The sequence below is a fragment of the Pristiophorus japonicus genome, chromosome 6 (genome assembly GCF_044704955.1).
Source record: "Pristiophorus japonicus isolate sPriJap1 chromosome 6, sPriJap1.hap1, whole genome shotgun sequence".
NCBI classification, from domain to species: Eukaryota; Metazoa; Chordata; class Chondrichthyes; family Pristiophoridae; genus Pristiophorus; species Pristiophorus japonicus.
In genome coordinates this window covers 198,714,387-198,786,475 of record NC_091982.1, presented here as the reverse complement: position 1 = coordinate 198,786,475, position 72,089 = coordinate 198,714,387, and the positions used below count along the sequence as shown (strand labels likewise).

The window sequence follows — 72,089 nt, the reverse complement described above, 5'->3', positions numbered from 1 at the left end:
GACAGGCAGTGACGAGTGGAGTGCCGCATGGCTCAGTGCTGGGACCTCAGCTATTTACAATATACATTAATGATTTAGTAGAAGGAATTGAGTGCAGATGACACTAAGCTGGGTGGCAGTGTGAGCTGTGAGGAGGACGCTCAGAGGCTGCAAGGTGACTTGGACAGGTTAGGCGAGTGGGCAAATGTGTGGCAGATGCAGTATAATGTGGATAAATGTGAGGTTATCCACTTTGGGGGCAAAAACACGAAGGCAGAATATTATCTGAATGGTGGCAGATTAGGAAAAGAGGAGGTGCAACGAGACCTGGGTGTCATGGTTCATCAGTCATTGAAAGTTGGCATGCAGGTACAGAAGGCAAATGGTATGTTGGCCTTCATAGCTAGGGGATTTGAGTATAGGAGCAGGGAGGTCTTACAGCAGTTGTACAGGGCCTTGGTGAGGCCTCACCTGGAATATTGTGTTCAGTTTTGGTCTCCTAGTCTGAGGAAGGACGTTCTTGCTATTGAGGGAATGCAGCAAAGGTTCACCAGATTGATTCCCGGGATGGCTGGACTGACATATGAGGAGAGGCTGGGTCAACTGGGCCTTTATACACTGGTGTTTAGAAGGATGAGAGGGGATCTCAGAAACATATAAGATTCTGACGGGACTGGACAAGTTAGATACGGGAAGAATGTTCCCGATGTTGGGAAGTTCAGAACCAGGGGACACAGTCTTAGGATAAGGGGTAGGCCATTTAGGACTGAGATGAGGAGAAACTTCTTCACTTGGAGAGTTGTTAACCTGTGGAATTCCCTGCCGCAGAGAGTTGTTGATGCCAGTTCATTGGATATATTCAAGAGGGAGTTAGATATGACCCTTACAGCTGGGGGGATCAAGGGGTATGGAGAGAAAGCAGGAAAGGGGTACTGAGGGAATGATCAGCCATGATCTTATTGAATGGTGATGCAGGCTCGAAGGGCCGAATGGCCTACTCCTGCACCTATTTTCTATGTTTCTATGTTACTATGAGGAGAAATTTCTTCTCTCAGAGGGTTGTAAATCTGTGGAATTCACTGCCTCAGGGAGCTGTGGAAGCTGGGACATTGAATAAATTTAAGACAGAAATAGACAAGTTTCTTAAACGATAAGGGGATAAGGGGTTATGGGGAGCGGGCAGGAAAGTGGAACTGAGTCCATCATCAGATCAGCCATGATCTTACTGAATGGCGGAGAAGGCTCGAGGGGCCATATGGCCTACTCCTGTTCCTACTCCTTACGTTCTTACGTACATTTATTTTTCAAAAAATTTAATTCCTGTTTTAAATGATTAATTCAATTCAATTTTGATTAATTTTAAATGTGATGTTTTTTTTACTTTATTTTAAGTGTTTGTGTGTTTTGGGGGTATTCCCATTCATACTTATGGTGATTCCGTACATATGGAATTCACCACATGTATGAATGGGAACATGTCTACTTTGATTGGTCGGGCCGGCCCACTTGATCCCAGGGACGTGTGCGAAGTGCCTAAGTCCCTGGGATACGTGGGCCTCTCTGCAGGCCTTCATGTAGACGCCCAGGACCACAAGTCTCCGAACCTCCTGGACCACCGGCTAGATTTGTAGAGATTTTTCAGGTCGGAGGGCATCCGCCCACGGGAAGCTTCCGACCGCAATTTCTGGCCCATTATATAGAAATGGTGGCTAAATGTAAGTCTGTAAATAAGACAAAGCGTGTCTGTGATATAAAGGACTTTTTCCACAGTGTAATGTTGCCTTGTGTGATTTTCTTCATATTTCCCTCTTTTATTTAATGTGAAACTACACTTAAGTCTTATTATAAAAATATTTTATGTTGTATTAAGAGGCCATAAATGTATGAATATTGTCCACGATTATTATCGTTAACAAGCTGGATTGATGAGAATTTTGTTGTGATAACGACCTTGATTTATGAAAAACTCAATGCGGCTTATTTGTAAATCAAATGTGTCGATGTCGTGAGTTGCCTTTCGTGTGAAAAACATATTTTGCCTCTCTGCGTGCAGAGTGGGGATTGCTCTTTTGGAGTCTCTGCTGAGGCAATGTGCCATGTCGATAAGGAAGTGTGATCTCAGCAGCTGCACCTGACTTCTGGCCCTGCGTGACTGAAGTGAAAAAGCTTTATCGAGAGACCTGGGTGTTTAGCCCCGCAAACTCCTAGGCACGACATCTATTGCAAAGACACACGCAGTCCAACTACCGGAAATTTCAAAAAGGTCACCAGGCCTAAGATGAGCCTTGTTGTGCGAACTGCATGAAAGAACTGAGAAATGTTTAAATAGGACATGGCTGGCGTGCAGCAGATCAGGGAGAGCCGAGGCGCGCACGCACTGTTGAGTAAACACAAAGCCACACTTCAGCTACTGCAAACCCACCAACCCCTGCGCTTTTGTTAGAATTTTAGTCTATTTTAGGTAAATGTTATACAAGTATCAAACTAAATACCAACATTGTAATCATGGAGCCACTTCTGAAGAGACTCGGTACGCAAATCATGAAATATTTGTTAAATATGAAATGACAAGATGAAATTGACGAACGACACATGTAAATGAAGTGGCCTCTGCAAGTATTGCGTGCGCGGTTACTGTGACCTACCCACGTAGAAAGCTCAGAGACGTGCCTTTGTTTACCACAACGGTACCAAATTTCTCAGAATGGAATTGGTCGCGTTTTTAACATCTCGCCTCTCAATTTGAGAACGCCATATGGCAGCTAATTGCAAAGGATTAACCCAGACGGTTCGCACGCTACCGCACCCAATGTCGTGACAGTTCTTCGAGATTTAAAATAGCCGCAGGCCAGCAATGAATCAGGACAGTCACGCAGCTCCTGTCGATCAGTCAGCGGGGCGGAGCCAGGGACGGGAAACGGGAGCGATACAGGCGTTTCAAGTGCTCGGGGTACAGGACATTCCTACTGCATGCACCAGTAGCGCTTACACACAATGTGCGACATGGGAGTTGTTACGTCTGCATATAAGGTTGATCACATCCTTGCAACTGGAAAACACCAGGCTTTTTAAAGTTACACTTGCAACTACTTCTTACAAAGTTGTATAAGGAGCCCAGACCATTTGCGAAATCATATTTAAATCTAGAGGTAATGCAATCAGAAATATACTTCAAAGTAGAACGTTTTGGGGGACGGTGAAACTGTCATTGCCCCTCTGAAACTGACAGCAACTTCAGGGTTTAGTGCATGCAGATAAACGCGGAAATCCTGAAGTTGCGGTCAGTCATAGGTTGCCCATGGAACTCCACAGATTTACGACACTCTGAAAGAAGAAATTCCTCCTCATCTTAGTTCTAAATGGGTGGCCCCTTATTCTTAAACTACGCCCCCAAGTTCTAGATTCCCCCACGAGTGGAAGCATCCTCTCTGCATCTGCCATGTCAGGCCCCTTCAGCATCTTATATGTTTCAATAAGATCACTTCTCATTCTTCTAAACTCCAGTGAGTATAGGCCCAACCTGCTCAACCATAAGTCAACCCCTTCTTCCCAGGAATCAACCTAGTGAACCTTCTCTAAACAGCCTCCAATGCAAGTATATAATTCCTTAAATAAGGAAACCATAACTGTACGTGGTACTCTAGGTGTGTCTCATCAATACCCTGTGCAGTTGTAGCAGGACTTCCCTGCTTTAATAATTCATTCCCTTTGCAATAAAGGCCAACATTCCATTTGCCTTCCTCATTACTTGCTGTACCTGCATACTAACTTCTTGTGTTTCATGCACAAGGACCCCCAGGTCCCTTTATACTGCAGCATTTTCTAATCTCTCTCTACTTAAATAATAATTTGCTTTTTTTATTTTTCCTGCCAAAGTGGATAACCTCACATTTTCCCACATAATACTCCATCTGCCAAATGTTTGCCTATTCACTTAACCTGTCTATATTCCTTTGCAGATTCTTTGTGTCCTCCTCACAACTTGCTTTCCCACCCATCTTTGTATCATCAGCAAACTTGGCTACATTGTGCTTGGTCCCTTCATCCAAATCATTAATACAGATTGTAAATAGTTGAGGCCCCAGCACCGATCCCTGTGGCACCCCACTAATTACAGTTTCCCAACCGGAAAATGACCCATTTATCCTAACTCTCTATTTTCTGTTAGTTAGCGAATCCTCTATCCATGTTAATATATTACCCCCAAGCTCGTGAGCTCTTATCTTGTGCAGTAACTTATTATTGCAAAGGGGATGGAGTATAAAAGCAGGGAAGTCTTGCTACAGCTATACAGGGTATTCGCAGTCTCAGAGAGCTGTGGAAGCAAGGACATTGAATAAATTTAAGACAGAAATAGACACTGTCTTAAACGATAAAGGAATAAGGGGTTATGGAGAGCAGGCATGGAAGTGGATCTGAGTCCATGATTGGATCAACCATGATTGTATTAAATGGCGGAGCAGGCTCGAGGGGCTACATGGCCTACTCCTGCTCCTATTTCTTATGTACTTATGTTCTTATGTGGCACCTTATCGAAAGCCTTCAGGAAATCCAAATACACCACATTCACTGGTTCTCCTTTATCCAACCTGTTCATTACATCCTCAAAGAACTCCAGCAAATTTATCAAACATGATTTCCCTTTCAAAAACCATGCTAACTCTGCTTGACTGTATTATGCTTTTCAGAATGTCCTGCTACGGCTTCCTTAATAATGGACTCCAACATTTTCTCAACGACAGATGTTAGGCTAACTGGTCTATAGTTTTCTGCTTTCTGTCAGAGGTTGGGACAGTTGAAATCAGCACCACAGAGATCAGTGGCAAGCAGCGCTGACAGCAAATTCTGGGCTCATATATTTTCAGCAAATTTCTGCAAATGTAAATTGACAACAGCATAGCAAGGTCAATAGGGCATCTGGAACCTCCTGAACGTTGAGTCCAATAGTCTATTTCCTTAACCAATTAAATTGATGGATAGAGAAAGAAATGGAGGGAATGGCAGAGAAGGAAATAGGGTGAATTAGAATTAAATTAGATACAGAAAGAGAAATAAAAGACTATATTTTAGCAACCTCGGCAGGTCCGTGGCGAGCGACATTGGTGGTGGGTCTTGACCTTGCTGCTGGCTCCAGCTCGCTGTCCAAAATGATTTTTCCCTGATTGGGCTTGTTAAGCCTGTCCAGCGCTTTTGCCAGCCAATTGAAGGAAGTGGGTCTGATGCTGTCATTTGATGATGCATCATCAACCAGTTTCCTTAAAATGACCATGCACAAATTTATTTGACAGTTATGCGGTCAGTGTTTTATAGCATTGAGCTGCTGCAAATACTGACAAGCAGTGCACAAAGGTGCACGGCTGCACTCAGGCTCTCCCATGACTCCCTCCATATGCTTATGAAAAGGGCCACAGCACACAGGTAGGTCCTCTTCTCTTCCAATGGGTGGTAGAGACTTCCCCAGGAAAGCCTGGTTATGCATTGCATAGGAGGACACAAGCAGGGATGTCATCAGGAGGGGCAGGCTGCAGTGGCACAAACCTTTCAATGCTCTCAGTAGATTACAAATTGTAACTACAAAGCCACACTCAACCTCATCCTGCTGTGCCACTCATTACATCCCCATCACTCTGCCTTCCCTCCCCTACTTGTAATGTTTCTTACATTATAACAGTGACTACACTCCAAAAGTAATTCATTGGCTGTAAAGCGCTTTGAGAAGTCTGGTGATCATGACAGGCGCTATATAAATCCAAGTCTTTCTTTCTTTACTCCTGCACATCCTTACTCACAGTAACATACCTTGCACCTCCACCCTGCACTCTCTATCTACATTATCACATCCCCATCTCACTAGCCACCTCTCACACTCACCCTCATCCGAGTGCAATCATATCAACTAAAAACACACAAGGGTAGGCACTTTTATGCAATGTTCATGTAAAGTTTCTGTTAAAGTGCTGTCAAACATTGAAACCTTTATTTTCAACACTTTGCATTCTTGGACAGATTTGTGTGCACCTTTAGAAGTGGCTTAATGAATTGCAGTGAATGATGAGACATAACGGTACCCCTTGCAATGGTGATGAGTGCGAAAGGAATGGCTTAGACATTGTAGGGATGCTTTATAATGTTGGTGTGCACTGGTGCATCATGTGGCAACCAGGATGTAGAGTATCAAGTGATGTAAATCTGGCCATAGTAAGGCCATCCTGGCCTCCCGGGCAGCAATGTGGTCGGGTGCTGATGCCCTGTGTCCTGTGCAGCATTAGTTGATTGCGGAGAAGGTTGGTGTTGTTGTTGGTGCTGCTGGTGTGCCTGGTGCTGGGGCTGATTGTGATGGGATTATGAGGGCAACGGTGAGATAGTTTCAAGGGCACCGATGCTGATGGAATAGATGGCAGGTGAAGTAGAGATGACAAAAGCGATCTGTCACTGGTGGGAGAGGTAATAAGGTCAGACTGGATGGAGACTTGTGTAAAGACTTACAGCATTCTGAATCTGTAGTGGAAATGCAGTTTAGAGAAGCTAGTGGATAAGGGATTATGGCAAGTGACCACATGCCTCAGCTTCACTGATGAGGTCTAGGCACAGAGGGAAACCGGTGGGCGACCTGTCAAAATCAAAAAGCTGGGAAAAAAGCATTGTTAAGTGGCTGTAAACAAGCCACTAATGATTTCAATTGCCTCCCCCAATGCTGTACATCGTCTCCGCTCAGCGGCTGGCAGACCCGATATTTGGGAAAAGCACGTGGCGGTGGGTTGACAGCGGGGTGAATAAAACCATGCTATTCACAATATTTTGGTTTTCCTCTCTGTCACTCTGTGCCACATACAATTACAATCTAAAAGGATAAGCAGGCAGCCTGTTCCTCTGCAGAAATCCCGCTGATAATGCCACTCTGTACACCTGCCTGCTAAGGACAAATGCATTTTAATTGTCCAATTTCCCTGTTGGAAAAAAGGTGCCATTGAAGCTTGGCAATTCGGCTGGAATAGAAAGCAGGTGACGTCGCGATGACAGAAACGATCTGTCAATGGCGGGGAGGTAGTGAGGAGATTGGAAACTTGCCACATGAGGTACTTGTGCCTTATGTTTCAAACACATATTGAGCAGCTAATAAACCAAGGCTCAAATATATGGGGTGGAAATTCAGTCGTACCTCTATTGTGACATTAACCCAGCGCCGTGAAAAAGTTTGCGCCTCCCACTGAGAAATTTGTCGGAATCGGACAAATCGTAAGAAACATAAAAAATAGGAACAGGAGTAGGTCATTTGGCCCCTCAAGCCTGCTCCGCCATTCAATAAGATCATGGCTGATCTGATCAGCTCCACTTCCCTGCCCACTCCCCATAACCCTTTACTCCCTTATCGCTCAAAAATCTGTCTATCTACGCCTTAAATATATTCAATGACTCAGCCTCCACAAGGTGCAGAGAATTCCACAGATTTACAATCTTCTGAGAGAAGAAATTCCTCCTCATCTTAGTTTTAAATGGGTGGCCCCTTATTCTGAGACTATGCCCCCTAGTTTTAGTTTCCCCTCTGAGTGGAAATATCCTCTCTGCATCCACCTTGTCGAGCCCCCTCAAATTCTTATATGTTTTGATAAGATCACCTGAACTCCAATGAGTACAGGCCCAACTTACTCAACCTGTCTTCATAAGTCAACCCCCTCATCTCCAGAATCAACCTAGTGAACCTTCTCTGAACAGCCTCCAATGCAAGTATATTGATGACGAGATTCAACACCGCCTCCCGTGCGCCAGTGCAGCCTTCAGCCACCTGAGGAAAAGAGCGTTTGAAGACCAGGCCCTCAAATCTGTCACCAAGCTCATGGTCAACAGGGCTGTAGTAATACCAGCCCTCCTGTATGGCTCAGAGACATGGACCATGTACAGTAGACACCTCAAGTCACTGGAGAAATACCACCAACAATGTCTCCACAAGATCCTGCAAATCCCCTGGGAGGACAGACACACCAACGTTAGTGTCCTCGACCAGCCCAACATCCCCAACATTGAAGCACTGACCACACTTGATCAGCTCCGCTGGGCAGGCCACATAGTTCGCATGCCAGACACGAGACTCCCAAAGCAAGCGCTCTACTCTGAACTCCTTCACGACAAACGAACCAAAGGTGGGCAGAGGAAACATTACAAGGACACCCTCAAAGCCTCCCTGATAAAGTGCGAGTCCCTGGCCAAAGACTGCCCTAATAGAAACTTAGAAAATAGGTGCAGGAGTAGGCCATTCAGCCCTTCGAGCCTACACCACCATTCAATAAGATCATGGCTGATCATTCACCTCAGTGGAGGAAGTGCATCCGGGAGGGCACTGAGCACCTCAAGTCTCATCAGCGAGAGCATGCAGAAATCAAGCGCAGGCAGCAGAAAGAGCGTGCGGCAATCCAGTCCCACCCACCCTTTCACACAACGACTATCTGTCCCACCTGTGACAGAGACTGTGGCTCCGGTATTGGACTGTTCAGCCACCTAAGGACTCATTTTTAGAGTGGAAGCAAGTCTTCCTAGATTCCGAGGGACTGCCTATGATGATGATCCTTCCTTAAATACGGAGACCAAAACTGTACGCAGTACTCTAGGTGTGGCCTCACCAATACCCTGTACAGTTGTAGCAGGACTTCACTGCTTTTATAGTCTATCCCCCTTGCAATAAAGGCCAACATTCGATTTGCCTTCCTGATTACTTGCTGTACCTGCATACTAACTTTTTGTGTTTCATGCACAAGGACCCGCAGGTCTCTCTGTACTGCAGCACTTTGCAATTTTTCTCCATTTAAATTATAATTTGCTTTTCTATTATTTCTACCAAAGTGGATAATCTCACATTTTCCCACATTATACTGTATCTGCCAAATATTTGCCAACTCACTTAGGCTGTCTATATCCCTTTGCAGATTTCTTGTGTCCTCCTCACAATTTACTTTCCCACCAATGTTAGCCAACCGGAAAATGACCCATTTATCCCAACTTTCTGTTTTCTGTTAGTTAGCCAATTCTCTATCCTTGCTAATATATCCCCCCCAACCCCATGAACATTTATCTTGTGCAGTAACCTTTTATGTGGCACCTTATCGAATGCCTTCTGGAAATCCAAATAAACCACATCCACTGGTTTCCCTTTATCTACCCTGCTTGTTACATCCTCAAAGAACTCCAGCAAACATAATTTCCCTTTCATAAAACCATGCTGCTGAAAGTGGCACAAATTCAGCCGTTTCACATTTGACCTGGGGGAGAGCGCTAACGAAAACGCTGGCACAAAATTTTTCCAACCCATTGTGCATGCTCCGATCTCCAATTCCGATCCCGGGAAAAGCCAAGTCTTAAAGTATGTGCATGCACAGCTCCACCTCCTCACTGATCTTAGAGCATGAAAATGGAGGAGCAGGGAAAAAGGCAGAGAGCGCATCACTTCTCAGCCATGGCCCTTGAGGCCTTGTTGGAGGCTGTGGAGAGGCGCAACAGTCCCTACATCCTGGAGGAGGATGAAGGCCATCAGATGTTCAGGAGGCTATGGAAGAAGGTGGCCCAGCATGTCTCTGCCCAAGACACGGGGGTCAGTACAGCGACTCAGTGTTGCAAGAAATAGAACAACATCACTAGGGTTGCCAGGGTGAATACCCTTTACATTAACCTTACAATGCGTTCATGTGAACCTCACTTGTCTTACACAATGTAGAGGCTTTACACTGCTCATCCCTTCTCTATATGTATCAGGCCATGCTCCTTGTTGCTGGAGGCACCCTAAAACTTCTATCGCCTTTGCAGACATGTCGCTTCCATCTAAGCGTCTCTCCCCTTCTAGCTCCCAACTCAGTCTGAGGACACCCATCAACACCTTTAAACTCTCCACATGCGGTCACAGGCCTTCAGCCTTATACTTACTCATAGCTCTTTGTCCCCAAATCCCCCCTTTAACGCATCCACTGTGCGCTGCCACGCAGGCCGAGATGCAGAGATGCACACCTCACAACATTAGTAACAAGTTACTTACTGCAGACACATGTGGCACACGAGTAGCTACAGACCCACAGACAATTTCTTATTTTGGCCACTGCAGGCAAAAACTCGCCCACAACAGGTAAGAGCAGCAGCGGACGGGAGGTGGGGAGCCAGACCTCCAAAACCTAACTGCCAGTGAGGAGCGAGTGTCCGCCCTCATGGGTGCACCAGTCGGAGTGGTGGTGGCTGGCGAGGCAGACCCCCGCTCGACAGTGACAGTTTGTGAATGAAATGTCCGTTTTCTGTGAGACCCCCACACCCTTGAGCCCACATGTCTCACAAGATGTCGCTCAAAAATAACAGTGCCCCCTCCATCTTGTCTTCCTGCTCCCTCCCCAACTGCTACCCACACTTGTGTTGCTTTGTGCTTACAGATGATGAGCCAGATGAGCCGCAGCCTGCCCTTCAGCCACCATTATCATACGCTGTTATCACACACCTGCTTCACGATGACATGCAGGCCGTGACCCTTACCAGCGGATCCATTACAGACCCAATCCACATCTGGACCGGGGTCAAACAGGGCTGCCTTATCACTCCAACCCTCTTCTCAAATCTTCCTCGCCGCCATGCTTCACCTCACAATTAACAAGCTCCCCGCTGGAGTGGAATTAAACTACAGAACCAGTGGGAAGCTGTTTAACCTACGCCGTCTCCAGGCCAGGTCCAAGATCACCCCAACCTCTGTCATTGAACTGCAGTATGCGGACGATGCCTGCGTCTGCGCACATTCAGAGGCTGAACTCCAGGACATAGTCAATGTATTCACTGAGGCATATGAAAGCATGGGCCTTATGCTTAACATCCGTAAGACAAAGGTCCTTCACCAGCCTGTAATCGCCGCACAGCACTGCCCTCCAATCATCAAGATCCACGGCATGGCCCTGGACAACGTGGACCATTTCCCATATCTCGGGAGCCTCTTATCAACAAAGGCAGACATTGATGCGGAGATTCAGCATCGCCTCCAGTGCACCAGCGCAGCCTTCGGCCGCCTGCGGAAAAGAGTGTTTGAAGACCACGCCCTCAAATGTACCACCAAACTCATGGTCTACAGGGCTGTGGTAATACCCACCCTCCTGTATGGGTCTGAGGCATGGACGATGTACAGAAGGCATCTCAAGTCACTGGAGATATATCACCAACGATGTCTCCGCAAGATCCTGCAAATCTCCTGCGAGGACAGGCGCACCAATATCAGTGTCCTCAACCAGGCTAGCATCCCCAGTATTGAAGCACTGACCACACTCGATCAGCTTCGCTGGGCAGGCCACATAGTACGCATGCTAGATACGAGACTCCCGAAGCAAATGCTTTATGCGGAGCTCCTTCATGGTAAATGAGCTAAAGGAGGACAGCGGAAACGTTATAAGGACACCCTCAAAGCCTCGCTGGTAAAGTGCGACATCACCACTGACACCTGGGAGACCCTGGCCGCAGACCGCCCGAGGTGGAGAAAGTCCATCCGGGAGGGCGTTGAGCTCGAGGCTCGACGCAACGAGCAAGAAGAGGCCAGGCGCAAGCAGTGGAAGGAGTGGGCGGCAAACCAGCCTCACCGACCCCTTTCCCCAACGAATGTCTGTCCCACCTGTAACAGGGTCTGTGGCTCTTGTAACGGACTGTTCAGCCATCAAAGAACTCACTTTGGGAGTGGAAGCAATTCCGAGGGACTGCCTATGATGATGATGATGATGAGGGGGAGGATGAGGAGGACATGGAGACATGTGTGGCCACAGACTGGGTCCCGTCCTCAGTGCCCGTGAGTCGGGAGACCAGCTCGGTGGAGGAGGGCACATTCATGGGGTTTGTTGATCCTGACGTTCCTGGTCCTAGTGGCCTGCAGCAATGTGCAGCGTGAGGGGAAGTTCGAGGGCCAGCTCTCCGGAGGGTACGTCAGCCCAGGAGGCCTGCTCAGAGTCAGGCAGTTAAGGACCTGGATTGGCAGGAAGAGCATGGATGCACACTGTGAGTGTGGCGCAGGCCACCTCCAACATTGCCCATGCCACTCAGGAGTCCAGGGAGCCCATCCTTGCCCATCTAAAACGGGAAGCGGCTTCAACAAGTGACAGTGGGGTCTCAGAGGTGATAATGTGTGCCATGGTTGACATGGCAGCAGCCATGACATCACAAACCGAAACCACGCAAAGTCTTCATATTATGCAGAAATTGGTTGCTGGCATGCAATCTCATACTGTAGCGTTTCAGGCGCTCCCTGCATTTATGCAGTCTCAGAGTGATGCCATGCAGACTGTGTCTGCCACTATCCTCTCTGTCATCCCCACAGTCGGACAGGGAACAGACGACGCTGTAGCAGGTCTGCAATCTGTGGTTGCACATATTGCCCCTGATGCTGTGGCACCGCCCCAGAGGAGTGTCAGTGTGCCACTGGAAATGGAAGGTGCTGTCCTTCCTCATGATGACAGCATTCCGGCTCCCACCACTGCCAGTCTGCCTTTGCACCCACCACGGCCTGCACCCCAGCCATCCCAAACTGCTGCCACCCATCCTGAGGTGGTGAATTAGCAGCCGGGCCTTCCATGGCCACAGCTGGTCCAGGGTGTCCTGCTAGGCCATCTGTCCTGACTGTCTCAGACACACAGCAGCCCTCAAGCAGCCTTGCTGCAGGCACTGAGGCCACATTGAGGAGGAGCAGTAGGCATGGGAGGGGCTGGAAATGTCAGCGTAAGGCCCACTGAGTAAATGTCTCCCCATAGGACCTCTGCGAAAATGTAATCAAGTCTCATGTTTGTTTGTTTTCTTTGAAGGGGCGGGTGCTACATGTTGCTTTATTTGATTTTTGGGGTTGTTACAGCTGTGTGAAAAATAAATTGTTACTTTGACCATCTCCCTCAGCCTCTGTTATAAGACTGTGGTCTTGTGACAGAGATGTGGCATTATTGGGGCAGAATGCGCGGTCATTATTAATTGCATCTCTCAGCTCCCTCCATTTAAGCAAACCAATCCCTTATGAGCCGCCGCTGAATAGCCCTGCCACCGGCAACATTGACACGCTGCCTCCTCCGTGGCTGCTGCTGGTCGTCGTCGTCTTGCTGGACATTTGGGGCATCGCCAGGCTCCTGTTCCTGTTCCTCCTTCCCCTCCCCCTCCCCCTCATCTTCCTCCTCCTGAGGTGAGTCTGTGATCCCCATTAGCAATGCTTGGGCCCTCATGATGGCCAAGCAGTGCAGCATGCAGTACACCACAATGAATAGTGAGACCTGTTGAGGGGAGTATTGAAGGCTGCCTCCAGAGTGGTCCAGGCATCGGAATCGCTGCTTCAGCACCCCTATTGTCTGCTCTATGATGTGCAGGCGGCGGCATGGCTCTCATTGTAGCGTTCCTCCGGCTCTGTGGTGGGGTTGCGGAAGGGGGTCATTAGCCAGATGGCCAGGCCATAACCCTTGTCCCTGAGCAGCCAGCCTCAGCCTTCCCGTGGGGGCTTAAACAGTTGAGGGACAGAGCTCTCCCGGAGGATAAACTATCGTGCACTTCCAGGATAGTGAGCATTGACTGCGAGGATGCGCTGCTTGTTGTCGCACACCAGCTGCACATTTAGGGAATGGTATCCCTTTCTGTTTCTGAATACCTCTGCATTCTGGAATGGTGCTCGCAAGGCCACTTGCGTTCAATCAATTGCTCCTTTGACCCTAGGGAAGCCCACTATCCTGGAAAATGCACATGCGTGCTCATCCTGTTTTTCCCTGGTCATCGGGAAGATATTGAAATCCATTCTACGTGTGTAGAGAACCTGTGTGATGTCGTGGTTGCAGTGATGTGCTGCGAATTGAGAGACGCTGCATATATTCCCTGATGTAGCCTGGAAGGAGCCGAAGGCTCAAGTTTTCAAGATGACTATCGCGAGCTGAACTGTTATGTCTATCTACTGCTGCAAACCTGGAGGCTCACGCACCGTGCTCTGTGTAAACGTTGCACTGACTGTGACCTCCGAGGGAAGCACTTCCTCATCGCTTTAAGTAGCCACCAGTTAACGACTCTGCAAGCCTGTACCGACTGTTTTTCCAGACGTGATTATTGGCGGGTGCTCAACGAGGTGACTGTGCCTAATTTAGCGAGTGGGGCACAAGCATGGGTGTTGCACCAGGACTGACATCATGATCGGACTGATTGTCAGCAGCCAGGCACTAGCAGTTTGCGCCCCCAGTAATGAATTTTCCGTCGGGCAGTAAAAGCCATGCTCCCAGTCGGTAAGCTCTAACGGTCGCATTAACATTCCCTCTGGCCGCTAACTGAAACTATAGACAACTGAAAATCCAGCCCAAAGTGTTCAAACAGTAATATCTTATCCCTCACTGTTCTACTGTTACAATCTATATAATCCCAGGTAATTCTGTGAGATATTAAGCAGATAATTAAAGTTAATCATCGCTCACACACAATATTCTCTCAGAAATCTCTATTTACATCACTGGAATTTGCTTATCGTTGCCGCAGTATTTATTTAGTTATAACTTTTTTTTTTTAAAAGCTTGAACAAACCAAATGTGCACATATTTTTCAGCAGGTTTTCAGAGTTAGTTTAAAATGCAGAATTGAAAGTATGAAATTAGAGAATGGTAAACATGGCACAACCTACATAGTTGTTAAGTGCTGGAACTACCAGAGCAATTAGAGCTTTAGGTAAAGTTGATGTTTTAAATCTGCATAAAAGGATACAAAATACAGTAACATTTTATTCCTTATTATTTAGAAATTGATGAGCACTTCTTACTTGATGTTAAGGATTGGGATGGTTTAAAAATTATTTTTACCTTTTTTTAATGTATTATTATAAGTAGGGTTTTATATCTCACCACAGGCCTGGTGTTAAACCAGCATTTATGTTGTCAGGTCTTTTGCAACTGTGGCTTAGTTATTTATACTATTTTTTTCCTTTTAGAAAAATAACAAAAAGTAAAGGAGTGATGCTTCTTCTACCAACTGACATGGCATCTTGACCATGTGCCAACAGAAGGAGCTGCAGCTACATGTTCCCACCCATCTGCATCCTGATCCCATTTGTCTGCCAGTATGTGATAGTGACTCACGTAATAAACTTACTGGCACATCTGTCATCAGACAATTGTGGAGTGAGATGTGATCATCAAGTGCAGAATAGTCTGGCTATTCTTAAGTTAAAAGGTAGAACAAATGCCAAGTAACCTGCAGCAAGTCAAAAATACAACCGTCTCAGACATTCTCACTTATAAGAACACTGGAGTTTGATGGTCACTAATCAGCTAAGCTTTCACTTATCTATAAAATAACATGTTTGAAAAACATGAGCAAAAGATGGAAGCTTTATTAAGGAATGACTTGGACTCGATAGTCTTTTTTCAAGCTGGATTAATGTTCTTACATGTCAGAAATATTTTCCTAACTTATTCTTAATGCTATTTTTTTCTGAGGATTCAAAATAATCCAGCATTGAACAAAAGATTAGCAACTATACTGGTTATGGTTTTAAACAACTTCAGTTAGCCTCAGTTTACAAACTCCATCTTTCAAATTCACTTCTCCAATTTAGATCTAACCGATCGCTTAATTAAACATTGGCACTTAGGGAAATATCTCTAAATACACATACTCAAACTGATATATTATTGCATTAACAAAAACTAAAGTTATGCATTTTGTAGAAATTAAAGCCTTTCTAGTTTAATAGGGAACCATAGATCATTATGAATTAATTTATTTTAAACATGCAATGTTTTCTTTAACTTCCTGTTCTCTGTTGAGTTGCTGCCCATTTCTATTTCTTCTTCTGAGTATCTGGTTCCTCACGGGGCTACCAGGCCTGAAAACTTTGATTTCTAGTAGTCAGCAATGGGACAGTCCTAAAGGCAATCTATGCCTTTCCGGTGGGCAAAGTTCCCTGCCGGAGCGGCATGCTGAGTGACACTTGGTTTTTCAGTTCTAAGGTCTGTGTTTCAGGTAAGTAACCAAAAAATATCCACTTTTTTCTCAGGCCACTCATTTTTTCTTACTATTCACCCAAATTTTATTTTATTAGCATTTCATTATCCGCCAATAAAAACCCATTTTTGCATTTATTTATCTGGAATTGGACTGCAAATACTGATTTTGCCTTCCCAAAAATATGTGCTTTCACCTTCAGCATTACATTCTAATTACATTAAGGAATCCTCGAACTTTGCTTTTTACAAGCCACACTTACAAGGGGTAATTTTCCAACTTGGCACTCCTGATGGGCACCTTTCTCACTGGGAGCACATTACTGGACATTCGAATGCATAGTGCGTTAACTGTCCAAGTTGTGCTTCTAGGAGATGAGGTTCCCCCAAGAAGCTCTAACTACATTAGGTAGCAGTTGTAACTCTCCAAATCTTTCTATCTCTTACTGGATCAAAATTCTATCTGATTATTTGTAATAGATCCAAGTACAATAATATTTACATTTTGCAAAGATCTTTACCATTAATACAACTGACATTTTACAAGAAACTATCCTGTAACTTTGACAAGAGGGGCTACGATATATTTGATCGTTCTGTAGAAGTGCAAACTTTTTTTCTTCAAAATTCACTTCAGCCAAAATATTAACTGTAATCCATTGATTTAATACAGAGCTATGTTCACACCGTTATGTTACATATTGTACAATAGACCTTCTAAAGGTACAATCTGTTAATTTACATGATGGCAATCCTGAAATTGATGTCCAATCCATCAGCTAATCTATTCATTACATCCTTCGGCTAAATTCTGCAATATGACTGGCTTAGACATAATCTCACCCTTCCCATACTCTATTGAGCCCATCTGTAGGAGGCTCAGTATAAGGTAATAGCACTGGTATTGTTCACCCTTAGAAAAACCACATAACATTGCTATGCCAATTCTAAAATCCTAGAAGTTAAATCAAATTTTCACCAGCATCTATCTATATCATAGAATAGAATCATAGGGCCCAAGGTTTGGGTGGAGTTGCTCCTAGTTTTTTGGAGCAACTAGTTTAGTTTGGAGTATGTTAGAAATTGCAATTCTCGGATAATAGTTTGCTCCAGTTCTAGTGAGTTAGTTTAGGTTGGCTTTAGGTAAGGTATTTTTTTTTCCAAAAGGGGGTGTGTCCAGCCACTCAGGCGTGTTTTGCAAGTTTTGGCAGTGAAAACTTACTACAAACTAACATAGGATGGAGTAAGTGTCCACTTTTGTAAGTTCTGAAAAACCTTACCTAGAGTTAAGTTTAGTGCAGGCACAGCCAGAGACGGGGGATGGGAAGCATTAAATACAAAGGACACATTAACATCACAACAGGGGGGGAGGGAAGTTAGATGATTTTCTATAAACACCTTCATAACAACATTAAAGAAGCAAAATACATTTAAAGCAGTAAGCACAAAACAAAGCAGTACATTTACGAAGCACAAAAAGTAATAAGCAATTAATCAATAAAAAATAAAAAAATTGAAGTCCTATCTTTATGTGAAGGAAAGGTGTTTCTGTCAGTGTCTCTCTCTCTCTGTATCTGACAGTGAGGGGTGGGGTGTGTGCGTGTGTGTGTGTGGGGGGGGGTGGGGGGTGTGTGGCGGGGAGGGGGTGTGTGTGGCGGGGAGGGGGTGTGTGTGGCGGGGAGGGGTGTGCCGGGGATGTGTGGCTGAACACGGGGGCGCTGTGGGGCGGACTGAATGCAGGGGGGGGCGGGGAGGCTGGACGGAGGCACCCCTGCTCTCTCCTACAGCCCTTCGATCATTTCAAGTGCCCCCCAACCCACACTCCTCCATCCCTTGCCTCGCTCCTCCTCCATCCCTTGCCTCGCTCCTCCTCCATCCCTTGCCATGTTTCTTCCCCACCGATCACCTCCCCAGTGCCCTCTTTCTACGCTCCTCCATCCCTCCCCGGTACCCACACCATTCTGAAACAGACTGGCTCAGCAGGGCATTTTTCTCCATTGCGCAGGCGCGCACGTTGCAACGAAGCCGGCAGTCTTCAGACATGCAGGGGCTTAGCCCCGCCCACCTGCAGCTTGCTCCGCCCCAGGAAGACTGCGCTGCGTCACGCCGCACCACGCCACGGTCCAGGAGGACCGGAGAACTGCAGCAAAATATTCCGCCGCACCTTCGAGCCCAGGCAGGTCACGTAAGTCTTGGAGGTGTGCCGTTTTCACCTGATGCCGAAACTTGGGCCCATAGAATCATCGAAGTTTACAGCATGGAAGGCGGTCATTTCGACCCATCATGTTCGTGCCGGCCAACAAGAGGCTATCCAGCCTAATCCCACTTTCCAGCTCTATGTCCCTAACCCTGCAGGTTACAGCACTTCAAGTGCACATCCAAGTACTTTTTAAATGTGGTGAGGGTTTCTGCCTCTACCACCCCTTCAGGCAGTGAGTTCCAGACCCCCATAACCCTCTGCGTGAAGAAGTTTACCCTCAAATTCCCTCCAAACCTTCTACCAATTACTTTAAATTTATGTCCCATGGTTGTTGACGCCTCTGCTAAAGGAAATAGGCCCTTTCTAGCCATTGTATCTAGGCCCCAAAATTATATGCACCTCAATCAGATCTCCCCTCAGCCTCCTCTGTTCCAAGGAAAACAAACTCAGCCTATCCAATCTGTCCTCATAGCTAAGATTCTCCACTCCTGGCAACATCCTCGTAAATCTCCTCTGTACCCTCTCCAGTGCAATCACATCCTTCCTATAATGAAATGCAGTGACCAGAACTGCACACAGTACTCCAGCTGTGACCTAACCAGTGTTTTATACAGTTCAAGCATAACCCCCATACTCTTGTATTCTATGCCTCAGCTAATAAAGGCAAGCATTCTGTATGCCTTCTTAACCATCTTATCTACCTGGCCTGCTACCTTGAGGGATCTGTGGACATACACTCCAAGTTCCCTTTGTTCCTCTACACTACTCAGTGTCCTACCATTTAATGTATATTCCCTTTCCTTGTTAGCCCTCTCCAAATGCATTACCTCACACTTCTCTGGATTAAATTCCATTTGCCATTGGTCTGCCCACCTGGCCAGTCTGTTGATAGATATATATATCCTTTGATCTTGTTATTTAAATTCATGGAAGACAGTTTTTTCCATTCATAAGTGTTGTGTTTCTAGTATATCATTCCACAAATGTTAGGAAATTTTTATAAAACATAGCTAATTTAAAATATATCTAGGGACAGAAATTCAGGCTTTGAAAAGTCAGGGTTGAGGTAGCTCCAATCTGGTGCATGGTGATCTGCTTCCTAGTCTGCAAAACAGCGACTTTGAAAGGCAGGGTGCTCTCAGTTGCATCAGGAACTAAGCCCACCTACACCCCACCCAAGAAGACAATAAGGAAAGATTGATATTCAACATTCTTACTTTGTGAAACATTGAGGAAAAAATTCACAAGGAATTAGCACCTTAAAAAGAAGGGAAAATCCTGAATGAAAAATGTCTGAAAGTCCTGACAGAGTTAAAAAGTTTCCAGCATCTGCTCTTCTCTGCCCTGGGCACCAGTCCAGTTAACTTTGTGCATAAGCATGTTCATACCCATGTAACTGTGGGCTGACATTCCTCAAAACCACTTCTTGAGGAAGATTTTAAATGAATGAGGGGCAGTAATTGTGCTATCACCCTACCCCACCCCTATAGGATCATTGCTTTGGGTGTGCTAACTTCCTGCAGTTTGATTATGAAACATTGGTGCAGCCTAAATGTTGTCTTTTTTGATTTGCTATTTGCTTGTCTCTGTTGTGAACAAGGGTATTTCCACAGTTGCTGTCTCTATACATGCAGTGTTCCATGCAGCCTTCTGCCAGAATTTGTTGCTCACAACACTATTTGAGTTTCAGTGATAGTATTGTCATTTGTTAGACTAAGCTGATTAAATCCCAGTCGCACACATGCTCTTTTCTGTTTAATATTGGTATGCTGAAAAATACAGCTAAACTTCTCCAATATATATTAAAAAGAAATTATAGTAGGTTAGAAATTCCCATCTCCATACACATTTACACTGATGGTAATTGTGCGGGTGAGGGCAGCAGTTTTGTGAGTTCCTGAACTCATGTATTTCCTGCCCACTGAACAGAATGCTGTATATCCTTGTACTTCTTTCGTCCAGCGATATGCATTCTTCCACAGAACATGTGTGTATTTCATCATCACCATTAATGAGTCCTATATAAAAGGGGAGACTGCAATCTTCTTAACAGCGGTACTGTCTTTCGGATGAGATGTTAAACCAAGTTCCCATCTGTCCCCTCATGTGGACATAAAACATCCCATGGTGCTTTTTGAAGAAGAGCAAGGGAGTTCTCGACCGCTGTCCTGGACAACATTTATCTCTCAACCAACCAGCTGCAGCCTGGCGGCTAGAAGTCCCATCCTGCTGCACTTCTGGAGGCACAATGGCCTGCAGGGAATTTTCAGGCTCCCCTGTCTAAATGGCTGCTCGAACCATTGAAATCAGCCTTAGCTGTTGACCTTGTGCAAACAATCCACGAGACAGTCCACACTGCAAGCGGAAGCTCACATGAAATTTACAAGATATGCAAATCTCAAATATCAGAGTCAACAGCCATGCAAGTGTAGCCAGGGAAACGTTCACAAGGCACAATTTAGCCCTGATTTTTACAGAAGCAGGAATTTGAATGCAGTATCCCAATGGATATCAGACTATCAAAACTATAATAGACCCCTCTGTAATGTTGATTTTTGCCCAACGCATTACACATCATCACTCAGACTGTTTTGTAGTACATTTAAAGAACATCAAATGAAATTGACACTAATACACAGCTTAGTAAGTGCACTAAAGTAATTTGAATCATGCTGTTGGATTATTATGAAGTTACATTATCTCTGGATGGAAGCAAAAATATCATATCCTGTATGTAATATGTTAGTCTAGAATTACCCAGTAATATTGTACTCTGGGGAAAGTTCACATAAAAGGTTAAGAAGATTAAACGTAAGTAAATTAACAGTATGCAGTGACTCCATGGGGGTGAAATTGGCATGTTGTGCACCTTCCATTAGCGGCTCCTGTTTTTTTGCCCGGGGGGGCAGGCACTACCGGCTCCCGCAAAATTGCGCCGGAGTTAGTGGGGACGCAAAACCGGTAGCACACCGCACCCGCTGGTAGCGTCCCGGGCTGCTGCACCTCCAGCGATGACATCATCGCCGTGTGTGGTGACCCCTTTTCACCCCACCGTGGCCCATTTTTGCCCTGTGGCAGAAATTGGGCAGTGCCCCTTGAGGCGGCCATGGGCAATGTCAGTGCCAGCCTCATGGCTCACGAACTGGGCCGCACTCCGCTCACGGGGCAAAAGTTAAAGGGGAGGTGCACGGCACCATTTAAAATTTTCGGCCAACTTACAGGCCTAGCCTTTCCGCGGGTTCTGTGTCATGGTGGTGCAGCCCAGTATTCCTCTTTGATGCCATGTGTAGCCATGGCACCCGCATCCCCGGTGATCTAGTGGAGGCCCCTCAAAACCCCTGCAGAGCTTACAGTGTGCCCTTCCCTTTAACGGAAGGGGAGGGCCCTGTGATCGCGTCAGCACTACATGGAGAAGCCGTGTAGCGCTCAGAGTTGCTCGCATTTAGCGCCCCCAAGCCGGCCCCAAGAGGACTGGAGTGGCCGACATTGCGCTCCACTTCCTCTCAGGTGGCGGGGCAGGACCTCTGCTCCAGCGCAGGAAGTCCCATCTCGCAAAGGTTACCGCCCCCAAATTTCGCCCTTTATAAGTTTAAATTTACATTACATATCTATAAACACTAAAATAGTCCCAAAAGGTATTGGCCCAGAATTTGCAGTCAACAGCGAAGCAAAGACGTTCGCTGCTGACCCTGAAGTACGCTCCACACAAGGATCTCGCAATCCCTGTGTAAAGAACTTTAGGTTTCCACACCTACAATTCAATTCAACAAAACTTAATAGGGATCCCCTTGTACACACTGCTGTGATGTCAACAGGCTGTCTAAGCAGCCAATCAAAGGCAGAATACTCACAGACAGAAAACAAGTAAGTGAGTAAGCTTTGCAAATTTTACCTTTTTTTAATTAGAGAGAGTAAACGATTGGATTCTCACATGGGAAAAAGGAAAATGTGAAATAAAGATGGACTATCTTAAAACATTTTTTGAAAAGTTTCTTAAAAAAAATGTAATTAGTTTTCCAGGCCTTTAACATTTGTTTAGCATTAATATGCTGTTAAAACCCCAGTTACACCTAATCCCTTTGTGTCTAACTTTGAGTGGGGCATTTAACTGCGTAATTACTGTGGAAGAGCCGAAGTTGTTGTCAGTTTTAATGATTTACGAGATTTCACTGATTACCGACTCTGTTGGGGTCAAGCACTGCCAGTTTCAGAGCGGTCAACTTCAGAATTTCCACAGGCACCTGCACATGCAGCATATCCCGAAATGCGGTCAGTTTCAAAGGCGGAATGACGGCGAACGCTGCCAGTTCTCCGTCATCCCGACTGCAAATTCTACGTCGTTATACAGATGAACCTGTGAAACCACAAGGCAGCTTTTAAAGACTCATTAAAAATGGCACTTTTTAACAACAATTCTACTTCCATGTTTCAGGATTATATTTTTATGCTTGTTCAAAAACATTGGATAATGTTCATTGAATGTGATAATATATATATAACTAAATAATGCACCACAGCAACACCACATGGCATTATCAAGTAATACTGCACCTTCTTGGAAGCAAGCGTGCAAACCCGAAAAAAGGAATGATTTCGATGTTGAATGCGTTCCAGTTTAATAATACTTTCATAAAATGAAATATATAGCAAGAGATTTCATTGCTTTGATTTGTGCAGCTTGGTTAGTGAGGAATAAAATTTTGCATTGCTTGGTTACTCCTAATAAAAAAAGATTTAAAATTTGACCTTTGCATTTGGACTTCCCTTAAAGATAAGTTTGGTAGTGCATTATTAAGCAAGTCACCTGGGAGATAGCAGCCTGTACCTACATTGCACAAGTATACCTCCAGGCAAGTTAACAGGGAGTGGCATTGATTGACGTCTATAAAGCCTGAGAGCTAGAACATAAGAGGATAGCATGATAACCTTGCCATTGTATTTTTAATAAAACTACTAATGTACAACATATTAAGTACACATTTTCTGATGCATGCTTCTGGCATGGAACTTTGCCTGCCAGGAGTGTGCATTCTTAAAATCAGCCCTATGTAATACATGAATTCACTATATATAAAGCAACAACTGGAATTCTGTATCTCCAGATCCATTTCTTTCAACTTATTGTCATTCAGACCCAAACAAAACAACCTCCCAACAAGTCTCTATTGCCAGCCAGATTTGGACGAGTGCCGACCAGGAAATTGTGAGGCTAGCACTTCTGCCCAATCACCACTGATAATGCGCTCCACTGAATTTTCTGCTCAGGCTGTATGCCTGTGCCTAGTGTGACAGCCCAAATAATCATGAATTCAACAAGCTAACAAGGTCATGTTTGATTTTCTGTTGTTTCAAGGCCCACCCAGTGGAGCCTTCTCCAATGAAAACCAAGCATTGAAAGGCTAGATTGGGGTCACAGCAAGTAAATCTTTATTTAAAGTCTATATTTAAAGAGAAAGCGATTGGTAACTTTATCAATTTTTGTAACAAGAAGAGAAAAGTGCATTTCATTATGTTATAATGTTTATTGTTCATTCATTTGTCTTATGTAAATAAACCCATTTGTTGGTCCAAAGTCTAGTCTTGTCCTGATAAGAGCACATATTCAGACTGCTTTTTGAAGAAAGGAGAATTACACATTCCAGTAGCCGATGTACTGAGTAAAGGTTCTCTATTATGATCCGTGGGTCTCATTAGCATTAACTAGCTACTGGACAGAAAAGGGTATACTTTGGATCATAGGGGACACAAGGTCCAATTACAGGAGTGACTGTTGACACTGAACCAAATAAACCCCAATGTCAAAATTCAAAACAGTGACAGTAACATATGGAAAGCATATTTCACACTTGTACCCAATTGGCTCAAATATATTCAGAAAAAGGAACAAATCACAAAAAACATTATTATTAACTGAACAATGCATATTTTATGAACTGAATAAGAAGGAACAAAAATGCAGCATGCAGGTGGGAAATACACCAATGAATCAGCAAACTATCAATAAACAACTGGTAAAGGATGCCAGGTAGCACAGCAATCATTTCTTTTTAAGTAAAAAAATTAAGGTGAAGAGCCAAAGTACAGGACACCATCAAGGTGTGAGAGAAATAAGGTAAGTCAGGAAGTCGTGTTTAGGTGGCATTTTTTAGAACCGCAAAAAGGTATGCTAGAGTAAGATACTAGGCAATGTAGTTTGAGAAAAAAGCTTGTATGGTTGCATATATGGTGCTTGGGAGTAAAATTCAGAGGAGTACTGATAGCAATATCATAAAGTGGAAAATAGTAAGAAAGGTTGTAACAGGCAGAGGTTGTAGAATAGGATTGAGAAATCGATTACACATCAAAGACAAACTTTTTCTTATATCCCACCCAGAAGTGTGGGAAAGGTCCTAAAAGCCTGCACATTTACAGGAGCAGTTTTCAAGTCTTGGATGGGCTTAGGCTTTTGATTGAAAAACATTGTTTGCCACAAAGAGAAACCAACGCACCAACATTCCTGGGACCCTCTCTGCTGGCATAAGTGCAATGGAGTAGAAGCCCTGCCTATCATAACCTAGGATGGAGACATTAAGTCAGATGTCAAATTCTAGGGTCAGGTTCATTTGCATGGCCAGGCTAGGTGTCAGCACCTGCAGGGGTGCATCAGTGGTGTATCCCCTAGCCAACCCATTATGCCCTTGTGGAGCAGTGCCTTGTCACTCCAACTGAGGCCCACCTGGACAAGATCTTTTTTTCATTCTTCTGCCCTCCCCTGGAGCTATTCTACCACTAGAAAAGGTGATCAACCCCTCTTCAATCAATTGCTTTATTTAGTGAAGGTATTATACAGGACATAATGGTTAGATGTTATGGCAAACTGGAGCAGCGGCAGCAGCAAGGAGGCAGAGTATAGAAACATAGAAAATAGGTGCAGGAGTAGGCCATTCGGCCCTTCGAGTTTGCACCATCATTCAATAAGATCATGGCTGATCATTCAACTCAGTACCCCTTTCCTGCTTTCTCTCCATACCCCTTGGTCCTTTAGCTGCAAGGGCATATCTAACTCCCTCTTGAATATATCTAATGAACTGGCATCAACAACTCTCTGGTAGGGAATTCCATAGGTTAAAAACTGAGTAAAGAAGTTTCTCCTTAGACTGTGTCCTCTGGTTCTGGACTTTCCCAACATCGGGAACATTCTTACTGCATCCAACCTGTCCAGTCCCGTCAACATTTTATATGTTGCTATGAGATCCCCGCTCATCCTTCTAAACTCCAGTGAATACAGGCACAGTCGATTCAGTCTCTCCTCATAGGTCAGTCCTGCCATCCCTGGAGTCAGTCTGGTGAACCTTCACTGCACTCCCTCAATAGCAAGAACATCCCTCCTCAGATTAGGAGACCAAAACTGATCACAATATCCCAGGTGAGGCCTCACCAAGGCCCTGTACAACTGCAATAAGACCTCCCTTCTCTTATACTCAAATCCCCTAACCATGAAGGCCAACATACCTTCTTCACCACTTGCTGTACCTGCATGCCAACTTTCAATGACTGATGTACCATGACATCCAGGTCTCGTTGAACCTTCCCTTTTCCTAATCTGCCGCCATTCAGATAATATTCTGCCTTTGTGTTTTTGCCCCTAAAGTGGATAACCTCACATTTATCCACATTATTCTGCATCTTGTCATGTGTTTGCCTACTCAGCTAACCTGTCCAAGTCATCCTGCAGCCTTTTAGCGTCCTCCTCACAGCTCACACCGCCAACCAGCTTAGTGTCATCTGCAAACTTGGAGATATTACACTCAATTCCTTCATCTAAAATCATTAATGTATATTGTAAATAGCTGGGGTCCCAGCACTGAGCCCTGTGGCACCCCACTAGTCACTGCCTGCCATTCTGAAAATGACCCGTTTATCCCGACTCTCTACTTCCTGTCTGCCAACCAGTTCACTATCCACGTCAGTACATTACCCCCAATACCATGTGCTTTAATTTTGCACACTAATCTCTTGTGTGGGACCTTGTCAAAAGCCTTTTGAAAGTCCAAATACACCACATCCACTGGTTCTCCCTTGTTCACACGAGTTACATCCTCAAAAAATTCCAGAAGATTTGTCAAGTATGATTTCCCTTTCATAAATCCATGCTGGCTTGGACCGATCCTGTCACGGCTTTGCACATGCGCTGCTGTTTCATCTTTAATAATTGATTCCAACATTTTCCCCACTACTGATGTCAGGCTAACCGGTCTATAATTACCCGTTTTCTCCCTCCCTACTTTTTAAAAAAGTGGTGGTACATTAGCTACCCTCCAGGCCAAAGGAACTGATCCAGAGTCGATAGACTGTTGGAAAATGATCAGCACTGCATCCACTATTTCTAGGGCCACTTACTTAAGTACTCTGGGATGCAGACGATCAGGCCCCAGGGATTTATCGACCTTCAATCCCATCAATTTCACTAACACAATTTCCCACCTAATAAGGATTTCCTTAAGTTCCTCCAGTTCACTAGACCCTCGGTCCCCTAGTATTTCCGGAAGGTTATTTGTGTCTTCCATCGTGAAGACAGAACCAAAGTATTTGTTCAACTGGTCTGCCATTTCTTTATTCCCCATTATAAATTTACCTGAATCTGACTGCAAGGGACCTACTTTTGTCTTCACTAATCTTTTTCTCTTCACATATCTATAGAAGCTTTTGCAGTCTGTTTTTATGTTCCCAGCAAGCTTACTCTCCTAATTAAACCCTTTGTCCTCCTCTGCTGAATTCTAAATTTCTCCCAGTCGTCAGATTTGCTCCTTTTTCTGGCCACTTTATATGCCTCTTTCTTGGATTTAACACTATCCTTAATTTCCCTTGTTAGCCACAGTTGAGTCACCTTCCCCGTTTTATTTTTTACTCCAGACAGGGATGTACAATTGTTGAAGTTCATCCATGTGATCTTTAAATGTTTGCCATTGCCTATCCACCGTCAACCCTTTAAGTATCATTCGCCAGTCTATTCTAGCCAATTCACGTCTCATACCATCGAAGTTACCTTTCCTTAAGTTCAGGACCCTAGTCTCTGAATTAACTGTGTCACTCTCCATCTTAATAAAGAATTCTACCATATTATGGTCACTCTTCCCCAAGGGGCCTCGCACAATAAGATTGCTAATTAGTCCTTTCTCATTACACATCACCCAGTCTAGGATGGCCAGCCCTCTAATTGGTTCCTTGACATATTGGTCTGGAAAACCATCCCTAATACACTCCAGAAAATCATGCTCCACCGTATTGCTACCGTATAAATTGAGCAGGAGGCCCAGAGAGTGCAGACCAGTACAGAGCAGCGGCGGCATCGAGGAGACAGAGTACCTCCAGCTAAAACAAGAGCAACAACAGCAAAACTGCTAAAATAATGTCACAACTAGGAAAAGAGCTGATTGGTGAGTAGCTGTTAAATGTTACTAGTTAATAGTCTATTGGCATGACAGGGCAGCTCAGTCCCGTGGAATGCACATCCTGTGCCATGTGGGAACTCCAGGACGTTTCCCGTGTCCTGGACAAACACCTGTGCAGGAAGCGCCATCAGCTGGAGGAGCTAGAGCTCCAGGTTTTGGAGCTTGAGCAGAAGCTGGCATCAATGCATTGCATCCGCGAGGCTGAGAGCGTCATGGATAGCACGTTTCAGGAGGTGGTCACCACACAAAGAGTGTGCAGGCAGAGAGGGAATGGGTGACCGCCAGGCAAAAGAGGAGGACCAGGCAGGTTGTGCAAGATCCCCTGAGTGCATTTCGCTCTCCTACCAGTATTCGGTTCTGAGTACTGGTGAGGGCGATGGTTCCTCTGGGGTGCGCAGCCAGAGCCAAGTTTGCGGCACCATGGGTGGCTCAGCTATACAGGGGTGGGGAGGAAGAAGAGTGGGAAAACAATAGTGGTAGGGGAGTCTATAGTTAATTGTGCTAAAATAAAACTTTTCAAGATGTTACAACACAATCAACCTTGTAAGATGGCCTTAAGATAGCAAAATGTTAAAGAAAATGAATACGTGGCTTGAGCAGTGGTGCAGCAGGGAGGGATTCAAATTCCTGGGGCATTGGAACCGGTTCTGGGGGAGGTGGGACCAGTACAAACCGAACGGTCTGCACCTGGGCAGGACCGGAACCAATGTCCTAGGGGGAGTGTTTGCTAGTGCTGTTGGGGAGGAGTTAAACTAATATGGCAGGGGGATGGGAACCAATGCAGGGAGACAGAGGGAGACAAAAAGGAGGCAAAAGCAAAAGACAGAAAGGAGATGAGGAAAAGTGGAGGGCAGAGAAACCCAAGGCAAAGAACAAAAAGGGCCACTGTACATAAAATTAAAAAAGGACAAAGGGTGTTAAAAAAAACAAGCCTGAAGGCTTTGTGTCTCAATGCAAGGAGTATCCGCAATAAGGTGGATGAATTAACTGTGCAAATAGATGTTAACAAATATGATGTGATTGGGATTACGGAGACCAGGATGATCAGGGCTGGTAACTCAACATCCAGGGGTATTCAACATTCAGGAAGGATAGAATAAAAGGAAAAGGAGGTGGGGTAGCTTTGCTGGTTAAAGAGGAGATTAATGCAAAAGTTAGAAAAGACATTAGCTTGGATGATGTGGAATCTATATGGGTAGAGCTGCAGAACACCAAAGGGCAAAAAACGTTAGTGGGAGTTGTGTACAGACCTCCAAACAGTAGTAGTGATGTTGGGGAGGGCATTAAACAGGAAATTAGGGGTGCATGCAATAAAGGGTGACTTTAATATGCACATAGATTGGGCTAGCCAAACTGGAAGCAATATGGTGGAGGAGGATTTCCTGGAGTACATAAGGGATGGTTTTCTAGACCAATATGTTGAGGAACCAACTAGGGGGGAGGCCATCTTAGACTGGGTGTTGTGTAATGAGAGAGGATTAATTAGCAATCTCATTCTGCGAGGCCCCTTGGGGAAGAGTGACCATAATATGGTGGAATTCTGCATTAGGATGGAGAATGAAACAGTTAATTCAGAGACCATAGTCCAGAACTTAAAGAAGGGTAACTTTGAAGGTATGAGGCGTGAATTGGCTAGGATGGATTGGCGAATGATACTTAAGGGGTTGACTGTGGATGGGCAATGGCAGACATTTAGAGACCGCATGGATGAACTACAACAATTGTACATTCTTGTCTGGCGTAAAAATAAAATAGGGAAGGTGGCTCAACCGTGGCTATCCAGGGAAATCAGGGATAGTATTAAAGCCAAGGAAGTGGCATACAAATTGGCCAGAAATAGCAGTGAACCTGGGGACTGGGAGTAATTTAGAACTCAGCAGAGGAGGACAAAGGGTTTGATTAGGGCAGGGAAAATGGAGTACGAGAAGAAGCTTGCAGGGAACTTTAAGGCGGATTGCAAAAGTTTCTGTCGGTATGTAAAGAGAAAAAGGTTAGTAAAGACAAACGTAGGACCCCTGCAGTCAGAATCAGGGGAAGTCATAACGGGGAACAAAGAAATGGAGGACCAATTGAACAAGTACTTTGGTTCGGTATTCACTAAGGAGGACACAAACAACCTTCCGGATATAAAAGGGGTCAGAGGGTCTAGTAAGGAGGAGGAACTGAGGGAAATCTTTATTAGTCGGGAAATTGTGTTGGGGAAATTGATGGGATTGAAGGCCGATAAATCCCCAGGGCCTGATGGACTGCATCCCAGAGTACTTAAGGAGGTGGCCTTGGAAATAGCGGATGCATTGACAGTCATTTTCCAACATTCCATTGACTCTGGATCAGTTCCTATCGAGTGGAGGGTAGCCAATGTAACCCCACTTTTTAAAAAAGGAGGGAGAGAGAAAACAGGGAATTATAGACCGGTCAGCCTGACCTCAGTAGTGGGTAAAATGATGGAATCAATTATTAAAGATGTCATAGTAGCACATTTGGAAAATGGTGACATGATAGGTCCAAGTCAGCATGGATTTGTGAAAGGGAAATCATGCTTGACAAATCTTCTGGAATTTTTTGAGGATGTTTCCAGTAAAGTGGACAAAGGAGAACCAGTTGATGTGGTATATTTGGACTTTCAGAAGGCTTTCGACAAGGTCCCACACAAGAGATTAATGTGCAAAGTTAAAGCACATGGGATTGGGGGTAGTGTGCTGACGTGGATTGAGAACTGGTTGTCAGACAGGAAGCAAAGAGTAGGAGTAAATGGGTACTTTTCAGAATGGCAGGCAGTGACTAGTGGGGTACCACAAGGTTCTGTGCTGGGGCCCCAGCTGTTTACACTGTACATTAATGATTTAGACGAGGGGATTAAATGTAGTATCTTCAAATTTGCGGATGACACTAAGTTGGGTGGCAGTGTGAGCTGCAAGGAGGATGCTATGAGGCTGCAGAGTGACTTGGATAGGTTAGGTGAGTGGGCAAATGCATGGCAGATGAAGTATAATGTGGATAAATGTGAGTTTATCCACTTTGGTGGTAAAAACAGAGAGACAGACTATTATCTGAATGGTGACAGATTAGAAAAAGTGGAGGTGCAACGAGACCTGGGTGTCATGGTACATCAGTCATTGAAGGTTGGCATGCAGGTACAGCAGGCGGTTAAGAAAGCAAATGGCATGTTGGCCTTCATAGCGAGGGGATTTGAGTACAGGGGCAGAGAGGTGTTGCTACAGTTGTACAGGGCCTTGGTGAGGCCACACCTGGAGTATTGTGTACAGTTTTGGTCTCCTAACTTGAGGAAGGACATTCTTGCTATTGAGGGAGTGCAGCGAAGATTCACCAGACTGATTCCCGGGATGGTGGGACTGACCTATCAAGAAAGACTGGATCAACTGGGCTTGTATTCACTGGAGTTCAGATGAATGAGAGGGGACCTCATAGAAACGTTTAAAATTCTGACGGGTTTAGACAGGTTAGATGCAGGAAGAATGTTCCCAATGTTGGGGAAGACCAGAACCAGGGGTCACAGTCTAAGGATAAGGGATAAGCCATTTAGGACCGAGATGAGAAACTTCTTCACCCAGTGTGGTGAACCTGTGGAATTCTCTACCACAGAAAGTAGTTGAGGCCAATTCACTAAATATATTCAAAAGGGAGTTAGATGAAGTCCTTACTACTCGGGGGATCAAGGGGTATGGCGAGAAAGCAGGAAGGGGGTACTGAAGTTGCATTTTCAGCCATGAACTCATTGAATGGCGGTGCAGGCTAGAAGGGCTGAATGGCCTACTCCTGCACCTATTTTCTATGTTTCTATGTAAAATGAACTTTCATCTTCTATCTGCATTGATCATGTACAAGGGTGCAATGTACTGTATGCTGGAAGATAAGAAATGTTACGTTTATCATGAATAAACAGAAGGACAGGTATAATAAACTAGTAATGTGAGCAAATTTATTTGTTACCATACTTATGCCAGTGATATTACCATAATTTGAACTCCAGCTTAATGCACACCTCTTCTCCTGGTCTCTGCCTAGGAATGAAACCTCGTACTTCTGGCTATGATTTCCATAAAATATGATAATAGTATTAGTGCAGTGTAAACAGGTACCTAATCCATGATTACCTGTCATTTTTTTGCAGTAGGAAGAACTTGGCACCTTTCACAACTTCAAGATGTCCTAAAGCACTTTGCAGCTAATGAAATACTTTTAAAGTATAATAAGTGTTGTAATGTAAGGAAATGCAGCATCCAATTTGTGCACAGCAAGGTTCCACAACAGCAATGAGATGACTAAGTAATCTGTTTTTGTGGTGCTAATTGAGGTAAATGATGGCCACTCGAGGAACTCACCTGCTCTTCTTCGAATGAAAGGGAGTAAAATGGGGGAATATAATTATTCATATGAAGTTGTGATTCTTGTGTACTGCATGTAAATTCTCATTGGTTGAAGCTCACCCTTGTTGCCCGCTTCAACATGGCAACTGTATTATTCATTAACTACTGATAATTATGCTTACCATCAAGACACCTCTACTCTAATAGTGTTAATTAATCTGTAATATTAAGTTGCTTCCTTCTGTAATGTTGTAAGTGTAAGATAATATCGAATCCAGGAACATAATTCAATTCCATCAAGCGAATGTATTTCTCAAGGAATATTAACATTCACAGATGTTATTTATATATGTTGGCTATATGTGACTCCAAAGCCACAGAAAGGTGGTTGACTCTTAACTGCCTTCTGAACTGCTACAAAGAAGTACACTAAGAATAAAACTGAACGAACCACCAGTCATCAATCTAGACACTGGACACAACAAAGGCACACCCAGCTCAGTCAACTCTGCAAAGTCCTCTTTAACATCTGGGGATTTGTACCAAAATTGGGAGAGCTGTCCTACAGACTAGTCACACTGACATACTCAATACTCAAACTCACGGAATCATACCTTTCAGCCAATGTCTCAGACTTCTCCACCATCCCTGGTTACGTCCTGTCCCAAAGGCAGGGAGGGGGTGGCCATGCGTGTCCTCAACATTGACTCAGGACCCTGTGAAGTCCCATGGCATCAGATCAAAAATGGGCAAGGAAACTTCCTGTTGATTACTACCTAGTGCCCTCTCAGCTGATTAATCAGTACTCCTCCATGTTGAATACCACTTGGAACAAGCACTGCGGTTGGCATGGGCACAGAATGTACTCTGGGTGGGGGACTTCAATGTCCATCACCAAGAATGGCTCAGTAGCACCAGTACTAACCAAGCTGGCCAAGTCCTGAAGGACATAGCTGCCAGACTGGGCCTGCAGCAGGTGGTGAGAGAACATGAGGGAAAAACCTACTTGACCTCGTCCTTATCACTCTACCTGTCGCAGATGCATCTGTCCATGACGGTATTGGTAGCAGTGATCACCGCAGAGTCATTGTAGAAACAAAGTCCTGTCTTCAGGATACCCTCCATGTTGTGTGGCGCAACCACCATGCTAAGTGGGATAGATTCAGAACAAATCTTACAGCTCAAAACTGTGTAATCATGAGCCACTGTGGGCCATCAGCAACAGCAGAAATGTATTCCATCATAATCTGTAACCTCATGACCCAGCATATCCCAACTCTCCCAATATCAAGCCAGGGGACCAACCCTTGATCAATGAGGAATGTAGAAGAGCATGCCAGGAGCAGCACCAGGTATACCTAAAACTGAAATGCCAAACTGGTGAAGCTACAACACAGAACTACATACATGCTAAGGAGAGGAAACAGCATGCTATAGACAGATCAGATCAAAGCTCTGCAGTCCTGCTAAATCCAGTCGTGAATGGTGGCAGACAATTAAATAATTAACAGGAGGAGGAGGCTCCATGAACATCCCCATCCTCAACGATGGTGGAGCCAATCACAGGAGTGCAAAAGACAAGGCTGGTGTTTGCAGCCATCTACAGCCAAAAGTGCCAAGTGGATGATCCATCTCGGCCTCCCCCTGTCGTCCCCATCATCACAGAAGCCAGTCTTCAGCCAATTAGATTCACTCCACACGATATCAAGAAATGGCTGAGCACACTGAATACACCAAGAGCTATGGATCCCGACAACATCCTGGCTGTCGTGCTGCAGACTTGTGCTCAGGAACTAGCCATGCCTCCCAGCCAAGTTGTTCGGGTACAGCTACAATACCCGATAATGTGGAAAATTGCGCTGTCCACAAAAAGCAGGACAAATCCAATCCGGCCAATTACTGCCTCAGTAGTCTAATCTCAATCATCAGAAAAGTGATGGAAGGTGTTGCCAACAGTGCTATCAAGCAGCACTTACTCTCCAATAACCTGCTCACCAATGCTCAGTTTGTGTCTTGCCAGGACCACTCAGCTCCAGACCTCATTACAGCCTTGATCCAAATATGAGGTGTGAGTGACTGCCCTTGACATCAAGAAGTCCTAGTAAAATTGAAGTCAATGGGAATCAAGGGGGAAAATTCTCCACTGTCTGGAATCATACCTAACAAAGATGGCTGTGGTTGTTGGAGGCCAATCATCTCAGCCCCAGGACATCGCTGCAGGATAGTGTCCTAGGCTAACCATCTTCAGCTGCTTCATCAAGGATCTTCCTTCTATCATAAGTTAGAAGTGGGGATGTTCGCTGATGATTGCACAATGTTCAGTTCTATTCGCAACTCCTCAGATAATGAAACAGTCCGTGCCTGCATTCAGCAAGAACTGGACAACATTCAGGCTTGGGCTGATAAATGGCAAGTGACATTCACGCCACACAAGTGCCAAGCAATGACTATCTCCAAAAAGGTAGAGTCTAACTACTGCCCCATGGCATTCAACAGCATTACCATCGCCAAATCCCCACCATCAGTATCCTAGGAGTCACCAGTGACCAGAAACTTAACTATACCATCTACAAGATGCACTGCAGCTTCTTCAATAGCAGCTCCCAAATAACTTGTAATTATATAGTGCCTTTAATGTAGTAAAACATTCCAAGACGCTTCACAGGAGTATTATAATACAAGAAAATTGACACCGAGCCATACATGGAGAAATTAGGGCAGATGACCAAAAGCTATGTCAAAGAGGTAGATTTTAAGGAGCATCTTAAAGGAGAGTTACAGAGGCGGAGAGGTTTAGGGAGGGAATTCCAGAGCTTAGGGCCTAGGCAACAGAAGGCACGGCCAACAATGGTTGAGCAATTATAATCAGGGATTTTCAAGAGGACAGAATTAGAGGAGCGCAGATATCTTGGAGGGTTATGGGGCTGGAGGAGATTACAGAGATAGGGAGGGACTTGAAAACAATGATGAGGTCAAAGGAAGTGTTAGAGAGTAAGATAGTGTAATGGTTGTGATAGTGCATTGACCCAGATAGCAAGAGTTAAAATCTCTATTGAATTCAGTAATGCGAGCACATGTTTTATGTTGCTTATGTCATTCTTAAAAATCTAACAGAATCTCAGTAGAATCCAGTGTATGTATTTTACAAAAATACCATTGATTAAATCCAAATTGTACAATGACTGGCCTTCACACAGGGTTACTTACCAGTCACAAGCTGAATCATGTGACCAGATTTCACACTGGTGCTGTCACTCTCCGAGAGTAAATTTCCAGTGAGCTCTACGCTCTCAATTATAAAACAATTCAAAATTTCTATAAGGAAGTAAATGGATCACGAAGATTTTTTTTTAAAGTTGGTTTGCATCAGATTCCAGTAACATTGCACCAGGTGCATAGCCCAATAGACATGGATACAGCTCTTGGAGACGGTCTCGCACCACCTGGTTTTATTCGGGTCCACAATCAGAACATTGATCTCACTCCTGGTTTTGAGTTGATGAACATTCAAAACAGCTTCCCATTAACACAAAAGTGTAACTGTCCATTAATTGACTTTGATAACACAAACATTAACATGCTACCCTCCTTACTTTGACTACTTTACATTGAATTAAGACATGGACATGATAGAGCTAGTCAGGAAATAAGTTAGCTAACTTTATTTTAACTTTTCATCATTTTATGAGTAGGTAAGTACAGCTCAATATCATCAATTGGCATACAATATAATTATAGAGTTCTTATTTCTGGAAGGGCCACAAATATGGCATTGAGTGTGTGTTTGATGTTTAGTTCAATAAATAAAGCAGGAAAGCTATCTTTTGGAGTTTTGCAGGCTACTTCGAAACAGGAAGGAAAATATCAGCATATGTTTAAGACAGATGCTTAGTTGATACCCATTTCAACAAATTTATCTAATGATGGAATTGTAATGACATTGTAAAGTGATAGCAGATTTACATGACAATAAGTGCTTTCATTAGACTGTGCAATGGTTTGTGGCAAGATGTGATCATAAGTACAAGCTGAAGGCCTGTACTGAACGAATGATCTTTTACACTAGTCTGTAGAATTTAAGGCAAAGATGATTAAAGACTGGAGTTTCATACAATATTAAAGGTCTAGAATATTGTAGAATGAATACATTACAAAGTAATGGACAATTGTTCTAGCTTCACACAAATATGGGTGGAAATTCCTGTCATCAATTGTATGATTAACAGGCTTGTATCAAATTCTTCTCTCTGCTCTTTGAACAGTGTTTGAAATAGAAGAATTTGGTATGAGCATAACAGGGTGTGCTCAACTGCAACTTAAACAGGTCTAGCTGCTAATTGAGTTTCAAAACTGTAAATTCAGACAAACTATATTTAAGAATAAAATATGCACAGATCTGCTTCCAGTTTCACATCAGTGTCAATTTCAGATCTGGTTCACTGACACTGAATACATGATCAATTCAATCAAATGCAGGATGTGGATTTAGCCTTCGATCTAGTTGGATGTCGTGTAAATTTGGTAAGTACATGTAAATGAAATTGAATTCCTGTGCTACGTTGCACTACATTTGATCTTATCCATACACTTCTGTAACTACCCATTATTTCACACAATATGGACTCTGTGCTTTGATCCAGTTATAATCTTTATATTATCCCATAACTGATTCTTGTGTTATTTTATTGGCAAGACTGTCTTTTTTGATCCTATGGGATGTTAACTATAACTGCAACACACCCAAAGTAAGGGAGACATCAATACTTTTCATAAGGAATATTTTCTACTTGATTATATCAGGCTGTTGCTGTTAGTTGCACTTTGCCTGTGCATGCCTTGATTTTACAAGCTTACAAAACTGATTGGCTACAGATTTCTGGAACTCATAACTATTAGAAATCAACTGTTTTAGTCCTTATCTTCTGAACTAGTCACTGCTGGTCTGCCTCAAGTACACCTGTGAAAAGTGCCCGTAAGAAATGTTGATCAACATTTTCCTCCTGTTCCTTAATCTGTGGTCCTAGGATAGTTCATGTAGAAAACCCTGGAATGCTTAGCCAGATCACAAGTTTTATTATTATTTTAAAAGCAGCTGCTACATAATGGCTCTGTGACTTCCAACAGTCAGCATTTTTTCTTGAAGTGAAATAATTAATGTGAAACAGAATGAAATTAGAAACAGGCAGATTTCATCAAAGCTTAACTGTTGACAGCTTAGCATTTTTGCTTATAGTTTTGAGAGGACACAATTATCCAGATGTTAGTGCCTTGAATTGTCTAAGTAGAGTCGTGTGATTGGCTTTTGATATAATGCAATATAATGACATTTTTCAAGGCTGACTGACCCCTGCTTCAGTAACTGGAGCAGACTTTCCCTTGGATCTGGTCAATGAAGTAAGGAGTACAGAGATTAGTGTGAAGCACAGTCAGGTTTCCCGTGTCAGGCCAAATGATTCTTAAGCCTCAGTTTTTCAAGAGTTCTTTGCCTTTCAGTTTTAGTGAAAACCTAATAAACCCACATCGTCATTACAGGATAACATTGTGGTTTGAAGGATTGTGCGGTCTTATCATTATCATTCCTCTACTGTACTCAGCTAAACAGGATTTTAGAACACTGGGAATATAAAATGATGTGATATTCACTATTGGGATGGGTCTGGTTTTAACTATTTTCTGTTTTTTTTTCTTGATTTGCAAATAAAGCATTACATAATGGAACTGTACAGTTCTCTCTGTCTCAGTAAATGCTCCCATTCTGCTATATGTTGGTCTCAGTTTATTGGTGGAGGAGGGAAATGGACCAAGAAAATGATCAAAGTAGATTGAGGAGAAGTGAAGAATGTGACAGTGAGATCAAGAGCGCAGTCGCCACAATTTAAAGCTCTGAGAACGAACCAACTGGGCCTTTCTCACGGTAGGGACTTCCTTTCTTGTGGTGGGTGACATGACTGCTGTGGCAGATTTTATCTCCTGCAAGTAAGGTAAGCATAATGCACTTCTTCCTCAGTATCTGTGGCAGTTACTTCACCTTACTGAGATCACGAGCAAAGTCTCAATATAAAACTTTGGTTTAAAAAGTGCTCAACATTTAATTTCCACAACTTCAGCTTCTGATAATTCAAAAATAAAACTACTGTATTCAGGTCAAGTATACAGTTTTCTCAAATACTTCAGAATTAATTAAAAAATGAGCAACATTTTTTTTCTAATATAAATACACACTCATTCACAAACAGAGGCACATAAACATACAAACATTGTTCAAGGCAATGTATTTAGTTATTTATGACAGCTGGCCATTTAAGTGAGTCATTTAGTTTATCTGTAAATTCCATTTGTAAAGACCTCAAAGTCTATAGTGTGTAGATAAGTTCATTGTAGGATCTCCAGTCTTTCTTTATAACTATTGTTAATCATCATTCATCAAACAGTCACTGTGCTTCCAACTTCTTCATACTGAATAATGAAGTAAGGGAAGCTCTGGTCATCATTAAAGATGACAAAAATCTGAGGTTCTAGCCAGTTATCCACACATGAATCATACAAGTCACTGGATGGGTTAGTGGGAGATTGTGGTGGAGGTCTCCGCATTGAAGGCTTGCCCAATGTGTACTTCCCTATAAGCACTTTTGCTAAGAACATATAATGAACACCTTCTTGTGACTTCTTTGAAAAGTTGTGAGAATAGCTTGCCTTTCTAGCAAAATAGCTGCCTTGTCCAAACATGGTGGCATGTTTTCCACACACCCTGGGGTCAAAATTATGTTTACAGATGGCATCGACTGCATCGTGGGAGGTCCCATGAAATAGATGTCTTTCATTAAGAATCTTGTCCATTTCGGACATCTTTCGTGACATGTACTCCTTTTTCCTATAGCGAAAAACAAAAATTGAGAAATAAGCTTTGTAGGTCATACAGAAAAATAAATTTCAAAAGAAAGATAAAACAATTGATGCATTTTTAAAAATTGAGTGCGTCTCCAAGTGCACCCTTCCATTGATAAAAGAGGTGATTAAAGTACTTGACAAACCTATGGTGTACATTCCACTATATGTAAAACAGCAAATGGATAGAGTTGTTCAAAACTACAATGCATTCTTCACCAAAACATTCAGAGACCATGGTCCAGAACTTAAAGAAGGCTAACTTTGAAGGTATGAGGCGTGAATTGGCTGGGATCGATTGGCGAATGATACTTAAGGGGTTGACTGTGGATGGGCAATGGCAGACATTTAGAGACCGCATGGATGAACTACAACAATTGTACATTCCTGTCTGGCATAGAAATAAAAAAAGGAAGGTGGCTCAACCGTGGCTATCAAGGGAAATCAGGGATAGTATTAAAGCCAAGGAAGTGGCATACAAATTGGCCAGAAATAGCAGCGAACCTGGGGACTGGGAGAAATTTAGAACTCAGCAGAGGAGGACAAAGGGTTTGATTAGGGCAGGGAAAATGGAGTACGAGAAGAAGCTTGCAGGGAACATTAAGACGGATTGCAAAAGTTTCTATAGATATGTAAAAAGAAAAAGGTTAGTAAAGACAAACGTAGGTCCCCTGCAGTCAGAATCAGGGGAAGTCATAACGGGGAACAAAGAAATGGAGGACCAATTGAACAAGTACTTTGGTTCGGTATTCACGAAGGAGGACACGAACAACCTTCCGGTTATAAAAGGGGTCGGGGGGTCTAGTAAGGAGGAGGAACTGAGGGAAATCCTTATTAGCCGGGAAATTGTGTTGGGGAAATTGATGGGATTGAAGGCCGATAAATCCCCAGGGCCTGATGGACTGCATCCCAGAGTACTTAAGGAGGTGGCCTTGGAAATAGTGGATGCGTTGACAGTCATTTTCCAACATTCCATTGACTCTGGATCAGTTCCTATGGAGTGGAGGGTAGCCAATGTAACCCCACTTTTTAAAAAAGGAGGGAGAGAGAAAACAGGGAATTATAGACCGGTCAGCCTGACATCGGTAGTGGGTAAAATGATGGAATCAATTATTAAGGATGTCATAGCAGTGCATTTGGAAAGAGGTGACATGATAGGTCCAAGTCAGCATGGATTTGTGAAAGGGAAATCATGCTTGACAAATCTTCTGGAATTTTTTGAGGATGTTTCCAGTAGAGTGGATAAGGGAGAACCAGTTGATGTGGTATATTTGGACTTTCAGAAGCGTTCGACAAGGTCCCACACAAGAGATTGATGTGCAAAGTTAGAGCACATGGGATTGGGGGTAGTGTACTGACATGGATTGAGAACTGGTTGTCAGACAGGAAGCAAAGAGTAGGAGTAAATGGGTACTTTTCAGAATGGCAGGCAGTGACTAGTGGGGTACCGCAAGGTTCTGTGCTGGGGCCCCAGCTGTTTACACTGTACATTAATGATTTAGATGAGGGGATTAAATGTAGTATCTCCAAATTTGCAGATGACACTAAGTTGGGTGGCAGTGTGAGCTGCGAGGAGGATGCTGTGAGGCTGCAGAGCGACTTGGATAGGTTAGGTGAGTGGGCAAATGCATGGCAGATGAAGTATAATGTGGATAAATGTGAGGTTATCCACTTTGGTGGTAAAAACAGAGAGACAGACTATTATCTGAATGGTGACAGATTAGGAAAAGGGGAGGTGCAAAGAGACCTGGGTGTCATGGTACATCGGTCATTGAAGGTTGGCATGCAGGTGCAGCAGGCGGTTAAGAAAGCAAATGGCATGTTGGCCTTCATAGCAAGGGGATTTGAGTACAGGGGCAGGGAGGTGTTGCTACAGTTGTACAGGGCATTGGTGAGGCCACACCTGGAGTATTGTGTACAGTTTTGGTCTCCTAACCTGAGGAAGGACATTCTTGCTATTGAGGGAGTGCAGCGAAGGTTCACCAGATTGATTCCCGGGATGGCGGGACTGACCTATCAAGAAAGACTGGATCAACTGGGCTTGTATTCACTGGAGTTCAGAAGAATGAGAGGGGACCTCATAGAAACATTTAAAATTCTGACGGGGTTAGACAGGTTAGATGCAGGAAGAATGTTCCCAATGTTGGGGAAGTCCAGAACCAGAGGTCACAGTCTAAGGATAAGGGGTAAGCCATTTAGGACCGAGATGCGGAGGAACTTCTTCACCCAGAGAGTGGTGAACCTGTGGAATTCTCTACCACAGAAAGTTGTTGAGGTCAATTCACTAAATATATTCAAAAAGGAGTTAGATGAGGTCCTTACTACTTGGGGGATCAAGGGGTATGGCGAGAAAGCAGGAATGGGGTACTGAAGTTGAATGTTCAGCCATGAACTCATTGAATGGCGGTGCAGGCTAGAAGGGCCGAATGGCCTACTCCTGCACCTATTTCCTATGTTTCTATGTTTCTATGAACTCTTCATTTTCCAGTGTATTTCAGCAAATGTCACCCTTGAAACAGACAGGAAAAAGTCTAACTAATAAATACATGCAATGGGAACCAACACACAGGAACATAGTCCTTTAAGCCTGCCCCGCCATTCAATATACATAGATGACCTGGAAGAGGGGACAGAGTGTAGTGCAACAAAGTTTGCAGATGACACAAAGATTAGTGGGAAAGCAGGTTGTGTAGAGGACACAGAGAGGCTGCAAAGAGATTTAGATAGGTTAAGCGAATGGGCTAAGGTTTGGCAGATGGAATACAATGTCGGAAAGTGTGAGGTCATCCACCTTGGGGGAAAAAAAACAAAAAAAGGGAATACTATTTGAATGGGAAGAAATTACAACATGCTGCGGTGCAGAGGGACCTGGGGGTCCTTGTGCATGAATCCCAAAAAGTTAGTTTGCAGGTGCAGCAGGTAATCAGGAAGGCGAATGGAATGTTGGCCTTCATTGCTAGAGGGATGGAGTACAAAAGCAGGGAGGTCCTTCTGCAACCGTATAGGGTATTGGTGAGGCCGCACCTGGAGTACTGCGTGCAGGTTTGGTCGCCTTACTTAAGGAAGAATATACTGGCTTTGGAGGGGTTACAGAGACGATTCACTAGGCTGATTCCAGAGATGAGGGGGTTACCTTATGATGATAGATTGAGTATACTGGGTCGTTACTCATTGGAGTTCAGAAGGATGAGGGGTGATCTTATAGAAACATTTAAAATAATGAAAGGGATACACAAGATAGAGGCGGAGAGGTTGTTTCCACTGGTCGGGGAGACTAGAACTAGGGGGCACAGCCTCAAAATACGGGGGAGCCAATTTAAAACCGAGTTGAGAAGGAATTTCTTCTCCCAGAGGGTTGTGAATCTGTGGAATTCTCTGCCCAAGGAAGCAGCTGAGGCTAGCTCATTGAATGTATTCAAGTCACAAATAGATAGATTTTTAACCAATAAGGGAATTAAGGATTATGGGGAGCGGGCGGGTAAATGGAGCTGGGTCCACGGCCAGATCAGCCATGATCTTTTTGAATGGCGGAGCAGGCTCGAGGGGCTAGATGGCCTACTCCTGTTCCTAATTCTTATGTTCTTATGTTCTAATGAGATCATGGCTGATCTGTGACCTAACTCCATATACCTGCCTTTGCCCCTTATCCCTTAAGTTAACAGAAATCTATCAATCTCAAATCCCCTGGGAGGGCAGGCGCACCAACATCAGCGTCCTCATTCAGGCTAACATCCCCAGCATTGAAGCACTGACCACACTCGATCAGCTCCGCTGGGCAGGCCACATAGTCTGCATGCCAGACACGAGACTCCCAAAGCAAGTGCTCTACCCGGAGCTCCTTCACGGCAAACAAGTCAAAGGTGGGCAGCGGAAATGCTACAAGGACACCCTCAAAGCCTCCCTGATAAAGTGTAACATCCCCACTGACACCTTGGAGTCCCTGGCCCAAGACCGCCCTAAGTGGAGGAAGTGCATCCGAGTGGGCGCTGAGCACCTCGAGTCTCAACACCGAGAGCATGCAGAAATCAAGCGCAGACAGCGGAAAGAGCGTGTGGCAAATCAGTCCCACCCACCCCTTCCCTCAATGACTTTCTGTCCCACCTGTGACAGAGTCTGTGGCTCTCATATTGGACTGTCCAGCCACCAAAGAACTCACTTCAGGAGTGGAAGCAAATCTTCCTCGATTCCGAGGGACGGCCTATGATGATGATGAATCTCAGATTTAAAATTAACTATTTACCCAGCATCCACTGCCATTTGTGGAAGAGAGTTCCAAACTTCTACCACCCTTTGCGTATAGAAATGTTTCCGAACTTCACTTCTGAAAGGCCTGGCTCTAATTTTTAGACTATGTCCCCGTCCTAGATTCCTCAACCAGCGGAAATAGTTTCTCTCTATCTAGTCTATCAGTTCACCTTAAACTTTGATCAAATCACCCCTTAATCTTCCAAATTCCAGGGAATACAACCCTAGTTTGTATAATCTCTCCTCATTATTTAGCCTTTGGAGTCTAGATATAATTTTGGTAAATCTAAGCTGCACTCCCTCCAAGGAAAATATATACTTCCTCTGGTGTGGTGCCCAGAACTGAACACAGTATTCCAGATGTGGTCTAACCAGGGCTTTGTACAGCTGCAGCATGACTTCTACCCTTTTGTATTCTAGTCCTCTAGTTATAAAGGCCAGCATTCCATTTGCCTTTTTGATTATTTTCTGTACCTGTCCATGATATTTTCAGGATCTCTGTACATGGATCTTCAAGTCTCTTTGGACCTCCACCGCTTCTACCGTTTCACAATTTAGAAAATACTCTGATCTAGCTGACACAAAGCTTATTACCCTTTATACCAGCTTCAGTCTTCCAGAGTTTACTGTCTTGTTTAAATAACACCTGCTACTACCTCACCTTCCCCCATTTATGCCAGAGTTGACGTCAGAGACTCAACTGTGGTTTATGACCCATACTTGGTTTGGTGAATATCAGATTGGATGGTTGGACACCAGTTCCAACACACGATGCTGTTTTAAAGCCAAGCCTTGAAGAATAATTTTGTACTGCTTCTTACATTACAGATGTTTCCACTGGTAACCTTATACCAGTCTGGATTCATTGGGGTAGATTTTCAACTTGCTTCCTGGGCATCAATCTGGCACTGCAGATCATTGATTTCAATGGAAATGAAAATTGGGCAGTTTCTACACTGATCCACAATCCACAAAAGCAGTTTCAGACCCAGGCAGTAAGGTGAAAATCTACCCTAATGTACAACACCTCATCCATTTTTCTCTAATTATTTGGTACTTTTTTTACCTTGGTTAAAATGTTCAGCTCTACTCCAGTACTAATCTTTCTTCCATCTTCATTACAGGGCTAAATTTCTGAGCTCACCATGACAGGGAGCCTGATGCGCTGAGACCATATATGGAAAATTTGGGTGCATGCAACCATGATTCTCTGACCATTTTAATTAATGGTTAGAAACTTATGACAAGCTTACTCCAGAATTTCAGCTATGTGCTCAGGCAAGTCACCTTGCTAAGAGTGCAAAGTCAAAAAAATATCCATTACAAGCCAAATGCAAGCATTGCAGTATAAAGAATGGATATTGCTGAAAGTCAACAGACACTCAGAACAAAGGAGTTCCAAAGCAAACCAGAATTAGCACTGCAAGATAAAGCAAGACACATCATTACAGAGTCACTCATACATTTAGGAACACCACAATTTTCTAATTAATTTTTGCAACTTAAAAATATAATTTACTTTTTCAACTAAAAGTCAAGCAATTCAATTCATGATTCAGCTTCAATCCTTCATCTTCCACAGAACAGATTGGCTGCAGTTGAAGAAAAATATTTAGATATGCACTCTTCTTAGTCCCTACACAATTTTGCTAGACCCAATTGTTTGCTTCCAGTACGCATCTCTATCACAATATCAAATGCAAGAATAGACCAGTAATTTAACAACCCAGGTAGCGCATAATGTAGCCAACGCAGAGCTACGATCTGTTCACACCGTAACACAACTAGTATTCACACAATACAAAAGCACAATGCTGTGGATGCTGGAATAAAAACAGAAAATGCTGGAAAACTCAGCACGTCAGGCAGCATCTGTGGAGAGAAAACAGAGTTAACGTTTCGGGTCGACAACCCTTCGTCAGAACTGGAGTGTGTTCGGAAAAACGCATTCTTAACAAGCACTGAAAGGGGGAGGGGAAGAAAGAACAAAAGGGAAGGTCTGTGATAGGGTGGAAGGCAGGAGAGATTAGAGAGAGAGACAAATGGGATGATGGACCAAATTGAAATGGTAATGCCAAGAATTGGCAAAATATTAGCCAAGCTAGGGTGTGAATGGCGGAATAATGACCAGCTGCCATTAGGGACAAGGAGAAAAAAAGAAACAGGCTCGGGGGAGGAAAGGGAGCCAAAGACTGGCAGCGGTTAGGCTCTGAAATTGTTGAACTCGATGTTGAGTCCAGAAGGCTGTAAAGTGCCAAAACAAAAGATGAGGTGCATTGAGCTTCATTGGAACAGTGTAGGAGACTGAGGACAGAGAGGTCAGAGTGGGAGTGGAGCGGATAATTAAAGTGACAGGCGACCGGAAGCTCAGGGTCACACTTGCGGACTGAACGGAGGTGCTCCGCAAAGCGGTCACCCAATCTACGCTTGGTCTCCCCAAAGTAGAGGAGACCACATCGTGAGCAACGAATACAGTATACTAAATCGAAAGAAGTACAAGTAAATCGCTGTTTCACCTGGAAGTAGTATTTGTGGCCCTGGATAGTGGGAAGGGAGGAGGTAAAAGGGCAGGTGTTACATCTCCTGCGTTTGCCGTGGAAAGGGAAGGGGGTGCTGGTGGTGACTGCGGAATGGACCAGGGTGTCGCAGAGGGAGCGGTCCCTTTGGAATGCTGAGAGGGGAGGGGAGCAGATGTGATTGGTGGTGGGATCATGCTGGAGGTGACAGAAATGGTGGAGGATGATCCGTTGAACATGGAGGCTGGTGGGGTGAAAGGTGAGGACAAGGGGAACCCTGTCGTGGTTCTAAGGGGTGAGAGCAGAGGTGCAGGAAATAAAACAGACACGGTCGAGGGCCATGCTAACCACACGACGGTAATCCTCTGTTGAGGAAAAAGGAAGACATGTCAGAGGCACTATGTGAAAGGTGGCGTCATCAAAGCAGCTGTGACGGAGATGGAGAAACTGGCAGAATGGAATGGAGTTCTTACTCCATTGGGGTGGGAGATAGTGTAGTCCAGGTAGCTGTGGAAGTCAATGGGCTTATAGTGGATACTGGTCGAAAGCCTAGTATTCAGTTCAGATGTAAATTTAGGTACCAGCATAAAAAATATGATCCCAAAATTTTAATAATACATTCAACCTCTTACCTTTTATACTTTTCCCAAAGATATGGGTTTTGTACTCTTAGTATTTTTAAAATCCTAAATTTGGTTTCTGGTATTGTTTTGTGGAAAAGATTATATACAGTTCTGTAGCTTTTGTCTTCTATGGAAACAGGCACTTGAATGAAATCTTCCGATAGTTCCATTGAAATCCATGTTTCAGGATAGAGTTTTGAGGGGGGAGATATAGCAGGAAGGCTGGCTTGTGGAGAAATTGATCCATCTGGTAACTTTGCAAGACTGCCCAATGTGCCGGCTAAAGTCCTAATGAGAAAAAAACATAAAACTATAAATCTGACACAATCCTCAAGTTGTTTGTGTCATTTTACAGAAGTTAGTGTAAAATACCAACACAAAACCTGGACAGATTTTAACTGTTTTGGAATATTTTTATTTTTATTGTGTGAACATCAAAGTGAGGTATGCCACTTGTGGTAATGGAGCACTTTCCACTTTGGACTGCTAGTGTCAGCATCTAAAATGTCCAGGTCAGATATAGAACAGCTAGATGCATAATAAAATTCCTTGCACTCTACCCAAACAATGTACCTTAAGCCTAGCCTCAGAAAAACATGACTGTTTCAATCTGAATTTCTCTGTCTCTCATCAGCCATCCTTAGGGCCTCAGAATGAAACTGCCAATTTTGTGGTAGCCTTTCAGTTTTGGTTTTCACTTCATAATCTCAGCTGACACTCCAGTGTAGTTCTGAGAGTGCTGCAATGTTGGAGAGACACTAAATAGAGGCCCCTTTTGCCAGTTTCGATGGTTCAGGTAGGCATTAGAGATGCCCTGACACTATCTGAAGAGAGTTGTTGTTTCCTCACAGTAAACATTTCTGCCCCAATGAAACCACGAAAGATAGATTAGCTGGTCATTCATCGGATTCCTGTTTATGCAACTTTGATCATGCAGAATGGTTCTCACATTTGCGCATGCAATAACAATCACTGCTCTTCAAAAAAGTAGCCCATTTGTGAACCACCGAGATATTTCAACATGATGATGCACTATACAAGTATAAGTATTATTTTACTTAATTTTATGCTGTGGACTAGCATTTAGTAGGAATGGAATTGAGGCTACTGATGTAGTGTTCTTTATAGTGACAGAGGAGGCTTTTATCCCAGTAACCTGGGCTGTATCAAAGAAGAACTCAAAGCTGAAAGGATAATGATCCAATCCACATACTATACAATCACTACAGTTACAAGACTTACAAGTCATCTAAATAATGGTTCTGAATGTTGATGTGAGTGAGATTTAAACTATATTATCTTAGTGCTAACCTTTCACGAAAACTATCTCACTGGAATCATTACACAAGTTATGTCTCAATACCGCTGTATAACATTTGATACAAGAGAGTTATTTATTTTTCTACCCAATGATGGAACATCCCTTCTGCATTCTGATCGCTGTCTGTGACCCCTTGGGAAATTAACAGGAGAAGGATTTCTCCACAGAATCATCAACCCAACTTCATGGGTTATCCAGTAGAAGGTGGTCCCATGAAAGGCAGGTATCTGAGCAGAAAGGACTCTTGGCTGGTTCAAATGTATGCAGGAACAGGCTGTGTTGAAAATTTGGCTGAATAAACACAATTCTTGTGATCCAAGATAAACAAGGAAAGAACTGGCATTTCTATAGCACCTTTCATGACCGCAGGATGTCCCAAAGCTCTTTACAGCTAATGAAGTACTTTTTGAAGTGTAGTAACTGTTGTAATGTAGGAAACGCGACAACCAATTTGCACACAGCAAGCTCCCGACAAACAGCAAGGCGATAGTAACCAGATAATCTGTTTTTTACTGGTATTAGATATGGGATAAATATTAGCCAGGACAGCAGGGAGACGTCCCTTACTCTTCTTCAGATTAGAGCCATAGGATCTTCTAAATTCATCTGAAAGGGCAAATGGGGCCTCAGTTTAACATCTCACTCAAAATATGGCACCTCAGACAGTGCAGCACTCCCTCAATAATACACGAGTGTCAACCTAGATTTTGTGCTCAAGTCTCTGGAGTGGGACTCCACAACCTTCTGACTCAGAGGCAAGAGGGCTATCCACTGACCCACACATGGCAGCATACCGCTATTGGTCAAAAGTGGCATTTATTTTCCTCCCCTTGCACTACCCCCACCCACCGCTCAATGCACACATATATTTAAACATTGATTCACTAACGTTGACACAGGAAATTAAAATCTTTACTGCAATTTTTGCAGATCAGAATACCCATTAGCTGCTGTTAGATAATTTATGGGACTCCTCAAATTATCATTTCAGAATGACATTTGGACAAGTATAGCTTGTATGCTAACATCTTTGCATGCCAATGAGGGGCCAGAGGTTATTTATATTTTAGCAATCCTCAAAACTTTGAAAAGCAGGCAGGAAGCAAGGAATCCCACCTGGAGACATGAAGCCACTGCACTGGTGTCTCGTTTTGCCAAAAGGCATACATGACAGGACAAAGGCCGAGTTAGACTAGGTACAGAAAGAAAAAAAAAGTGCATCTATATGGGGCCTGCAAGTTGTTGCTGTTATCATACAAATAAGGATGTCTCAAAGCACTTCACAACCAATTAATTACTTTTTTTGAAGTGCAGCCACAGTTATGTAGGTAAACCATTATGGATACAGAAGCCATTGTAACAGGATACTGTTAGAGGAGAACAATAATGGCGTTCGTGAGGCAGGAGACATGTCTATGCAAAAAATTATTAGTGCTTCTACTAAAGTTTCAGGTCACTACTCAGGATAATAAATTTGTTTTGGACTATCGAGAGGATACAAAGACATAACTGGGTATCCATTACATTGATAGAGATGGAGATATATACTACCACACGTTAGATAACAGTAAAAAGTATTTTCTGCAATAGCATATCATATCTTATCCAAATAAATATTTAGTTATGTTTCATCTACAAGTTGACTACATGCTCGGTATTGTTATAAATCTTACATTTAAAGGGGTTATTTTTGTATCATTAAGCTATTTATACAAGGAGCTTGTTCTCCACCATTTCCTCAGTGAAAGATTGATTCTGACACAAACTGAAGTGTTAAAAGGATACGCCTTAGAAGACTGTGGCCTGTCTGTTCTTTTTTGAATCTTAGTGAACTAAATTAAACTCACCCCACCCATGTTTAGAATAAGATTTAAAATTGTTAAGAATCACAACTATTCGCTATACAGGCACAGCACCTAAATCCGGAACCCTCGGGACAGAGGCCGTTCTGGATTCCGGGCTTTTGATTTGTTTTCTGATGTCACGAATCTGGAAACGCCCGAGCCCAGGTTCGGGTTTTTCCGGATGTCGGAACGTCAGAAAAGGAGGGTGGGGGGGGGTGGGGAAAGACATTCTCGTCAAGGAGCTGTTCGGGCCGTCCGGCCCCGCCGAGGAGGTCGTCATCGGGCAGGCCCCACCGAGGAGGAGGTAGTCGGGCAGGGCCGGATCGGCGAGGTGTTCGTGCGGGGCCCCGCCAAGGAGGTCGGTGGGCGGGCCGGCAAGGAGGTCCCGAGGCAAGGGCAGCCACGGTGAGATGGGCAGGGCAAGGTGGGCAGGGTCGTCGGGTCTGGATTCTGGAACATTTTACGAATTCTGGACGACCCTGCCACCGATCGGTCCAGAGTCCAGAATTCCAGATTCTCAACGCTGCACCTGTATTATATTTTCAGCGAAAGAGGACATTTTGTGAATACAATGATTATTCAGATCACTACCCAAATTTTTACATCATATACATTCAGCAGAGTTGTGTAGTGTGTTCTATATCCTCCTTTTATTTTTAATTATTTTGTTGGTATTTGCAGGTTTTCAATTTTAAAGCTGAATTATTTATCAATGTTTAAGTGATGCATATATCCAAATAAAAATTCCAGGGATGGGCTCAAAAACTAATTACACAGAGATGTCACAATTCACTGTTTAAGAAAGAAAGACTTGGATTTATATAGCACCTTTCACAACCACCGGACGTCTAAAAGCGCTTTACAGCTGATGAAATATTTTTGGAGTGTAGTCACTATTGTAATGTAGGAAACGCGGCAGCCAATTTGCCCACAGATGATCTGTTTTCTTGATATGCTGATTGAGGGTTAAAGATTGGCCAGGACACCGGGGATAACTCTCCTGCTCTTCTTCGAAATAGTGTCACGAGATCTTTGACGTCCAGTTGAGAGCGCAGACGGGACCTTAGTTTAACGTCTCATCCAGAAGACAGCACCTCCCATAGTGCAGCACTCCCTCAGCACTGCACCGGAGTGTCAGCCTAGATTTTTGTGCTCCCACAACCTTCTGGTTCAGAGGCTAGTGTGCTACCCACTGAGCCACAGCTGACACTACAGCCACATTTTTTCAGCCTATTAAAGCTTGTCTAGTTGTCATTCAAATTATTTCTATAATTGTGTCAAATGTTTTGGAAATGTAAGATTATCTAAAATGAATGATAATGATATAAATGGCAATGACAGCTTAATTTTGGTGGAAGTACTGTAAGAGTAGCTTTAACATTTGGTAATACACTTGTAGGATGATGGTAACACTGATTTACACATCAGTAGCTGATTGGTGTAATGGAATTTTGCAGATTGGCTTGATGATTCATACTAAATGTGGCTCTAATTTTATTAGTTTAGGCAGACTAAAGTTCCCCGGGCAAAATTATTAACTCAATGTTGTATAAACCAAGGTAAATTAAATTTCATAATATATTTTTACAAAAGATTGCCACAGGAACATGTAATTGTATGCTACTGATTAACTGAAGAGTAGTCAAAAACTAATTTGTTCTGTCCAGTAAACTCAGTGCTCAACTTACTGTAAACAGGGTAACAGCAGTACAGAAGAGCGAAATAAGGGTCGTCGGGTGATTCGCCGCCGAGTACCGAAGACAGCATTCTGCTGAAAGCCCTCCATTAAATTCAGGATGTACCTATTTTGCTGCATTACGAAACAGATCTCATTCATACCTCGAGATGAGGCTTCCTCAATGCATCGAACAACTGCCTAGAAATAACAAACCAATACATTTTTAACGACAAGGATAAACAATGTTACTAACATTGAGATATGAACCATCTTCCACATGCAACATGGTATTTCTTTTTAACAATCATGCTAAGATTTCAAAGCCACAAATGTGTACCGGAAGCCCTGACACTTTGGTTTTGTTAGACAAATACCTCCCTTCAGCTAATGTAGCCCCACTTTTTAAAAAAGGAGGGAGAGAGAAAACAGGGAATTATAGCCTGACATCGGTAGTGGGGAAAATGTTGGCATCAATTATTAAAGATGTAATAGCAGCGCATTTGGAAAGCAGTGGCAGGATCGGTCCAAGTCAGCATGGATTTATGAAAGGGAAATCATGCTTGATCAATCTTCTAGAATTTTGTGAGGATGTAACTAGTAGAGTGGACAAGGGAGAACCAGTGGATGTGGGGTATTTGGACTTTCAAAAGGCTTTTGACAAGGTCCCACACAAGAGATTAGTATGCAAAATTAAAGCACATGGTATTGGGGGTAATGTATTTCCATGGATAGAGAACTGGTTAGCAGACAGGAAGCAAAGAGTAGGAACAAACGGGTCCTTTTCAGAATGACAGGCAGTGACTAGTGGGGTATCGCAAGGTTCAGTGCTGGGACCCCAGCTACTTACAATATACATTAATGATTTAGACGAAGGAATTGAATGTAATATCTCCAAGTTTGCAGATGACACTAAGCTAGGTGGCAGTGAGCTGTGAGGAGGATGCCGAGAGGCTGCAGGGGGACTTGGACAGGTTAGGTGAGTGGGCAAATGCATGGCAGGTGCAGTATAATGTAGATAAATGTGAGGTTATCCACTTTGGTGGCAAAAACAGGAAGGCAGAATATTATCTGAATGGCAGCAGATTAGGAAAAGGGGAGGCGCAACGACCTGGGTGTCATGGTACATCAGTCATTGAAAGTTGGCATGCAGGTACAGCAGGCGGTGAAGAAGGCAAATGGCATGTTGGCCTTCATAGTGAAAGGATTTGAGTATAGGAGCAGGGAGTTCTTACTGCAGTTGTACAGGGCCTTGGTGAGGCAACACTTTGAATATTGTGTACAGTTTTGGCCTCCTAATCTGAGGAAGAACATTCACACTATTGAGGGAGTGCAACAAAGGTTCACCAGACTGATTCCTGCAATGGCAGGACTGACATATGAAGAAAGACTGGATCGACTAGGCTTATATTCACTGGAATTTAGATGAGAGGGGATCTCATTAAAACATAAAATTCTGACGGGATTGGACAGGTTAGATTCAGGAAGAATGTTCCCGATGTTGAGGAAGTCTAGAACCAGGGGTCACAGTCTAAGGATAAGGGGTAAGCCATTTAGGACCGAGATAAGGAGAAACTTCTTCACTCAGAGAATTGTGAACCTGTGGAATTCTCTACCACAGAAAGTTGTTGAGGTCAGTTCGTTAGATATATTCAAAAGGAAGTTAGATGTAGCCCTTATGGCTAAAGGGATCAAGGGGTATGGAGAGAAAGCATGCAACATCAGTACCCCATTCCTGATCAGCCATGATCATATTGAATGGTGGTGCAGGCTTGAAGGACCGAATGGCCTACTCCTGCACCTATTTTCTATGTTTCTATGTTTCATTAGCCCCTTTTAGATCACAATTTAATCTGTTTAAGTACTAGCTGTGAAGGCTTGTGTCCAAACCTACTTTGGTGTTAGGTCTTTGTTTTGTAGTTTACTCAATACATTCAAAATACTTCATTTACATTTTCTGTTGAAACAGTCCTTGAATATTTGAATTGGCAAAAGTTGTTGTTTAACATGCTCTTCCAGATAGGGTTTTACATTTTAACAATGATAAATATAAAACAAAAAATACCATGACCTTTCGATTGCTCTTTCAGTACAATTTAGTTTCATACATGGGAACAGACTGTGAAGCAGAATTTGCTACAATCTAAACATTTCTATGTTATTTAAATTATGTAACTCTTTCAATTTTCAGGAATTTGATCACTTGACAAAATCTCCATTTCGGCTGTTGGCTAACATGATAGCATTTTGTATTACCTCAGAATATTCTCTCCAGCCAAAGTGTTCCCTGCAATAGTACTTCCAAACTGTGTGGAATTGCGAGCCGGAACGTGCCAGGGAAGCAGTGGACAATCTCCTCACTTGGTTGAATTGAGCATCATAAACTGTCATTAAATTAAAATCCAGTGAGAAAACACGGCCCCTAAGAAAACAATAAAATATGAATTACTATCCCTGGAAATATCACGTTTTATCATACAATTAACAAAAAGCAGGCTTAAATCAGAAATCTTTACAAAGTTTGCAAAACAAAATGTTTTCTTTGAAGTGATCCTTGTGCAACAGTCGAGATGCGGTTATTAGATTATTGGAAATGATTATTAGATTGGACTAGAGGAAACCTACACTACAAAAAGCATGTTTTCTTAAAGTTATAATAAAGTTGTAGTAATGGGTTAAATTCTTGCAAAAAATCATCAAGAGCAGGACTGCTTTACTATGACGCAACAGGCTAAATTAAATAATCCCACAAATGGACCGAATCATATGACAAAACTGCAACTTTGAACTGCCTTATGCCATAGACCTGCAGACAGTGGCTTTCAGGGTTAGGGTTCTTTGACAACTATACATACATACTTGTACAGTTAAATCATACCTTTGACATCCTGAATGCAATTATAAATAGTTGCACATGCAACATGAAAGATGGGCTGTTGTTCGAACAAGCCAGCCATTATTTTTTCAGTATTGGTAAGCTGCAACATGCAAAACCCACAACCATCTGCAGTGCAAATGTTCAACAGATGATAAAATCTGCCAGTAGCAATAATCTGTGACCACACGGTGTGAGATACAAGGTAATTAATCTCTTGTATTATAAATTTGCTTAGAATTTCTACCCAAGCTCACCTTGGTTTCAAAAAGCTGAAACTGAAAAGGCAAAAAGAAAAGAAATCAGGTTAAGATGAAATAAAAATCAGGATAAACCTTTATACTTAACGTGGCATTTCAATTTTAGCTAAATGTAGACATTAGCTGAAAGCCAATGTCCCTGTTTTCATTATTGGTGCTGACCTTGGGGGTGATAATCGGTCTTGGGGGGCAATTGCGCAAAATGTGTGAGAATGAGTCGCTCTTCTGTACTACTTCCCAAGATGAATTTTACCCTTTATGTCTTTGCAGCATGAGCCTTATGCAAGCAAACTGTAGACAACTCTGAGAAGTATATTGGTCTGCAGAATCTTGTATGCATCCAGAGGAGTGAGTTAAACCCTTCCCCACCTCCCCAATTGGTTTTCATCTGGGTTGGTGCTCCTACTGCTGGTAACTTACCTGCAAATGGTAAATGGGCCATTTTCCACTACTAATAAATTACTAATTTTAGTGGCTGCATTCTACTGCATGCAAGATAGACTGATCCCTTAAGGAGAGCCTGAGTCAGCAGGTTGGGTGTTGCCTTCTGAAAAAAAAGTCAGAACCACAACCACAGTTGTCTGGAAGAAGCCATACATACCACCCTAGGTCTTTCTGTGAATATCAACCATTCTAGTTCATAAAATGGTTGGGGATGCTTGAAGTTCATCCCAGCCCAGGAAAACATGCCAAGAAAACTGCTTTTCATTGGAAGAACTAAGTTTATTAACAATTGCTCTTCTCTTCCATTGAAAGTTGAACTGTATTTGCATGTAGTATAAGAGCTACATGTATAATAGCCAAACAAAATCCAAGTATTCAGGTCACTTTAAGAAGCAGATATAATCAAAAATGCATGGCCACCAAACCTAAATTAATGAAGTGCTTCCATCTAGGTCTGTGCAGGCAGTGAATTGATTTTGCAATGGTTGGCTGTAAAGCCCTTATCCAGCCATTAGGCAAGACAGTGGTATTGAACAAATAGGCACAAAAAACTGACTTTAGAATAACTGAGCTGGAATGTAAGCTGACTGGAGAACTATTTCAGAAAGCAATTCTCCAATATAACTGGGCAATTAGTCTCACATGATCAACTCCATATATTCCACTTCAACAAACCTGCTTGGATCAGAATAATTTCCAAATAGGCTTTTCTACTCCTCCCCTAGATTACAGTACTAAAGGCTAAAACAACATTTCGGTAGATTTTTGTGATATTAGCAAATGGAAGAAAAGATACTCTACTGTTTTCTGGTAAAGTTCATATCTATCTCTAAACCTAGTAATCAGGGGCAATTGTCCCCTCCATAAGCCAAGGCGCTGGAGGTAGCTGTAGCACTCCTACCAACAACACAGCTGAAATCAGCCAACTCAGCACTGGCTGGGATTATTTTTATTGTAACAAATACTTAGTAATTTGTTAAGACAAATATAAGGCAAAGAAACAAAGAAGCCATATTTTGAACTGCAAATAAAATTTGGGCCATTTAAAATGTATACCTGTACTTGCTTATAATGCCCACTGGCCAATGAGGTGAGTTTTCATCACATTCAATGCTATCTTTGTGATGAATTTTATTTTCCATAAGTTCAAAGAAAAATAATGTGCAAGTTGCAAAGATTGCAAGTCCACCTTCATGGCCAATATGGTACTGGTTCAGCAGAATTTTCCGACAGGGTTATTCATGCCTGTTCCAGAAACTTTTACCTAACCATACACTCCCCAGTGGAGACAACGCCCCTTTAACAGCAATTATAGAAATGTGTGAAAGTTCACTTATGCGTGTAAAGACTTGAAAGCTTGTAATAGTTTTCATACCGCAGTCATCTACATCATCACGACTATTGATTTAAAAAAATGATGTTGCATTCTTCTTAAAGGCAAGCGAGTAATCTTAGTTACTTCTAAATAATCCAATAAAATGCTACAATAATGTCTGGACCGGTTTGCATATTTGTAGCTGCTGTACTTGGGAAAAAGCAATTATAAATACTGCACCAATCTTGCCTGATTTTCACAAACACAACAAAACTGTAACCCCAACACACTCTCATCTAGTGTATTCTAATGTGACCGGTTATGTCTGCAAAAAAAAAATTCTCTCACTTGAACCCTGATCATCAATCCAAGAAACCCTCAGTCTAAACTTGGGTTTCCATCATCAACAAATCTTAAGTGAGTCATGATTTTCAGCCCTATTATAACAATGATACTGTGAGAGACGTAAGAATAAATGTAACTGATAGCAGTTTGAACTGTAATTGAGAGCAGAACACAGGAATGCATTGACTTTTATTGCACATTGCTCTTATTACTTATGGTTGAAATGTTTATATGCAAAATCAGGAGTATCCAATGTAATGAAAATTTATGTAAAGGGAAGTAGGATCCATTTTGCAATTCATCACAAGAAAACTCAGTGAACCAGTCATTCAAACTTGGGTTCTGGAACATCCAACAAGTTTTAGTGATTCACAGCAGACAGACTATGCATATTTATCTGACATAAGGAAAGCCAAGAGCAATCCCATGAATCAGTTGGTGAAGACACTGCCCAGAGTGGAAGTGAGTCAGGGAGACCAGGAAGGTCATACATTCTATTTTTGGTCTGTACTGAGTTAGCTTATCTCAGCCAGGGCAGTGATAGCACCTGCAGTGTCGTTAACCTAGGGAATGATAAAATGACCCTTGTTTCCCACTCCCAAGCATTATCCAGTGAGCCCAATAGAAAGGTTGTACATCAAATGAAGACAGGATCGGAGTTGTCTGTGATGCCCCTCAATATAGACTAGCCTACAAATACTCACTAAGTGAATGAATGCCCAATTGTGTGAGGTATTGGACTGTGCCCAGTACCAGTGGAATCAGAGTCCAGCAATTGTTCAGTGTCTTGTTGCAGGGTGAAAATTGAAAGGGAATGTAAAAAGCCAAAAAAAGACATGAGGAAAGTCCAGAGCAAATATAAATATGCATTTTAAGCATAAACTGCACCAATTGTATAAATGATTTCATAGGTAATTTAAATATTTTAATAAAAAACACAAGTCTGAGGTCACAGATTTGAATTAGTTCATTTTCAAATTCTCAGATCAAGGCTATTCTAAACTCAGCAGTTTATTGCTTCTTGCTGGTGTGTCTCAAGGTTATTTCTGTTCTTATGAGAAACAATTGGAACTTCAATGAGCCGATGTTGTCAGCTGTGTCTAACCAAACAAATTCTGTTTACACAACCATTCAACCATTGTGACATTGTGAACCTCATGACATCGCCAACACATAAAGCAAAAGCATTCGAGAGCAGCCGGTTTAATGGTGTAAAGATGGCTGTAAAACATGCACATTTCACACGATTTACAAAATACTTTAGGCAATTTCAAAAGTAGACTTTACATAGAAAGCTTTAAAATGCAAGCTCTTTTGAAACTGCCAAAAATAGTGGGATTGCAAAACTACTGTTCTGCATGCAATCACCCTTCCTGCTTGAATTCATGGAACAGTTCCTTCTCAGTAGAATGTCAAACAGACACCATTGTTATGGTAACAATTCGGCCTGTTCTAAATTGTTAGCAACATCATCCTACCTGCACCCCCCACCCTGCCAACTACCACCACCAACTGGCAGGATAACTTAGTTTATAGCAATCGTAAGCCTAGCTCAGAAGGTTTCAGGCTCTAGAGCGCTACATTAGTGCTTGAATTTATAATCTAATTCTGACTCTCCAGTCATAGTTCTGAGGGTGTGCTACATTGGCAGAAGTACTGCTCTTTTGGATGAGACAAAACACCATAGTTCTGTCTGCTCAGGTGGATGTCAAAGACCCCACCGCACTAATTGAAGAACAGGGGAGTTCTCCCAGTGTTATATCCAACATTCCTCAGTCAACCACTGACTTGTCATTCATCTCAAGACTATTTGTGGGGCAATGGCTGCTATGCTGTCACTGCACTTCAAACAAGAATTTGGAATTCTGCATCCAGTTTTTGTTTGCTCATATGGTGGGTGATATAGAGGCTTTGGAAAAAGGTTCAGGAAGGCCACGATAATGATTCCAACTTAAAGAACCTTTGTTACTTGGATAGGCTTAAAAAGCTGGATCTATTCACTTTAGAGATGTGCAGACTTCAGGGTGATTTGACAGAGGTATCCAAAATAGTTAAAGGGCTCAATAGTCTTTCAACTGATAGATTGGACACCAAGAGGGCTCTTACCTAGAAGTTACACAAGGGTAGGGCTAGGTTAGATGTTGTGGTTCTTTTACCAGAGAACAGTAGACCTATGGAACAAGTTGTTGACTCATGTGGTGAGTGCTGACTCTCTGCATACCTTCAAAAGAGAGCTGAACCAGTTCCAGACATTATAATCACAAAATGGTCATCACTCTAAAAATGCCAACTCAATGTCTTAATCTAAGGAGGCTTGAGTTTTAATACACTCAACCATCTCTACACACCATGTTATAGTACTGTGGCCTGTGGATCACAGCACTGAATTATCAGGCAATATAACCTTAATCAATGGTCTCCTGAACAGGTTTTGATCACCTAAAGGGAGGAATTTTCCATATTCCACCCCCCCCTCCCACCCCACTAATTGGTTGTGGGGTTTTATCTTTTTGTTTGCCTCTCGCTGGAGATAATCTGGCTGCTGGTGGATAGAGGATGTCGAATCATAATGTGACTGTGGGACAGGCTTAATCAACCAGATGGTCTTTTCCTGCCCGTCATTTTTGTATGCTCCTACAAAATTCATTAAGTAAGGTGTTTTAAGAATTTTTGATGTGAAAGACTCTATATAAAGACATGTATTTTTTCTTATGATGGGTCTATTTAGTCTACATCGACAACACAACCACCACCTAGCATCTTCAACAATACAATCTATTGCAAAGAAGTGATGACTCCCTTACTTCATATTTGCCCCTGTAGTTTACTGTATATATAGGTTCCAGACTTATAACTATATCAGGGATTCACATGTCCCTAGGCTTGTATCTGATTTTTAAAAAAATGGTTCAGAGCCTGGAGACTGGGAGAAATTTAGAACTCAGCAGAGGAGGACAAAGGGTTTGATTAGGGCAGGGAAAATGGAGTACGAGAAGAAGCTTGCAGGGAACATTAAGACGGATTGCAAAAGTTTCTATAGATATGTAAAGAGAAAAAGGTTAGTAAAGACAAACATAGGTCCCCTGCAGTCAGAATCAGGGGAAGTCATAACGGGGAACAAAGAAATGGCGGACCAATTGAGTAAGTACTTTGGTTCAGTATTCACTAAGGAGAACACGAACAACCTTCCGGATATAAAAGGGGTCAGAGGGTCTAGTAAGGAGGAGGAACTGAGGGAAATCCTTATTAGTCGGGAAATTGTGTTGGGGAAATTGATGGGATTGAAGGCCGATAAATCCCCAGGGCCTGATGGACTGCATCCCAGAGTACTTAAGGAGGTGGCCTTGGAAATAGCGGATGCATTGACAGTCATTTTCCAACATTCCATTGACTCTGGATCAGTTCCTATTGAGTGGAGGGTAGCCAATGTAACCCCACTTTTTAAAAAAGGAGGGAGAGAGAAAACAGGGAATTATAGACCGGTCAGCCTGACATCGGTAGTGGGTAAAATGATGGAATCAATTATTAAGGATGTCATAGCAGCGCATTTGGAAAGAGGTGACATGATAGGTCCAAGTCAGCATGGATTTGTGAAAGGGAAATCATGCTTGACAAATCTTCTGGAATTTTTGAGGATGTTTCCAGTAGAGTGGACAAGGGAGAACCAGTTGATGTGGTATATTTGCACTTTCAGAAGGCTTTCAACAAGGTCCCACACCAAAGATTAATGTGCAAAGTTAAAGCACATGGGATTGGGGGTAGTGTGCTGACATGGATTGAGAACTGGTTGTCAGACAGGAAGCAAAGAGTAGGAGTAAATGGGTACTTTTCAGAATGGCAGGCGGTGACTAGTGGGGTACCGCAAGGTTCTGTGCTGGGGCCCCAGCTGTTTACACTGTACATTAATGATTTAGACGAGGGGATTAAATGTAGTATCTCCAAATTTGCAGATGACACTAAGTTGGGTGGCAGTGTGAGCTGCGAGGAGGATGCTATGAGGCTATTGAACGACTTGGATAGGTTAGGTGAGTGGGCAAATGCATGGCAGATGAAGTATAATGTGGATAAATGTGAGGTTATCCACTTTGGTGGTAAAAACAGAGAGACAGAATATTATCTGAATGGTGACAGATTAGGAAAAGGGGAGGTGCAACGAGACCTGGGTGTCATGGTACATCAGTCATTGAAGGTTGGCATTCAGGTACAGCAGGCGGTTAAGAAAGCAAATGGCATGTTGGCCTTCATAGCGAGGGGATTTGAGTACAGGGGCAGGGAGGTGTTGCTACAGTTGTACAGGGCCTTGGTGAGGCCACACCTGGAGTATTGTGTACAGTTTTGGTCTCCTAACCTGAGGAAGGACATTCTTGCTATTGAGGGAGTGCAGCGAAGGTTCACCAGACTGATTCCCGGAATGGCGGGACTGACCTATCAAGAAAGACTGGATCAACTGGGCTTGTATTCACTGGAGTTCAGAAGAATGAGAGGGGACCTCATAGAAACGTTTCAAATTCTGATGGGTTTAAGACAGGTTAGATGCAGGAAGAATGTTCCCAATGTTGGGGAAGTCCAGAACCAGGGGTCACAATCTAAGAATAAGGGGTAAGCCATTTAGGACCGAGATGAGGAGAAACTTCTTCAACCAGAGAGTGGTGAACCTGTGGAATTCTCTACCACAGAAAGTTGTTGAGGCCAATTCACTAAATATATTCAAAAAGGAGTTAGATGTAGTCCTTACTACTAGGGGGATCAAGGGGTATGGCGAGAAAGCAGGAATAGGGTACTGAAATTGCATGTTCAGCCATGAACTCATTGAATGGCGGTGCAGGCTAGAAGGGCCGAATGGCCTACTCCTGCACCTATTTTCTATGTTTCTATGAGCCATCCCCACATGCCCCATAGTACCCAGACACAGAAAGATAACTTGCAGAGTTCCAATTGGATGGACATGTGCAATTGATGTTACTTGTGACTCACACTGCAATGCCTCTCATGCCCAGATGTGTCCTGTCATTTTGTTGTTGCTTGCACCACTGGTCTGCACAGCAACTGTGAAAATTTGCCTCCATAAAAATTACACTTTCTTTTTAACAAACAAAACTGACATCAAATATAAACCAACAGTTATCAAAACTACAGATCAGTGCAGGCTTGGTTCCTGGAGGAGGTCCATCCTGATTCAATTCAGTAGATTATGTTATAGTCCCAAGTTTTTTTTTTAAAATGATGATCTGTCCAAGAGACTCCTCATTACACTTATCCTGTTAAACAAATGCAAGCTGCACATGATTGGCACAGCAAATGCAACTAGTACACCAAGAGTTAAGAGATTTGTACTAATTCAGGCTCAAGAACATTAGTGGACTGTTTGTGCACAATTTCCATTTTATGTTAAGGTGATCTTATTTTGCAACAAACACACATAATCTAAGAAAGCAACATTCTGGTCCAAACCAATTATTTGTTTGGAAATAACTGGCATTAACACTGGTACCACTTTCTGTAAAAGCTGACAATAAAGACACTCCCTTATGTACACAGAATGCAACTGGCATCAACAGCATAAAGAAGTGACAGTATTTCCCGTATCTTAACTGGTCACCAGTAACTCTAGCATATATTGGGATGCATTCATTGCGTGTCCCACAAATTCCACCTTTAAAAAGGCAAGATATTTTACCTCACTCACCAACTATTCCAAAGTCAAATATCCCATAAAAAATTTCATTTTTCAAAAATAAAACAAACAACCTCAGTGCTCTTATGAACCATTTCATTTAAGATTAGGTTCAGTGACAGAAATTACTGGAACACAATCACCTTGACACTGTACCGATTAAATTACAAGGGGCAGCACTCCCTGTAGTACAGAGTACAGCTCCTGTCTACTCAACATATAAAAATTACAATTCCAGCAGATAAGTGGCAATACTTAATTTGTTAAGTTAGTTGAAGCCCTCTGAAGAATTACTGTAAATGCAATTCAGGTCAGTTAATAAAATACTCATTCTGAAGTCCATGTTACATCCATTATAGATTGAAAATATAAACAATACATATTTTTCCCAGAAAAACAAATATGTTTAAATTGGACCCCCCACCATCCCTTCAGGACATGCAAAAATTTCAATTAATTGAAAACTGTTTTTATTTTCAGTTGTCAATGTGAGACACACACACACACACACACACACACACACACACACAAAGAGAAATATGATGGTCCATTAATAATTGAAATCAACCATCCAATTATCACAAAACACCTTTAAGTATCGACATTATAATCACAAAATGGTCATCACTCTAAAAATGCCAACTCAATGTCTTAATCTAAGGAGGTTTGAATTTTAATACACTCAACCATCTCTACACACCATGTTATAATACTGCAGATCACAGCACTGGTACACCAATATCCAATTGCATAAAGTGGTAGAAAATGGATGTGCCCCTGCAATTACGCATATTCTTTATAATAAACTGTGCACTGTGGAGCTGCTTTGTAACATTGCACAAGAAAATAGGGGAGAAGGGTGTGTGGGGTGTTGAATCATACTAATTGCTCTATGCGCCTCTGTTGGCCAAAGAGTAGTATTGACAGAACCTGGAAGGTCAGCTCTGCCCAGGTTGTGACCAATGCTATGTGATGCAAAGGAAGACAAACTAAACAAAAAACCTCCACTTTGGCCGCCTTCTAATGATAGTCAGCAGGAATGCTGAAATCATGTTGTGCATTCTCTAATACCCTGGCCTGAAGTGTCATTGCAGCCATCCAGTTACTAACAAGGTTTGATATATAAACAAGGCTCAAAGTGGAATGGTATGTGCTGGTATAGTACCAGCAGCTGTACAAGCCAGCACATTACATTCTAGAATGTTAAATCTGGAATGTATCACTGCATGTTTGCATACCATCACTTTTAAGCCATTTTTGTATGAGAATGATACGTGGATTTTATTTTTATGCAGTTGGTTAAACCCAGAACTATGTTATTCAGTTAGGTAAATGCACCAATACTTGTTTGAGTTATAGACATGTCTGATCAGTGAGAATCAGTTGACTACTGATGGTTTTTACTCGACTTTTGTGTGAGGGAGGTGCTGAACAGGCATTTTCTTGGTGTCCAAACAGATTTTCATTAAAGCTAGGCTGACCACAAATGATTAATAGCATTGACCAAATAGTGTGGTAACCATGCAAGTGATGTGCAGCACCAACTTGTTTACAAGTATTTTGGCAGGGCGCAGCATGCTGTTATCTGCATCTTGTTACTATGGAAACACATCACAATGGAGCTGGGCTTCTGTGCACTGAAATTCAAGACATTCAAGCTAGTTCCTTTAGGAGCACCTCACCTGTATCAAACTATAAAAGAACTAGCAATTGTCTCTACTCAAACAGGTTCCCACATGTATTTTTAAAAACTATCACTTGGAAATGATCAGACAAACTCAAGTGAAAGCACTTTTATTGCTGATTTGAAGATAGGCAACAAAAAGCAGCCCTGGAATATTAAAATAATGTTTCAGAATAAAGTAAACAATAAATCTATCTTGCTTCTGTTACTTACTGATATTGAAGCTTGACGTGGTCATTGTCAGGATTGCAGTACAGCCTTTCTAAATGTTCCTGTGCCTCGTCAGGCACTGCCTGCCAAGTCTGAGTTATAATATTTCTCAGTTGCCAGTGGTAAGGTAGCACTGTGTGATGTTTCGGACAGTCATTCCCAAAAACACAAATCCCCTGTAAAAATTCATCACATATTTCTATTCCATCTTCCTGATGGGTGTGATACTGCAACTGAGTCAAAAGATCAAAGACAAGGTCGATGGATGCCTCCTCGCTCTTATTCTGAAAAATACCTGTCTTTAAATCTTTCTCGGTCTTAGCCTGGTTCAGTAGATCGTGACAGAAGGGGCTCTGGTACAAGCTATTGGCATGAGGCTGGCCCATGTTGCCGAAGCACCCCGGGGTGACAGCATCCTGGGTGGAATGTGTCGAGCTCTGGAATGGCAAGTTTGCAGAAGTGGCGATAATGGCAGATGTCTCGGTGGCAAAGGAGTGATCAGATGGGAGCTCAGTCTCCTGGTCATCGTGTTCCAGGGCCGGCGGGTGCTGCATCTGGCCAAGACTTCCCGCAGATGGCATTAGTGTGGAAACATCATTTCCTGACTTCGGGCACGCTTGATTCTCGTTCGCGTCTTTTTTCAAAGATTCAAATAAACTGGTCCGGTTCCCTTCACAGCTCCGAGAAAGAAACACCCCGTCGCTCAGTTTGTCCGACCGTAACAAACTGGTGAGGATTAAACCCAACGCGCGGAGATTCCTCCCCTCCAACTTCCTGTGCGCGTGTTTCTTCTTGAGGAGAGTGTTGATGAGCGGCACTTTGCTGGACAAAGTCATCCCTGCTGGAAAGTTTGGTGCTGGCGGGCTGGAGCAGCCCAGGTCTGAGCACTGCACGCTCAATAAAGCCGCCCTGGCAGAGTCTGCCCGCGGCCCACACAGCCGCAAACTCTTCTCCATACTTCCCTGACTCTGCACACTCGCAGCTCGCCGACCTGTTGACAGGAAGATCGACAGTCATTAAACAAGTTTTTTTATTTAAATCTTCGCCCCCACCACCCCGTCCTCTAAACTAAAACATGTTCAGTTCAACTCGAGATTTAAATCTCTCAACTCCGCCCTCCTCTCCGACGTTTTCGCCCCTCAGTCACGTAGGGCGAGCTCCCAACAATGCTCCGGATAATTAATCCCAAACCTCGTACGTGCAGAATGGATGTTCCCATCAGCGGCTACGTGAAGGCGGCCGGGGAATGGGCCGGGCGATCGGGGCGGTTCAGGAATAGGCCAGTCAGTCCGGTTCGGCAGCTACGCCGCCCGCCCGCCCGCAGCTAACGCCCCGAACTTTCCCCGCAGCGAGAGGCTGGCGGAATTGCAGCTGTGGGGAGCGTCAGAAATAAGTACTCAGACAAAACACTAACAGACCGCCACCAAAAGTAAGCTGCTGATAAAGCCCTCACCCCCACTCCTACACTTTAAATACGTCAAACCGACAAGAATTCTCAGCTAAGAAGATTACTTTTTAGAAAAAAATAATAGTTTAGCACCAGTGACTGTATGAAACGGGACGAGGAAGTCCTCTCCTCCCCCCACCCCCTCTCTCTCTAATAAGACGGGGTTCACCCGAGCAGTTTGCGAAACGTCTCCAAACTTACAGCCAAGTGGACGGGGCTCCGACCTTCCCGATCAGTTCAACATCAGGCTCCGATACAGCCGATGCCGGTCGCTTGGGCCGTGGCGAGGATCTGTGTTGGGAGTGCGGACTGCCGCTCTCATCGGGCAGGTTGGAGAGCGAGTTAGGATCCAGTTTGGGGGGGGGGAGGACAGAGATCCGCCGATCTGCCAGCCTTTAAGTAGAGACCGCTTCCGTCACTCAGAGGCTGCGCCAGCGTTGGGCGGAGTCTCAGCGCCTGGCAAAGCCAAGCAGTGCGGAGGACTTCAATCTCCCAACTCTAACCAGGAAATAGCACAGGTTGCTGCTGCTTGCTTGTTTATTTACGCCTCTGCTTCTGTGCGCTGTGCGCCAACTACGCAGACACCGAATGGGCACATTCCTTGTTCTTTTGCGCCAGAAGTGAGAGAACTGCGAGGACAGAGCTCTACAACTAACCCTTTAAAGGGCTGCGATCGAGCACTGTCTTCACAAACATCAGAAGAAACTGAACCTCTCCTGCTAGAAGAAAATAAAAATAAAACAGACCTCACCCGATTTAAGTTTTTTTTGTCAGGGTTAAAGTTACATTTCATTGAAAAATAATTGGAGCATCTGTGAAAAAGTTATGGTTATTTCTAAACTGTGGTTATTTCTAAACGGTAAGTGTAAAATTGAACTATAAATAGAATACTCCCGTGACCCGTCTTTGCACTGCTGGTTAAAACAAATGTTAGCACTGCTCTCCGAAGAATTTACAATAGACGAGCTCTGAAAGAATTAGAGCTTGCTTTGTGTGCACATGTACAAGTCCACGTCAGTTCTCTGGTGAGTCCTATACATGTGACAACATACTCGTTTTATCCCCCCAGCCACTACCACACACATGCAGGTAGGAGTTAAGGAGGCTAACCTGTTTTTATTTAAAACATGTTAGTCCTTGTATCATTTGTTACTAAAATACTGACTACAAGGTCGATTTCAGGAGCGTGGGCTTTTTGCTGTAACATGCTCGTCTCTCTCTTTCGCGTGTGAGCTGCTGCCGGTCACAGTGCCAGAGGCAAGGATGGGAGGTCAGTAGGATGAGTGCGTCAATCGCAAGTTCTTCAAATTGGCTTCTACCAGAAACTATTTTAAATTTGTTATTCTGCAATCAAACATTCCAGTAAAAGATAATGGAAGACTGCTTATTGTGAGATCTTAATTCAGGCCGTGTAATTTTAGCTTGGGATCATTGCTTTTAATTGATCTGTGCTTTAGTATTGGCGGGGGGGTGGGGGGGGTGTGCTTTAGTATGATGAAGAGTATGGGGGGTGGGGCATGGTAAGGCACAACATGAAGACATAGATAGGTTAATGAATTTCGGCAGGTAGATGTCAGATGACATTTAACGTGAAGAATTATAAAGTGATACATTTTGTGAAGAAAAATGGAACACAAGAACATAAGAAATAGGAGCAGGAGTAGGCCATGTGACCCCTCGAGCCTGTTCCGCCATTCAATAAGATCATGACTGATCTGATCTTGGCCTCAACTACACTTTCCTGCCTGTTCCCCATAATCCTTGACTCACCTATAGTTCAAGAATCTGTCTATCTCCGCCCCGGCTGTATCCCGCAGTATCGGAGCCTGATATATTCAATGACTCAGCCTCCACAACTCTCTGCAGTAGAAAATTCCAAAGATTCACGACCTCAGAGAAGAAATTCCTCTTCATCTCCATTTTAAATGGGTGACCCCTTATTCTGAAACTATGCCCCCAATTCTAGATTCACCCACGAGGGGAAACATCCTCTCAGCATCTACCCTGTGACGCCCCCTTAGAATCTTATATGTTTCAATAAGATCACCTCTCATTCTTCTAAACTCCAATGATTACAGGCCCAACCTGCTCTACCTTTCCTCATAAGACAACCCCTTCATCCCAGAAATCAATCGAGTGCACCTTCTCTGTTCTGCCTCCAATGCAAGTATATTCTTCCTTAAATAAGGAGACCAAAACTGTATGCAGTACTCTAGGTGTGGTCTCACTAACGCCCTGTACAGTTGTAGCAAGACTTCCCTACTTTTATATTCCATTCCCCTTGCAATAAAGGCAAGCATTCCATTTGCCTTCCTAATTATTTGCTGTACCTGCATGCTAACTTTTTGTGTTTCATGTACAAGGAGACCCAGATTCTTCTGGAGTGCAGCATTTTGTAGTCTCCATTTAAATAATATTTTGCTTTTGCTATTCTTCCTACCAAAGTGCATAACCTCACATTTTCCCACATTATACTCCATCTGCCAAACTTTGGCCCACTCACTTAAGCTATCTATATCCCTTTGTAGACTCTTTGTATCTTCCTCACAACTTGCTTTCCCACCTATCTTTGTATCATCAGCAAATTTGGCTACAATACACTCCTTTCATCCAAGTCATTAATATAGATTGTAAATAGTTGAGGCCCCAGCACTAATCCCTGTGGCACCCCACTAGTTACAGTTTGCCAACCTGAAAAAGATCCATTTATCCTGACTCTCTGTTTTCTGTTAGTTAGCCAATCCTCTATGTTAATATATTACCCCCAACACCATGAACTCTTATCTTGTGTAACCTTTTATGTGGCACCTTATCTATTGCCTTTTGGAAATCCAAATACACTACATCTACTGGTTCCCCTTTATCCACTCTGCTCTTTACATCCTCAAATAACTCGAATAAATTTGTCTAACACAATTTCCCTTTCATACAACCATGTTGACTCTGTTTGATTTAGATGTCCTGCTACTTGTTCCTTAATAATGGATTCCAGCATTTTCCCAATGACAGATGTTAGGCTAACTGGCCCATAGTTTCCTGCTTTCTGCCTCCCTCCTTTCTTGAATAGGGGTGTTCCATTTGTGGTTTTCCAATCCGCTGGGACATAAATGGGTACATAGATGATAAAATTTTAAAAAGGAGCAGAGGAGCAGAGAGACTTAGGGATTCAAATACTAAAATCTTAAAAAGTGGGAGGTTAAGTTGGAAAAACTGTAAAAAAAGCATATGGAACCCTAAGTTTTATAAATAGGGGCCTATAAATAGAGTACAAAAGCAAAGGGTGCAAAAAAGACTTACTAAAATGATGCCAGGAATGAAAGGCTTGGGTATAACAAAGATTAGAGACCACGAGACTCTTGATTAGAACATAGATGGTTAAGAGGTCTAATACAGGTGTTCAAATTCTGAGCGGTTTGATAAAGTAAATATTGAATAACAATTTCCATTGACCAGTGAGTTAGTAAGTAGAAGGAATAAATGTAAGATCATCACCAAGAGTATGAAGGGAGAGATTGTGGGGAAAAGGCTGAGGATTGGGACTAAGTGGATAGTTCTTTCAGAGAGCTGGCACAGGTACAATAATTCAAATAGCCTCCTTCTGTACTGGAAAAATCTATGATTCTATCATCCCGAGATCGGGGGAATGAACCTAATGTCTTAATATCTCATGCCAATCTCACCAAATCTGTAGTCTTCATGAGACTATGGCTGGGAAATTAGTTTTGTGTCCAAAACAGGCAGCATCAAGCCACCAAAGCGATTGCTTTGTGTGCCAGTATCCTGAGGCCCGATCAAATTTCCGCCTCGGGCCTCATTTGCATTTAATAGAAGCTACTCTTGGCTTCATAGAAATGTAACTTGTGGCATAATTCTGGCCATTTTTTGAGTGTCTTCCAGAGGACCCTTTAAGGGCTGCTGGTTAGGCTGCTGAAGACCCAGAATAATTGAGCGAAGCATGCACAGTGCACTCTCTGCCCATTTGTTCACAAATTTCAATCGGATTCCTACAATTGGCAATAGGGACTTGATTTGCCTTTGTAAGGTGCCTAATGCCTATTTCAGGTGGGCGCCCAATTTGGCAGCCAGTGTACTTCCAAGAAGATCAGGTGCAGGTGATCGCAACCTGAAATTTGTCTCCCATCCCTTTCTTCAATGCCCCAAAAAGTGGCATACAACATTGAATTTCTCCCTCCATGTATTAATGATAAAGTACTGGACTCATAGGGTCAGAGTTCCAGTTCCATACCTAATTTACATGGTCAAATGAATGTGGCATTTGCAATTATCCAGCATAAATATGTCAGTGTAACCTCGATAGATTTGAACTCAAAGTAACATCGTAATAAAAACTCTCTTACCTCACCCCAGAGATTAGTTAAATGCCATCATAAGTTAGGCAATAATGTACCATCCAACTCCAAACTGGCATCTTTCCAAAAATACATTAATATTTCCTATGGGCGTAGCTGTTAATTGTCTGACATTTCGAAGCAAAACAAATGGAATGGTTCCCACATCTTTAAAAATGATTGAACCTGAATTCATATTCATTCTGTGCCACTTTGGGACAAAAATGCCATTGGTTTTATTTTGGGCATTTGATGAAACAAGAATGTATGTAGTATGAAGAACTTAGTTTTCTCACCATGTTTGATGCCAGCCTCTGTCAACAGTTCTCAGACTGCTGCAGTGTTCTAAAAAAAACTCTGTAGCAAGTCAGTCCACTCTCTGAAAAACTGGTTCAACAGATGTGAGAAAACAAAATGCAACCGACAACATGTGTGCATCACTTACTGGGTGTGGCTTATCTTTCTCCAAGTGAGTGTGACATTGCAAACAGGCGACTTCGTTGTACGAACTCAACAGGCAGCAGATACTTAGGTAAGTAAATACTAATCTTAACTCTTCTACTAACTCAATTTACAGCAACACTCAAATCCTGCAAGCTTTCTATCAGAATGAAGATGAAAGAAGATGGAAGTTTTAAGTACTTGAATGATCCATTTCAAGGGAAAAAGGTCCAGTTTTCCAACTTGGAGAACTCTGCAGGTATGACGATTCTTTAGCTCAAGGGAGAAGTGTGACAACAAAGGGAATATAGCAAGGGCGAGAAATTCAGCTCTGTAGCATGCAATTTTTCGGCGCTATGGGTGCTGTTTTGTGATGGAAATGGCATTTGCATGCGCACACTTCTGGTGCATGCTGCACCGGATGCCATCTTGGTGAGGTCAGTAGGGCGGGCATTCGGAGCACGTGCCGGAAGTATGTTGAGTAGGCAGATCGTGATGTCAATCAGCATGCAACACTGATTTGACGCCAGCGCTGCTATTTTCATCCTCAACGCTGGAGCTAATGCCCTGTATTAACCTCGCACAGCTGAACGTGTGTTCAGCAGCAGCAAGGACCCCCACCAGTGATATTTAAAGGGATCAGCAACTACTCTAAGATGAGTTGCTGATTAATTTCTACTAACACTGTAAGTTTGTAGAACTGTTTGGAGCTTTCTAGATTTGGTTAAATTTGTTCAGGTGACATAAAGTCGTGCTTCAAGTGCAGAAGGCCTTGGTTCTGACAACAGATGTGAGAAAACATCTGGTCAGATCACTTGATTCGAGTCATTGGTGCTCTAGTTGTCATCCCCCTTGGCCTACAGCATGACAGGGAGATGGAGCAGAGGCAATGCAGAAGAGGACAAGCTGCTCGCAGAGGGAGGAATAGGAGGAGGAAGGGGAGAAGAGCTTTCAGCAGGAGGCCTGAGCCACCTCGGGTCTTCTGAGAGCAATTCTCTTACCTTTGCCCTTAGCTATGAACATTGTGTGAGGCATCTGCGCTTTATGCAGCAAGTGCTCACAGAACTCTGCCACCTCTTGCAACCAGACCTGCAGCCTCACACCAGGGCAAGGATAATGATACCAGTGGCTGTGAAGGTGGCCGTGGTCCTGAATTTCCTCATGTCGGGATCCTGCTAGACTGGAGCAGACAACATCTGTAACATCTGCCAGTTCACCATCCACTGCTGCATGAGAGAGGTGACAGATGCTTTTTATGACAGGAGAGGGAAGTTAATTGGCATCTCTCTGACCAGACAGTGTGCACGTGGCTTTGCCAGGATAGTGGGCTTCCCCATGGTGCAGGATGGTATTGACTCTATATACGTGGCTTTGCGGGTACTGCAGCTAAATACTGAGATGTACGGCAACCACAAAGTTTATCACTTGCTGAATGTGCAGTTGGTGTGCGACCATGCTCAGCACATGATGATGACGAATGCCCGGTATCCTGGTAGCATTCACCATGCTTTAATTCTGCGCCAGTCCGCTGTTCCCTCAGTCCTTGAGCCACCAAGACAAACCAGAGGGTGGCTACTGAGCGACAATGGCTATCTGCTGACCACCTAACTCTGCTCCGCAACCCCACCACACGTGAGCAGTATGCATACAATAGGAGCAATGCTGCCACACAGAATCTGATAAAGTAGTCCATTGGGATGCTTAAACACGCTTCCGCTGCCTGGACCGCTCTGAAGGAGCCCTGCAGTACTCACCAGAGCATGTCTCAAGATTCGCAGTTTCTGCTGCATGTTCCACAACCTCGCTATCATGACTTGCCACCAAGCCTACGGCGACCAGCTGAGGAGGAGAGGGAGGAAGCGGAGGAGAAAGGAGGAGGAGGAAGCAGAAGAGGAAGGGAGGAGGCAACCCAGATAGTCCCTTTATGAACATGCTGTCCATGATTGACTCATCCATCCAACTGCAGTACCAGTGTACGCAATCCCAATTCCCCATTCAACAATTGTCTCACACCTTGCCTTCCCTCTGTGGCTGACCATTGCAGCGTTCACTTGGCCACA

At 43.3% G+C, this 72,089-nt stretch overlaps 1 protein-coding gene across 1 annotated transcript; it reads right to left on the bottom strand.

The window, feature by feature from the left end:
- Positions 1-34,170: 34,170 nt before the first annotated feature.
- tiparp (TCDD-inducible poly(ADP-ribose) polymerase) lies at positions 34,171-65,730 on the bottom strand. Its single transcript, XM_070883540.1, has 6 exons — positions 65,441-65,730; positions 63,796-64,783; positions 53,242-53,407; positions 50,999-51,186; positions 46,155-46,433; positions 34,171-38,747 (listed from the first exon to the last, which is right to left on the bottom strand). The coding sequence occupies exons 2-6, from the start codon at positions 64,746-64,748 to the stop codon at positions 38,300-38,302; spliced, it is 2,034 nt and encodes a 677-aa protein (XP_070739641.1). The 5' UTR covers positions 64,749-64,783; positions 65,441-65,730; the 3' UTR covers positions 34,171-38,299.
- Positions 65,731-72,089: the final 6,359 nt, after the last annotated feature.

What these genes read in the sequence shown, in the direction of transcription:
- tiparp (XM_070883540.1), bottom strand. Translation starts at nt 64,748, where the DNA reads ATGGAGAAGAGTTTGCGGCTGTGTGGGCCGCGGGCAGACTCTGCCAGG. An exon ending in CTGCTGTTACCCTGTTTACA is followed by an intron (nt 46,434 to 50,998) that starts GTAAGTTGAGCA and finishes TTTTCTCATTAG; the next exon opens with GACTTTAGCCGGCACATTGG. An exon ending in CTTTGGGAAAAGTATAAAAG is followed by an intron (nt 38,748 to 46,154) that starts GTAAGAGGTTGA and finishes TTTTCGCTATAG; the next exon opens with GAAAAAGGAGTACATGTCAC.